Below are 72,089 nucleotides of genomic sequence, written 5' to 3' on the forward strand. Positions count from 1 at the left end.
ATTTTCATTTTTAAACACTTGCAGTCTGTATAATTCATAAACACAACTTCATTCTTTATAAATCTCTCTAACAGTGAGTAATGTTAGCTTTAGCCCTTTAGCCACGGAGCACTATCAAACTCATACAGAATCAAATTTAAACATCCAAATAAATACAATACTCACATGATCTGATGTATGCATGCAGCATGCATGACGAATACTTTGTAAAGATCCATTTTGAGGGTTATATTAGCTGTGTGAACTTTGTTTCTGCTGTTTAAGGCAGTCGTGAGCTCCAGGGACGGGGAGCGTGAGGAATTAAAGGGGCCGCAGCCTGAATCGGTGCATAGTTAATTATGCCCCAAAATAGGCAGTTAAAAAAATGAATTAAAAAAAATCTATGGGGTATTTTGAGCTGAAACTTCACAGACACATTCAGGGGACACCTTAGATTTATATTACATCTTGTAAAAAAAAACGTTCAATGGCACCTTTAATGCTTACACAATGTTCAGGATAATGCTGAAAGAGCCATACTGTACTTTAAATGGAGTGTACATTGTTCTGTACATTGACTTCCATAGTACAACAAAAAAATACTATGTAAGTCAATGGAGACCAGAAACTGTTTATTTCTTCAGAATATCTTCTTTTGTGTTCAACAGAACAAAGAAACTCATACAGGTTTGGAACAACTTCAGGGTGAGTAAATGATGGCAGAATTTTTATTTTGGGGAGAACTATCCCTTTAATATCAATGTGTCAGTGTGTCAAAGGAAAGGGCTTAATTCAAACTATAGTCTCACATAACCAGATTTATATAGTCTATAGTCTCAAATATACTTTATAATCAAACTATCATAACTGTGTAATTTTAATAACCTCATCTGTCATCATGATGCCCGTGAATTGCAGAACTGGTGCAAACAGATCCACATCGCTACAATCAGATGCTTTCTGAACTGCTGTTTTCTCACTGTTGGCATTTTTGTTGTGTTTATTTCCTGACTTCAGATGACGCAACATATGGATCAACATGCACATTCCCGAATTTCTAATTGTTAATATGTAATCCATTATTTCCAGGAGCTCAATTGCTTCTACCTTAAAATTAAACTGCTAATAGTGATTGTAAATTAAATTGCCTAAATTATTACTTTGTTAACTAACTGCATGATTATATGTACTGTACATTTCTGAAACCACATATATTAAACAGTCACCTCCGATGCCAGATTCTCTAAATTGTAATGTTGACATGCTTTCTCTGTAAAAGCTGCTTTGAAACGATATGTATTGTGAAAAGCGCTATACAAATAAATGTGAATTGAATTTAATTATTTTGTTATTGAGAGGAAATCACACAGCATATTTACATATAGATGATTTCAAAACACTGCTTCAGGAAGCTTTGGAGCGTTATGAATCTTTTGTGTCGAATCATGATTCGGTTCGCCAGTTTGGTGGTTTGACACGTCATCCGAATCATGATTCAACACACTCATTCATAACGCTCCTGAAGCAGTGTTTTGAAATCGGCCATCACTATATAAGTCCTTATTTTGTTTTTTTGGTGCACCAGAAATATTCTCGTGGCTTTATAATATTAATATTGAACCACTGTACTCACATGAACTGATTTAAATATGTTTTTAGTACATTAATGGATCTTGAGAGAGGAAATGTCATTGCTGGCAATGCAGGCCTCACGGAGCCATCGGATTTCATCAAAAATATCTTAATTTGCGTTCTGAAGATGAACGAAGGTCTTACGGGTGTGGAACGACATGAGGGTGAGTAATTAATGACATTATTTTCATTTTTGGGTGAACTAACCCTTTAACCATTTAATGGGCAGGCGAACTTGTGAAAATAATTCTGATTTTAGTTAGCTATAAAAACAGGAGTGACATCATGATTGACAGCTTCTTTGAGCGAATTAGTCACTTTTTTGGGGAGGAGATTGGAGCTTAATTAACTTTAATTTCTACTTTTCCATAACAGTTCATTTCACACCAACATAATGAGTTGTTCTGCAGTAAACTGCGGGAGTGTGGGCGGGGCCTGTTGCTGCAGTTCACTTAACGGCCACCAGTGTCGCTGATAACAAGGGTTTCTCAATTCTACATATAGCCCCTTTTAGTAGGACTTAAGTACATCTTTATATGTACAAAGCTACCACTTGAATAATTAGCTATTTTAATTTAGAAGATTGAGTTGCTTATGGATATGCCATTTTCCCTTTCACTGGTGTGAACTGAATACCTCCATCATCTAAGTTAAGAGTGCTTCTCAAACTTGTAAGATTCAAGTCAACTTCATATTAGTTCTGGTTGTACTGTATCCACCACTATCAACAAGCTGGGCAAACGCAATGTTTATATCCAAGTTTAAGAGGCCAAATGTTGCTAAACACACAGATCCGTGCTGTTAGCTACAGTGGCACGGCATGCTATTCTCTGCAACTGTGAGGTTATTTGGATGAATTTGTAGCAATCACTCTTTTTAGATAATCTTTAGATTACAAACGTAAAGCCTTCTCCTGATAGTCGCTCGTATACGGAGCTATATTAAACTCCCCCTCAAAAGGGCAGTTTTATCATCACAGATAAGAAGCATTATCCTCCTCATCTGTAATTGATCACATTATCGTTAATCACTGCTCCTCTAAGAGACTTAACAAACATGGATTCTGGCAGTTTCTCCCCCGGATAGCTGCTAACAACAACGTTACTGTTATTTATTATTTATTTTTGCACATCATTCAATTAAAAGCTTGTTAATGTTTTCTGGCAAGTTGTGATTAAACTATTAATCAGAGCCTGATGTGGACATGATTACAAGCCTCCGCAACCTTGACATTGTGATCTTCAGGGACTTGTCTTCACACAAATAATGAGTGTTGACCTGAATCATTGACAGCTGTTTACGTTGGGTTTGTTTAGAATGATACAGAGGAAACAAGCCATCAAGATTACAATGCATTGTTAAATAATTATGAACTGTAATATACTTCTGGAACTAATTGCCTTGATAACATAAGCTCATTGAATGCAATGCTGTGTTAGGGAATAACTCAATGATGGCTTCAATTCACACTTTTTTCAATCAAAAATGTCTATATAACAAAATGCATCCAAGCAATAAAAAAACAAAATATGAGCAATAGATTTTTACAGTGTTTATTAATAAAAATGGTCACGTTCATGTTAGTTCACAGTGCATTAATCAATGTTAACAGATACAAACCTTAAACATGTTTAGTAGATGTGGAGATTAACTAAGATTAATCAATGCTGTATTGTTCTTCATTAGTTCATGTTAACTAATGTACTTAACTAATGTCAGCAAATGAAAATGACTATGATGTGTACATTAGATTAGAAATTTAGAAGCTTGTTTCTTGAATAAAAAGATAAAATGCAACTTTTTATCACGCAATTCTAATGCGTAAGAGAAAATGTCCGAATTTTTAGCTTTTTTTCTCAGAATTGTACTTGATAACTTGCAAAGTTAATATCTCACAAATTCTGATAAAATAGGTAAATTGTGCAATATAAACTCAATTCTGACGTTTTTTATTTTTTATTTTTTTTTTGCTATTGTGAGTTTATATCCTGCAATTAGGACTATTTTCTTGAAATTGTGACTTTATTTCTAAGAATTATTCACAAGTTTATATCTTCCAATTCTGTCTTTATAATTTGCAATTGCAAGTTTATTCTGAAAAAAAGTCTGAATTGCAAGATCTAAACTTGCAATTGCGAGTTATAAGATCAGAATTGTGAGATAAAAAGTCACAATTACCTTTTGTATTTTTTAGAGTTCTTTATTTTCATTATAACAAAATTACAATGAAATTCTGTATGGCTCAGACCACCACACCGGTGAATGTGATTTCATCAAGTACAACATGTTCCTGGATCAACATCTTTGTTGATCCTGGAACAACATTCCAATCAACCAATCAGATTTGAGGGACAAGTTTACCATTTATGTCAAGTTTAGGCTTACAACCTGAGTTAGGTGCTTCCACAACAGTGTTATTCAACTATCATTTCCCTCTGATTTTAGGGATAATGTATGTGTAGGGTTAGGTTTAGGGGTTGGGAAAAGGTTAGGACTAAATTTTCGGATAGCAATGTTGTTCCAGGATCAACAAAATATGTTGATCCAGGAACATGTCTTACTTGACCGTCCACACACACACACACACACACACACACACACATAGAGAGAGAAAGACCTTCAATCAAACAAAACAAAACATAATGAATGTCTTTCAAAATGCTGAATGCTCTTCCTGGCCGTTCCATCTGGATTCAGATAATGACACAGATTTCATCATATCCCTCATCCTCCTGTTTACCCACTGCCCTGCAAGGATTTATAAAATGACAGAGTTGTTTGCTCAGACATGTCAGCTTCTTATTGCACTATAGTGTGATACACATGCTGTACTGTGTTGGCTATTTTTAATTGACAAATACCATTTTAGAGCACATTTTTCTTTGTCCAAAAAAAAAAAAAAAAGTGGTAAAGAAAAATGTATATGCACAAACATATATAGCCATATATTCATGTGCTCAGATTTGTTCAACCTCAGTAAGGAGTCATAAATCTGTATTTCCAGCTGGAGTAGAGTGAGCTCAGACATGCACAGATTTGATGGTTCAGTTGATGTGTGTAATACTGAAACAATAGCACAACCTTCTGACACACTGATGCAAAATACTATGCTATTAGTATTTTTCCTCTCTCACAGTCCTTCTATACAGATACACTCTTGAGATTCTGAAAATTATGTTCAAGTTCTGCTTGTCTGCATCTTTATGCCCATTGAGGAATACAGTGCCCACTAAAACAGATTTAGGCACATATGAACACTACGCTCTGCTCTTCTAATAATGTTTAAATTGAAGGTCTTAATATATTTTGCTCTGTTTCAAAACTTAGTAAGCAGCATTTTACAGAATCGTAAACTGCCAGTGGGAAGATTCTTCAAAAAAGACTTAATTATAGCCAAAATTCAGCATTACGTGATTCCTTTGTGGAGAAGGCGATCTCAGAATGCACTGTGACTAGATCTGCCTCAACCAAGGCTTACTGGAGAAACGTACCTGTGGTGATATTTCTGCAGAATGATATTATGTTGCTTCTTGTACGTTTTCAAAGTGAAGTGTCCAGTGAGTGATGCTAAAAGCATGTTCGGTTCTATCCGAAACAGATGAATGTCAATCTGGCAATATGGTGTACATGTCGCAGCAGTTGGGGAATTAAATGTCCGGTGAATGGAGCTTAAAGAGTTAATCGTGTTTGTAAATAATGTAACACCTACACTAAACCTGACCGATAGTGTTAACAAAAGCAAACGTGAGGTAAAAACACATTCGCAGAAGCAACCATGCCATTTTAGCTGCTTCTACAAGTTTTATTACAAGTGCAATGCTGTACCAGGTGAGCTGCCGAGCAAGTTTACTATATCATATGAAGCTGGTTATGTGATGTAAACGTCAAAATGTATTAATTCATACTAGTGTTGTAGTAGTCCAATCACATTTATATCTAGTATAAATGTGATTGGATGTAAAACTTACTGCTTCAGATGCAATCAATATGCAATTTGCAATTTGATTTATTTTTTGTGCTGGGTCAGAAATTAATGAGGGATTGTGTCAAAAATGTCACTAAAATTAATGCAAATGCTCACAAAATTCAAAAAATTGTTGCAAAAAAAAGTACTTGTATGAGATCTGGATTTTTATATTATAACTTAATCAAGCATGAGGTGTTTCCACAAATTTGAGCACAATTGTAAACTTGATATTGCTTTTATACAAACATTCAACAAACAAAATTTTATTTGTAAAACTTTATTCTCAACATTATTTATGCATTTGTAATTTTACTAATTCAGATGCAGCTTCTGTGCCACCTCTGCAGTGCAAAGATTAATTTCATTGTTAACGATTTCATTTGATTGTTAACAGCTCCATATAGTGTCTTATTCTAATTGTATTTATTGATTAAAACCAAGTCATTTCTCAGGTGTGGATCTTTTAGATGAATTTAAAGGCAGCTGTCGGGCAGCTTTTGTTGGCCGACTAAATTTCCTCAGTGTGTTCTGCACCGTCGGCTGAAGTTGGTCCTCATCAGCTTTTTTTCAGCCGATTCGACACATTGAATTGGCATCAGAGCTCGTCGGTCCTTCAGGCCATCTGATCATTCTGACTGGCAGATCAGCTACTGCCACCTGCTGGGACGGAAAGGCATTTCATCTTACGCAGGCGCAGAATGGACATGCTAATTGGCTGTTGACTGTCGAGCGTTGGTTTGGTGTGTCAGGGCAACTTTGCACCCCGCAGTCTGCTTTCGTCACCACTAGTTCGTCGGCGTCAGCTTGGTGTGTTCCTGCCTTAAGGAGTGCTGGTCTGGTCTTGGTCTTGACTCGGTCTCGGATAAGGTGGTCTTGACTACAACACTAGTTCATACGCTATGGTAAAAGTGTTTTGTGGTCATAATATAGTCTGATGTCATGCATCATCACTTCTGGGTCCAAACGCCCCCAAAAATAAGTAAATAAATAAATAAATAAAAGAACGGTGTTAATATACACTCATGATGTGATGTAATACTACCGAAAAATCATGATCCTAATCTTTATCTCCATACCGAAATCTCAGATGGACAGACAGTGATTCCTATTTTATAAATTGTTAAAATATTCATCTCCGGGATTATGGAAGAAAATTAATGCCAAATGTGTTTGAAACAAAAAAGCTTGTTGAATTGCACTATTTGAAAATTAAATAAAATTAAATAAAATAATAAAATGCATTGCATTAACCGTATTTGCATTTTAATGCATTGTATTTTTAGGGCTTGCATTTTTATTTTAATGGGCTGAAATTCAAAATGGTTGTCTTTTAAGCTGTTAATATTTAAATTCAAAACATTTCACACACGTTTTTTTTTTTTTTTTTATTATTAAAAACTCAATAATCCATATTCACCATTCAGATTTCACTTCTAAAATATTAATTCTGTTTAAAAATACAACCTATAATATGCAACAGGCAATTTTCATTCCATTTTGAACATTTGGCATTAATTTACTTCCATACAGGATGTTATGAACCCAGAGACTGTAGTGTACACTCTAAATTTTAAAATGCTTAGCTTGGCAACGGCTGTTGAGAGAGTATTCTCACGTGAAATGAGTAGCGGCTCTGACCAGGAAACGGCATTCCTCACGGCATGACTTAACAGTCGGATTGTGTTAGCATCAAGCTCTATTCGAATCGATTGCGATACGTTGCTTCCCATGCAGAGCATTCCAAATCTAACTAAGGCATTTACAGTAAGATGCTCCCTTGAAAGGTTGCTGCCTATTTAGGAAGCTGCCTGCTTTTGGAACAGAGCTACAGTACACACACACTGCTTTACAGTTTCCAGCCAAAGACCATATGTACTTCCCCCTGTGCAAAGAGCATTTCTCAGCGTTTTGACCTTGGACATGTCCTCTCGCCTTTCATATCCTTTCCATGTTAAAATGAGTCATGTTACCACATCATCTAGACGTGGTAGTAAAAACAGCTCTGCATGTGCTTTGTGTTGTCACAGTCAAAACATAAAGAATTCTGAGCTCGGACGGCAGCCGCGGGGAAGACAGACGGCATCGTACGAGTGGAGGTACGGACCCTGTGCTCGGAGATGACTAGCTACATGATATAGGGATGGAGAGCTGGAGAAGTGGACGAACAAGGAAACACTGGACGATTCCGGGTCCCATCGGCTTGCAGCGAGGAGATATCAAAGCGGCGGCGTGGATCTGAATGCTAATGCTCCAGCCTGTCATTCACCAGAGCAATCTTCTGCTTTTGCCATCACAACCGTTTCACACACACACTGAGCGGCACAGCCTGACAGGTTTGCTGCCAACCGGCTTGTGGGGCCAAGCCTCACCAAAAAAATAAATAAATAAATAAATAAAAAATGAAATGTTCAAATCTGTCAGTCATCAGAAGGAAGAGAGGAGAAGAGGTAGGATGTTTTGCTCACGTCAAGCCCACAAAGCTTCCTCTAACAATGGGCATGATTAATATTTATACCTGTCCAGGTGCCTTCACATTCACAATGCTGCAAAGAGCTGCAGCGATGGGTCTGAAGGGCTCCAGACGCGCCTCTATACGACGAACCTCCGGAAAGATAACCGCAGCCCTCCCCTGAAGAGGAGCGTTAAAGAAGTACTGATATTTGTTGGCAAGCTGACTGGCATATGTTAATGTCCTGTTTACTTGTTACAACCCTGACGCTTAGTAAAGAAGAACCATGTCAGACTACATTTTTTCAGCACTATGATTTTGCACAAACATAAAAATGTTTGACATATATCTAACTTAAAAAAAAAAAAAAAAAAAAAAAAAAAAAAAAAATGTTATGGAGTCATTTCAAATCAAAAAATACATTCGCATCAGAATTAAAAATACATTTAAAATCACATGAGATGTGACCTAAAAACAGCAAGAGCCGGTTTACAACACTGTACAGTTTTTGATTTTCTTTCAAAAACCTTCATATGCAGCATGACATATACACGTTCACAATTATGGTAACACTTTCTAAAACTTTGCAACTACATGTCAACTAGCAGCCTTTAGAGTATTAGTAGACTGTCTGCTTAATATCTGCTAACACTTTATTTTGATGCTCCTCAACTGACTATAAGTAACTTTGTAACTACATGTCAACTTATTCTACTAACCCGAACCCAGTCTACTAATACTCCAATGAGAGTAGGTTGACATGTAGTTGCAAAGTTACTCATAGTTAGAGTGTTTAATGTGGACTATTGAAATCGACAAGTACACTTTAGCATATACTTATAAGTGCACATACTTAATATACTTAAGTGTGGACTGATTGTAATGTTTTTGGACACTTAATTGTATGTTAACTGCAATTAAATGAAAATGTATTGTACATGCATATTGTGTTTTTGCCCCACTTAAGTAGGATTTAAGTGAATGGGAACACATATTCACTAATAACTATGACTTTTCCCTCAATAAACTCCTGATTTACTGCTTATTAATAGTTAGTAAGGTAGTTGTTAAGTGTATGTATGGGGTAGGATTAAGAATGTAGAATAAGGTCATGCAGAATAAGGCGTTAATATGTGCTTAATAAGTACTAATAAACAGCCAAGATCCTATTAATATGCATGCTAATAAGCAACTAGTTAAAAGACCCTAAAATAAAGTACTACCAAATGCATCTTTATATGTAGTTTCATAATTCTATTGTCTTTGAAATATGGTTAAAATGTAAAATATCAATATAAAATTATTTAAATATCATTTAGATTTAACACGTATGAATCTGTGGCAAATATATGTGTTACTTTCTACATTTAAAATTAAAATTTATTAAAACTATTTACAAAGTAAGTGTATGATAAAAACATGAAAAAAAAGATTATTAAAACATAATGGGTAACACTTTACAATAAGGTTGTATTAGTTAACATTAGTTAATGCATTAGTTAACGTTAACTAACCATGAACAACACCTCTGTTCAGCATTAGTTAATGTTTGTTAACGTTAACTCACGCATGTATTAATGCATCTATTCACGTTAACAGTGCAATTAGTTAACATTAGTTAATGCATTAGTTAATCACTGTTAACATTAAATCATGCATATATTAATGAATCTATTCATATTAACAGCGCAAGTAGTTAACATTAGTTAATGCATTAGATAACATGAACTAGTCATGAACAATGCCTCTTATTTAGCCTTAATGTTTTAAGGTTAACTTACTGTACTTACATTAGTTTATGTAGCAGTTGACACATTTCTAACTCTCCACTCACTCACACTAAATTAAGGTAAAAAAATACCATTGTGTACCTTATCAGCATTATTTATTAACAAGGCATTGATTTGGGCTGTAAATATAATTACGAAGTGCAAACCATCTGAACATTAACAGATATGTTGTTCATGTTTATATGCATTTTACTATCATTACTTTCATTCAACAAAGCATTTATTAATGGAATTTGTGAACCTTATCGTAAAGTGTACACTATTTCATCATTAACTGATGAGTTACCAACATTTGTAGACCCTTTATTAACATGACTTACCATTAACAAAGCATTTATTAATGGAATTTGTGAACCTTATTGTAAAGTGTACACTATTTCATCATTAACTGATGAGTTACCAACATTTGTAGACCCTTTATTAACATGACTTACCATTAACAAAGCATTTATTAATGGAATTTGTGAACCTTATTGTAAAGTGTACACTATTTCATCATTAACTGATGTGTTACTAACATTTGTAGATCCTTTATTAACATGACTTACCCTTAACAAAGCATTCATTAATGAAATTAAACGATATTTTGAGCCAATAATCCACACCTACCCATAAACCTACCCATAACCATTTCTTGGATTTCTTGGTAAATCTCCGTACAGTTATAAATAAAAGAATAAGAGACAAGCGTAATCACAATAATTTATTTTTTTGCAAAAATGTCAAAAGTTGTACCGAAAGTTCAAATGATGATGAGTTGCAGTCGCAGTCCTCTCTGGCGGTAATAGTTTTAATAGGGTACAGAGCAGAATTTAAGATAATAATCCATGAAAATATGATGAATCCGGCTTCTCTCCGTGAAGGCGCGCACTCAAATGTCAATCCACTGAAACACGGCATGTCGCAATCTGTGACGAAGCAGGTGAGAACCAATGAGCGTTTGATATCAGTGCCGTAAACCATGCCGTAACGGATCTCGTGGGCGCGCGCGACTTTTTAAAATTTGAATCATAGCGAGCGCGGGCTTTGACTATGACGGTCGCTGCTGAGAATGAAGATGAAGAACGACGGAAAAAACGCAGAATTTGGATATGTTCCTTACAAACATATGGATTATAAAGATTTGGAGTAGGGGAGAGTGGGGTAATGTGAGACATCGGGTAATGTGAGACACCCCCTGTATCTCGACAAAGGAACACATTTGTGGTTATGTGACAATTATGTTTTCAAGCCCCTCACATTTCCCCTTGGCCATGAAGGAGAGGACCTCATGGTGCTGTGCTAAGCATGTTTTTTTCACAAAAATATATTTTTTGCATATAAAAGTAAATTTTCTTGCGGTCAACTTAATCAACTGTTGTGCCAAAGCAAACTGATTCAGGTAGAAAAACTTATATCATACATGTTGATGAACTATCAACATATAAAACCATGTGATGATGCAAGCTGAAGAGTAGCCTGAATTGCTAAGAGTGATCTTTTTTTTTTTAAATGTAGTGGTGAGGTAAAGTGAGACAAATGCTTTGGGGTAAAGTGAGACATAAGGCACAAGTTAAATTTAGTCTTAAACATATTTTAATGTAATATTACATTACATATGTTTTATTTTTAATGTCATAAACATTGTAGAAAAGCCATCATGCCTAGGCAAAACACCAGGAAGACAACCTCTGGGGCAAAACACCCCTCGAGGAGAATGATGTGGCACATGTTCCTAAAAGTGATGTGGTAAAGAAGCTGCCTCAACCTAAAAGGCCTGGAGAGATGGAGAGAGCATCTCCTCATCTTTCCCTGTAACCTTCAGGGCTGGAATGTAGAGTAGGCCTAGTTGTAGAGTATGACAGTAGGCTGATGTTCTAATACAGGTGGGTCTAGTCCTGTGTTCTGAGTCCCAGGCTGTTCTAGCTGGTTCTGATTGTGCTTTGCTCTGACCTCCAGACACTAGCTGGCTCTAAGGGTGCGTTCACACTTGTAGTTCGGTTCATTTGGTTTATTTGGTCCGGACCAAAGAAGAAAAAAAAACATTTAGTCCCGGTCCAATTAGCGTTCAGATTGGCAATTTTATCACCAAACCAAAAGATACCGAACCTTGAGTTCATTACGTTCAATACATTCACAACGTGATTGGTCAGATTTTATGATGTATTGCCTATTTTGAATTGGAACTTAAAGGTACAATCTGTAAGATATTCGCAGTAAAATATCCAAAAACCACTAGGCTAGTGTTATATATTTTGTCCAGCTGATGACTAACAATATCTCTAATGTTTTCAACTCCTTGTAAATCATGAGAAAATTCCCATTCTAAACAGTGACACGGGGCAGTGCAGTCGCCTGTCAATGACGTTGGTTACCCTTTGTTACCGCCTTTACTGATGTAGAAACCACATGACAACAGTGTCGTGGACAAATGCGGAAGTAGTGTCTAGCGTCCAGCAAACCACTAGCTTGCTTCAAGCTGTTCCTTATTTACTTCTTGCACGTTTTATGGTGGATTGTGTTACTTATTTATGGAACATAATTACTGTTTACCGTCTGCCGCTGGTTCTGTCGACAAGGACAGCTCCCGTAAACCTCATACTCATGACCGGAAAAGCGGAAGCGGCGCCGGTGACTGTGTCATGATAAAAGTCCCGCTGCTCGTGAGGCGTGTGTTGATCAATCGCTCCAGCTCCTCGTTCAGATCCACAACACTCGCTCCTGCTCTGCTTCATACTACAGTAACGTTAATAATCGCATCCATGAACATGAGTTCTTCCCGACTCCAATCCCTATTCTTTTGCACCGTCCGTTGAGATGGAGACCACATGTCCCAAGTTTCTGCTCTAAAATTTGGAGCCATCAAACTACGCCTTTGTTTTGAATAGGCTTCTAGCGACCTCTAGCGGAAAAAAATATTACAGATTGTACCTTTAACAAACATCCAAAACAATGCTGTGTGCTGAGGTAAATGCGCTTTTTGTGTATGCGTAGCCTGCATGTGATGGTATTTTGACCAGCTGGGAACTCATGAAGAGCTCATAAAATGTGTAAAGTAGTCAAAATAGCGGCGGGAATCCATCCGTTACACACACAAACGAGACGCGCGTCTGATGCCTGTGATGGGCAAACTTGCGACTATGACAAGAAAAACCAACATGCGTGAGGATTCTATCCTTTTTAGAGTTTCTTTTTAGTCAGCGTTCACATATGTTCAAATGAACCGCGCTAACTGAGCAATCGCACAAGGGTTTGTTTTAATCGAACCAAACATGACAAGTGTGAACGCACCCTAAGGGTCCTGTGTTCTGACCCCCAGACTGTGTTCTAATCTAACTGGTTCTATCTCTAATTTATGTTGTGCTTTGGTGTGTCTTATGCATTGTCAGTCACTGCATAGGAGAAAACGCCTCACAGCAAACAAACTAAATATTACAAAATGGGTAAACAATTACAGACATTTTATTTTTCATTTAAATGCTTTGTTAATGGTAAGTCATGTTAATAAAGGATCTACAAATGTTAGTAACACATCAGTTAATGATGAAATAGTGTACACTTTACAATAAGGTTCACAAATTCCATTAATGAATGCTTTGTTAATGGTAAGTCGTGTTAATAAAGGGTCTACAAATGTTGGTAACTCATCAGTTAATGATGAAATAGTGTACACTTTACAATAAGGTTCACATATTCCATTAATAAATGCTTTGTTGAATGTAAGTAATGATAGTAAAATGCATATAAACATGAACAACATATCTGTTAATGTTCAGATGGTTTGCACTTCAGAATTATATTTACAGCCCAAATCAATGCCTTGTTAATAAATAATGCTGATAAGGTACACAATGGTATTTTTTACCTTAATTTAGTGTGAGTGAGTGGAGAGTTAGAAATGTGTCAACTGCTACACAAACTAATGTAAGTACAGTAAGTTAACCTTAAAACATTAAGGCTAAATAAGAGGCATTGTTCATGACTAGTTCATGTTATCTAATGCATTAACTAATTGTGCTGTTAATATGAATAGACACAATGGCATTTTTACCTTTAGCGTAGATGAGTTAAAAATGATCACTCTTAGTGTGTCAACCGCTACATAAACTAATGTAAATATGCACAGTAAGTTAACCTTAAAACATTAAGGCTATTTACAGGCATTGCCCATTATTTCATATTATCTAATGCATTACCTAATGTTAACTACTTAACACTGTTAACATGAATAGATGCATTAATATATGTGTGAGTTAACGTTAACAATGATTAACTAATGTTGAACAGCTAGGTGTTGTTGGTTAGGTAATGTTTACTAATTGAATTAACTAAAGTTAACTAATTGTGCAGTTAACATGAATACATGCATTACTATATCCGTGAGTTAACGTTAATAAACATTAACTAATGCTGAACAGAGGTGTTGTTAACGTTAATTAATGCATTAACTAATGTTAACGACTTGCACTGTCAACGTGAATACATGCGTTAATATACGCGTGAGTTAACGTTAACAAAGTTTAACTAATGCTGAACAGAGGTGTTGCTCATGGTTAGTTAATGTTAACTAATGCATTAACTAATGTTAACTAATTGCACTGTTAACATGAATAGATGCATTAATACATGCGTGAGTTAACGTTAACAAACATTAACTAATGCTGAACAGAGGTGTTGTTCATGGTTAGTTAACGTTAACTAATGCATTAACTAATGTTAACTAATACAACCTTATTGTAAAGTGTTACCACATAAGGATTTAAAATGTACTTTAAAGGAAAAAGTTTTAATTTGACATTACAATGTGTACTTAACTCACAGGCCTGGTTTCACAGACAGGGCTTGGATTAAGCCAGGATTAGGCTTTAGTTTAATTAGGACATTTAAGAAGCTTTTATACACATGCCTCAGAAAAATACGTTATTGATGTGTATCTTCAGACAAAACAATGGTATTGATATGTTTTAAGACAGCTCTGTGCAAGTTGCTTTCAGTTAAAACAGCTCAAACATGCATTTTATTCTGGGACTAGCTTAAACCTTATCTGTGAAACTGGGGAAAAAGTGTTTAAAAAAAACAGTCGTGAAAGTGTCCTCTCTTTAAAGTCCCCCTGAAATAAAAATGTACGTTTTTCAGCTTTTAGTATGAATATTTTAGCCTAAAGGTTATGAATAAGCTGGTGTGTTCCAAAACAATACAGATTTTCATGACATCACTGTGGACTTCAGCTTCACATTAAATATTCTGTCCAATCAAATGCTCTGAAAGATGACTATGCTTTCCACATTTGAATTTGAATTCTACAAACAATGCTATATTTTAACCCTTAAATGCATACCTCGGGTCTTTAGTGACCCGGGACATCATTCGCTACCCTCCTCCTCGTTCATTTTTTAAAGTTAGACATCAACCTTCTTGGTATTCCTCAATCAATTAATTATAAAAAAATATATAACAAGAAAAAAATCATAAAATTATAAAAGAATGCCTATTTTTGTATAAATTTTTTTGTAAAAATTGTATAGGGTCGCTAACGACCCGAGGTGTGTATGAGTGTAAGTATATTTTTTTTCTGCACAACAATAATTGAATCTTAGATGACGGAATAAGTGCAATTCACCTTTATTCCACAAGGTGGCAATGTCTGAAACACAATGCTGAAGTGACGAGTCATTCAGACAGAAAACGAAATAATAAGAAAAACATGAAATGGCTCAGCGATTTACTGCAGAGCAAGTACTGAACGCAATCAAATATGACTGTAACTCTTATGGATCTGGTGAAGCTGTTAGCGATCAAAATATTGATGAATGCTACATCTAGCGATCGAAGATGTTGCAAATTATATAGTTTTGAGAATACGTTTGAGATCGCGAATGGGCTCATATTTGTGACCTCAAACATAAAACTAGCCCATTATTTGCTGAATTTACTTGGAAATGAGCTCTGACGAGGACAGTGATGATGACATAAAACATCTGCTCAAACGGAGCCCTTTCAAGCTCCAAAAGGTAACAAAATATGCTTTATTTTATTCTTCTGTAATTGTTATTCTATTATCAGAAGAGTTTTATATTATCGCGACTGGTAGAGATCCTTCCGTGTTAGATATAGATCTGGGTCGTTAAAGACCCGAATATGTAAGAATGATTGGCGAAACAGTCATGCATTTAAGGGTTAAAGAAATATGGAGGAGAAACAGTTAGAGATTATGAGGAAAATTGTGTTTTACAAGCTCAACGGCTCTGTTCGAGTTGTGATCTAGGCAAAATGCTATTGGCTATTTTGAAAAAAGGGGATGAGCTTCTAGATATATCCCGCCCTGTCTTCCTGTTTCATTGGAAATTACATCAACACAGTGAATAAAGCAAGGCACTTCAGTGGACCTTTAAGTGTGCTGATGTGGCCTTTTATTTCATCAAGTACAGTTTTGTTTTTAAATAATATACTTCTAAGATTTGGCATACACTACAAGTGCATCTGAATGCAACAAAGCACTCTTCGTTTTCACAAGGGACACTTTAAATCTCACATAAATATCATACCATAAATCTTTCTCTCCTTGTGTCGGAGGAAAGCGCTAATTTCAGATTATCTTGAATGCACCAATGAGTCCAGATATTGCCTAAATAACAAAATGCTTTTTATACAAGAGATGAGGCCAGAATCATTAGACTGCCATTACTAAATGGCCCTCCAAAGGTCCTTATTACTCGACTAAATATCTCGAAAATGCTCTGTTTATCTGTGAAAATGCGTGCGCTTGAGGGGGGTCACCTTTGCATACACAGAATGTCTCAGCGTGAATGTGTAAGTCTTTTCCAACCCACGTTCCAAAAACAGAAATGAACGTGTCAGTTATCACTCCCACGCTCCCCCTGTGTGCCGTGTTAAGAATAGCCTCGTTGCGCTCTGGCCAGATGGACGGTGTCGTCCACACCTAATGTGACACGCTGTCAACACCAAATTAGCCTCAGAAAGAGGTGGGAGTATCAGGCACAAATCCAACAGAGGAGAGAAACAATTAGATCTCAGCCTGAGGGGCATTACATAATGACTTTATTATGTGTATATAAAAGATTTGAAACATTAAGCAACGACGCTCATGCGTAAACTAAGGCTCGAGACATGGTTGGTGTGTAATCATCAAATGTCAAGTTACTACTCATATACTATATCTTGTGAGGGGTCTCCCGACTTATTAGTACAATTCTTTTCAAATAGATGCTGAATTCAGTTTCAGAACATTGCATCCTTTAAACCATGTTATTACTGAGCTCTGATGTTACTTAAAGAGTTTATAGACCAGAGACATTAAAAAATAACTGTCTCTCCAGGCTCCGGCTAATTGGCTGTCATTAGCCTTAGCCAAGTCAAGCTATTATACAATGACAACTGCCATCTAGGATCATTAGAAGAGGCTAAATAAACTAGCGGTATAAAACGGCAGCAATTCCTTTCTCCATTCCACTTGGCTTATGTCAAAAACAACTCTATCAAGTTGGAACTGGAGGGGGGCTAGAGATTTTCACTCTTATTTGGTTTCTCTTTCGCGCTGGCTTGAAGGGAATCTATTTGGCAGCTTCGTGCGCTCCTAAAGCCTCACATCCCTGGGCGGCACAGGCCATAAAATCATAATGAGATTAGGTGAGATGAAAAGTGAGCTGTGGTGGTGAAGGCCATAGAGGCAGGCGGGAATTCAATCAGAGGAATCGGGACACACCTGGCCGTCTGGACTCATATTTTCTGCGCTTACCGCTTGCGTAAGATTGAGCGCTCCATTTCCCCTGTGGACCTCTGGCCAAACCAGACTGTCTTTCTGGAGAATCCCGTTAAACATATTGGCCGAATCAGCGGCAATGAAAATGTATTCACGCTTTCTCGAGATGAGGAAGATAGTCCTTTCATTTGGCTCTCACCTATGTTATACCTCGCTAATTAGCACTCTGGCATGATCGAGACATCTGTGTCCGGCAGAAACCGTGGATGATTTAAACCATTAGAGGATTTGCTGGACTGTGTCGCCTTCTTGAAGACAAACGAGGAGCCTGGTGGTGCCACCATTAGCTGAAGCCGTAACGGACGATACAATTATGATTGCAGAGTTCAGCTTTGGCGCTTTTAGAGGGAGAGCAAGTCTGTCTCGAGACAGCTGCAGGTATGTGTGTGCGTCTGTGTTGGCATCTGTGCTAATTCTCACGGGGATAAAGCAAGCGTCATCAGCAAAGCTAAGTCACTGACTTTCCTAGTTAATATTGTTGCTTTTCTGAGTCTATTCATTATACATTAGTCATAAAAGACTGCTAAGATTGTATCTTTTTCTTCTTATTGGGGCAGAACCATCAAAAGAATGATATTAGCAGCTTTTTTTATGCCCAGATATGGTACAATGCACCTTCAAAGGTAATATAAGCTGTTCTACCCAATAGCTCAATGGGAAAATATGACCCTCTCTTCTTTTTTTGCAAAACTCCAAAAACGTATAATGTCCAGCTAAAATGAAAACTAGTTGCAGTAAAACACCAACAACTTTTATTCCTTTGAACACAAATTATGTTTACAGGGGCAGATTATCCATTAATAAAGACTTATTTTTTGCGCTATTCCTGGCACAAGACTATGTTATGAGCAGTGTCGGGCACGTTACTTTAAAAAAGTAATTAGTTATAGTTACTAGTTACTTCTCACAAATAGTAACAGAGTTAGTAACTGAGTTACATCATTAGAAAAGTAACTAATTACCAGGGAAAGTAACTATTGCGTTACTTAAAAAAAAAAAATTAAATATGTCAAATAACTTGAATGGCCCCAATATTAAATATAAGTCTAAGAATAAATTATTCTTGATCCGACTCGTGACTCATGATCTGCTCTTGCTTATGAAATTTCTCTGTACTGTACAATACGTGTTGGTAGCCATTAAAGAAAATGTAGTTTCATATTTATGTTTAAATAGTCCTATGTTATGTTTTAAATTCATTTACTTGATTATGAAAGGTGAACAGCATGAGTAAGATGCATCATAAGATGCACAATATATCGGGAGGCATGGAGTGGGTCAGACATGATTGTGACCACTTCATAAAGTTTTGTTTCGAAGAAAGCCTTTCTTTAAAGTGAATTTCGTTTTGTAAAAATTGTATCTTAATTTTAATCAATGTTTCATCAACCAAATAAGAAGCAAATATAGCAGACAATATAATCATGGCAGGCGCGGGCGCGATCACTGGCGCGTGAACTGGAGCGCGACTTATAGGCTAAATGAACCGAAACTCAGCGTATAGGCTGCTTGCCTCGCAGACATGAGAAATACATCTATAGAAAGCTTGAAATATCTAAAAAAACGAAAAGAAATAGGCTACTCTGATTATGTAGCCTAATCCGAATGAAATGTACATTCTCTCTCTAGGCGCGTCCAGTATCTGGAGATAATGAGAGTCAGCAATGTCAACTTCATCTTTGCAGCCGACACTGATTCAGAAAACATTACTTTATTAATAAACAATTAAAATGTCTCCTTGCTGTTTTTGTCACATTCATAATCATTAATTTTGCCAGTTCTTTGTGGCAAGCTTTATGCATGCGCTATAGCCATATATTACGATCATTATTATGGTTTATTCTGTCCAGTATTTAAGAAAGTAAATTAATATAAATGCAACTAGTCAACTAATGGCTTAAATGAATTACGTTTCTGGAGGTGCTGACAGATTGGAGTTGCTGTTTATCGCAGTAGATAGGACATTCGAACCAGAAAGACGCTTACATTTGACTAAAAGGTTTTTGTCTTTATGCTCAACTAAAGTGAAATAATGAGGGTATTTCCACTTTGAGAAACTCGTCTTGTTCTCGCCTCGACTCGCTATGACTGCCGCACATACTTGAATAAATGGAAACACGCCCACAGTGCGTCTTCTTGTTTTCAGTGGTTGGCTGTGGGCTACACACTTCAGCCAAAATTAATTAATTAAAAAAGTAACGCACAACGCACCATATGGTAACGGTAACGGAGTTAATTTATTTAAAAAGTAATTAGTATTAATATAGTGCATATATTTAGTGAAATGCTCCCTCTATAGTTCTGTGGACACTAAATGACTTGCCTGAGGTAAATGTAATGCTACGTGAGATATTATACTCAAGATGTCTTTCTGTGGTTGAAACACTGGTTGAGAGATTACATGCATATCTAGATCATCTGTTCTTCTTCTTCTGTGCTTTTTCCTGTTGTGGTGGTTAGAAAACAGTGTTGCATTACCGCAAACGCTCCCTTCTGGTTTAGAGTGTGGAACCATAGCATCCATACCGTATGGATCAGGACGAATACATGTACCGTTACAACCCTTTTCCAAATGCATTAACATTTTAGTGCCATTCATCGGACGTTTCATTTCCAAACTGCCATTATATGTATATCAACCAACATGTTGCCAGATTCATTTTCATCTGTTTCGGATAAAACTGAACGTGCTTTCAATGCCACTCAATGGACTTTTTACTTTGAAAGTGTCAAGAAGCAATGCAGAAATGTGGCCACAGACACGTCAAATGAGACTGATTTGCTTCTACCCCTAAAAAGTACATGTTTTGTACATTTTTTTGGTAAAAAAAAAAAAGGAGATGGGGTGAAAGATGGGGCCATCCTGCAACAGACTGAAGGGTAATAGAGAGCGGCAAAGTGATATTTATACAAAGCAGTTGAAAGGCACCAAAGATATCATCGCTTTGCTGTGTGGAAGTGTGCGAAGAAGACAGGGAGAGCAACCCTAAGGCAGAATTGTGTGAAAGACTAATAGACCCTGAGCACTAGCATTCAGTTAGGCACCAACTGCACTGGCTAAGGAAGTGCTCATATACATCATTCTCCTACTCTGCGTGACTCAACAAACCCTAAATCAAGGTTTAGTAGACCATGTGGGAACTCCAGCAACTGCACTCTGTCACACATTACCCTTTCCCCATTCCCAGATGGTGTGAGAAAAACGCTAATAAGCCCATTTGGTGCCCTTTTGATCAGAGTTGCCAAAAGGCACCTGCTCTCTCTCTCTCTCTTGCACTCCGCAACCCATTATTTATAGCTGCTCCAAGGTTCTCCAAGAAGGCTACGGTATTACACCTTCCCATAGGGCAACAGTATTGATGCTGCATCAACATCAATGTGTAGGTTTGAAAATGCAGTTTGCTTACGGAGATAAAACTCTGAGGTTTCTACAAAGACAGAATGTTACTTCCCCTGAAGTAAGAAGTGTAGTATGCTATCAGATATTGCCGTTTTGATAACGCTAACAGGACATGATGTCCCTCCAAGTCCCAAATCGATTCGGTTGAAATCGACGTTTCACCCTAAAACAAATGAGGCGACATGTTATTTCCAGAGAAATAGCTTTAGGAAAAGGGGACTGCATTGGCTCCTTGTCAAATGAAGTGTTGGAGAGACACCTGTCAGGAAAGGTGGAAAACACAAATCAAAGACTCAACCTTCACTGTCATTGCCAGCCCATCTCCGTAAATGAACCTTGCAGTGCCATTTTTCAGAGAAGCAGGCAGGATGGAAGCGAGTGAGGACATGCGTGGCTCATCAAACAGAGGAGAGATACAACTCGGGTCTGTGCCACCGTGAAGCCACACACGGTGTGAAGAAAAACAGGACAAACCACATAAAAACTGAAGAGCAGTAGCATAAAGTCACTGTGCTGGTTCTGCACGCTTCCTCTTCTGCAAATATGCGTTCCCTCTAGAAGTCTGAAGTCGGAGCTGCGATTACACTTACAGGCCACTGGGGGCTCACCATGGTGAGTGTGTAACAATAAGGTCCATTTGAACTTTTTCTTCTTTTTAACTACAATTGTTTGGGATCTTGAACTCAAGTTTATACGTTTTCAAAAATTAAACAAAGTAATCCATTGTCTTGTCTATCTGTGAGTTGAAACAATGGCTATCTTCAAGATGAGTTTACTCATGTTTAGTTGAGTTTAATCACATTTTTAAGGCCGCAGATGAACATTAATTTCCAAGTTTAATTGGCTAGAAATGTTTTACAGCTGTTATTGTTCATTTCAACATTTACTTATACATAAATCAAAATTTGTATCAGTTGATATTTAATGGACCTAAGCTAACATGAACTAACAATGCACAGTTGTATTTTTATTAGCTAACCATAGCAAACATTAGTAAATAACTGTAACAAATGCATTGCTCATTGTTTGTTAATGTTAGTAACTGATGTTAATAAATGGAAACTTATTGTAAAGTGTTACTGTTAGTATATTTACTGTATGCTAAAGTGCCACTGAAATATTAATATTAATAAATGTTTGAATTGGGAGATGCTCAGTATTTATCTCTGACCATACGCAAAAAGGTGATACATTTATTGTCTTTTTCAGCAACTTTGACCCATACTGAAGTGAATTTGCCGACGTTTCAAATGAGATAGGAGGGTTTTATCCAGTTGACAGGGAAATCAGCCAATCACAGTGATGCAGAGGCTGTATCTTTCTAAAAAGTGTTACTTTTCATGTTATTCACTTATGTTGTTGTTTTCCTTATTTGCAATTTGCTTTAGATAAAAACATTTGCTAAATGAATAAATGCAAATGTTGCATATCCAATAGCTGCATTGATTATTGTAGAAGAGCATGTATTTTCTTTTAAATTACGTTTCATAACATAGCTTGTAGAGAAGTAGAGAAGATAAAGTACAGAACAAGCCTCGCTTCATTTCCTGAAAGAGTGATATTTAATAAAACATCCCAGAGTCACAATTCAAATCCAACGGAAGTCTATTTTGTCTTGTTCACACAGGATTTGTAGGCATGCATACCTGGCAGCTCTGACCCATATATCTGAAAAACGACAAGCCATTCAATTATTCTCCCTGATGAGTTTCCATGCCAGGGGAATTAATGTCTCTCGGCTTCTCTTCACACTCAATTCTTGCACATAAATAGAGGTCTGAATGAACCTGCCATTAGATGACAAAGCTATAATGGGTGCAGGAATCCCGGAAAAAAGACCTAAACATTGCATAATGTTTTTATGAGATTTCCCTGTTCAAATGCATGTCAGAGTTATCAATCGTAATGGATGGCTTTTATGAAGGGCAAACTGGGGCACAGATTTCTTGAGGGCCCAAGTAATAAGTGAGTTTGGGGAAGCATTTAAAACTTCTAAACCATGACTGTGATTTGCTGTGATGAAACATGTTGCCACATGAAGCATTTAAAAAGTTTCTCATTTGTTAAGCTCTCTTATAGGATGGCCCAGAGGGAATCCCAGTCTATTAAACTATGAGTAACTTTGCTACTACATGTCAACTAACTCTCATTAGAATATTAGTAGACTGTAAGGTTAGGGTTGGGGTTAGTCGAATAAGTTGACATGCTAGTAAAGTTACTTATAGTCAGTAGAATGTCTAAAGTGGACTATGAAAATAACGTGTTACCAAAAGTAAATACCATTTTTTTTTTTTGTTCAGTGTATAGAAATATAAACAATTGCACCACTTTGTGAATGGCTGATGTTAAAATTCTCCAGAAACTGTGGATGTGCAGGCACAGATTCAGCGTGGTGCTGCTTATAGGTCAATCATTAATAATTTACAGTGGAAGAACTCATTTTTATGCACAAAATATTATTTGCATAATCATGTATTTATGTATGTAATTTCTTATAGTGATAATGAAAACATTTAAACGTCACTCAGGCGTTGCTGCTGCTGCTGTATGGTTACCCATGATGCACCTGACTGAGGTTACACAGACATTGTGGGCCTTGCAGACTGGATTTACTCTATATTTGACCCACTTATAGATGACATAGACGGTTTGCTCAGCTCCCAGCAAGTTCCTTGGCAAATTCGTCAAGGCAAAAGTGGCATGAGCTGACAGCAGAGGACTGGCTGTCACATTTAAACTCTGGAAAAATGTTTCTTATGTATAGTCTGATACTATGAAGCTGCTAGCACAAAATAGTATAGTGAAGGGAAGGGAAGAACCCTGCCTTTTCTTGCAGATCATAGTCATCATATTCATATCTAATATATATAGGGACAAGTGGGAACATTAAAAGTCTGCCGTGACCCAGTGATAAATCCTTGTCTGACAAAAGAGATTACGATATACTGACCTGAGAACAGGGCATTCTGATCATTGGATTTGGTAATCTCCTATCTATATATCATAGCAACCACCCAGATCACCCAAGCAACCACCTTGAACACCATGGCAACAGCACAGCAACCACACAGAGTACCTAGCAACCGCATAGCAACCACCCAGAACAGCTTAGCAACCTCCTAGAATATCCTAGCAACCTCATAGCAATACCCTAGCATCCACCCAAAATACCTTAGCAACCGTATAACAACACCTTAGCAACCACCCCGAGTACCCTAGCAACCACACAGCAACACCTTAGCAACCACCCCGAGTACCCTAGCAACCGCATAGCAACACCCTAGCAACCACTCAGATTACCCTAGTAACCGCATAGCAACACCCTAGCAACCAACCAGGATACCTAGCAACCACATAGCAACAGCCTAGCAACCACCCCGAGTACCTTAGCAACCACATAGCAACACCCTAGAAACCACCCAGAATACCTTAGCAACCGCATAGCAACACCCTAGCAACCACTACGACTACCCTAGCAACCACATAGCAACATCATAGCAACCACCCCAAGTACCCTAGCAACCACATAACACCCTAGGTACCTTGAGTACCCTAACTCATCTATCTATCTATCTATCTATCTATCTATCTATCTATCTATCTATCTATCTATCTATCTATCTATCAAACTACTAAACTAAAACTTAAACTTTTAAACTGAAAACTCTCAAACTTCACACTTTTAAAACTACTTCAAACTTTCTGGACCGGCTTTTTCAAGCCAACTTAAAATTTGTCCTCAAACTTTTTTATCTAGTTTTGAATTGTACTTATAAGAATAGAATAACACATAGACACAAATTTGAATGTCTGTAACTCAAGAAGATTTAAGGAAATCTTAATAGGATTCTTAGCAAAGTTATCTTAATTTTTAAGGCCCTATATGGTTCAACTCCAGAGATATGGGGCTCTCAATGAGTAAATTCTTGAATTGTTCATATTTTCAGTGGTCAAAAACCAAATGTGGGTCACTTTGCATACAGCTGATACTTTTTTTTTTCTTTTAAATAATGTATGAAGAACAAATAGTTTTGAAACTAGAAATGTATCTCGTTTCCCATTACCAAAACAAATGCATTCCTATCTGAGTGCCATAAATATTCCTTTTCCCAAGTTTGTGTGCATATAATTCTGGAAGCATTAAATATATCTTAATACTCTTTTGGATTCTGGTTCTTAGTAAACTTCTCTTATAGAATCGTTGGTTTAAAGGCCCTACATGGTTTGATCTCAGAGATATGTGGATCTCAATGTGACTCTATGTACAAATTGCTGAATTTTACCCATTTTAAATGGTTGAAAACCAAATGTGGGTCACTACTTAATGTATTTAAAGAAAAATCCCTGAAGAACAAATAATATTGAAAGTAAAAATATATGTTGTTTCCCTCTATCAAAACAATTACAAAGAAAATACCTCTCTAAGGGCCAAATATTACTTTTTTTAAAGGTTATGTGCCTGTAACCCAAGAAGTATGAACAACATCTCAATAACCTTTTAGATTCTGGTTTTCATCATTTTTCTTTTGGTATCTTTATTTTTAAGGCCCTATGGTTAAGTTTTACAGATATAGGGATCTCAATGTGGCTCCATGTCCAAATTGTTGAATTTTACCCATTTTCAATGGTCAAAAACCAAATGTGGTCTCTTACAGCTAATGATGTTTACATTGAAAGAGGAATCTTCCATTTCTAGTTAAAATCTGCAATTACTGATGCATGCATTTCTTTGCATTTTAAATCATTTCAATCAAACTTGCTTAATTTCAAACTCAATTGAAATGTATTTTTAATTCAGGAATTGAATTGGAATTTGAAAAAATCAATTCTGAATGAGCACAAGCATAAGATACAGCCTTCTCTTTTTAACCCTATAAGGGCTCTGTAGGAGCTCCACTCTGGGCTTCTGAAAAGTAATGCGATCTAGGAAATTCAGCACAGCAATTCCATCACACAGACAGCTTGAAATGCCCTCAAAATTAATCTAACATGAAGTGGGGGTCAGTAATACTGAATGTGCCGGATGTTATCATGTTTTTTGATCCTAATCTGGTCTCTGCTTACACACCGAGAGCAGCACATGGTCCAAACAGGCAGAGATGGATTAGTGCAGCTTATCAAACCCACACAAAGATTTGCCAGCAGTTTTACCATCAGTACTGTACTGTCTCTGAGACTTTACTCTGCCAGCATCAGCAGTGAACACTGGACACACATCAGATGCTATTTAGTTTTCCCATAGTATTTATGGTTTGGCCATTGCAATCTGATAATGGAGTCAATCTTTGTGAAAAAGAAGAGCTTAACTGTATTGAATGTGTGCAAAGCACATGTAAAGTACTTGATGATTATAGTTTTATCAATCATTAAAAAACTAGTGTATTATTTGATATTGTTTAACTTTTTTCTTACTTTTAAATGTACTAAATTAAAGCTTTATCATTACAAATATTTAATACATGACAGATATTAAATTTATTTATATTGGTATTTTATTTTACCATAAATGCTTGTCAGTACATTTGACAGTTAACCATATTTCACCAGACAATAGAATTATTAAAAATTACATATAAATATGTACTTAAAGGGTTAGTTCACCCAAAAATGAAAATGATGTCATTAATGACTCACCCTCATGTCGTTTCACACCCGTAAGACCTTCGTTCATCTTCAGAACACAATTTAAGATGTTTTAGATTTAGTCCGAGAGCTTTCTGTCCATCCACTGAAAATGTCTGTACGGTAGACTGTCCAGAATGTCCAGAAAGGTAATAAAAACATCATCAAAGTAGTCCATGTGACATCAGAGGGTCAGTTAGAATTTTTTGAAGCATCGAAAATACATTTTGGTCCAAAAATAACAAAAACTACGATTTTATTCAGCATTGTATTCTCTTCCGGAATCCTTTCCATTGAATTGATTCCATTGAACTGATTCCATTGAATCCTTTCATCTGTCGGCGTTGGTAATGCACTTTTACGTTGCCGTGGTTGTTTTTGGCAATTAGGACATCCGCGACATTTTGAAGCATCGAAAATACATTTTGGTCCAAAAATAACAAAAACTATGACTTTATTCAGCATTGTATTCTCTTCCGGGCCTGTTGTCAATCCGCGTTCACGACTCCGCTTCTTCTTCTTCTTCTTTCCTGTTTTATGGTGGTTGGCATCCAGCTTATTGGTGCATTACCGCCCCCTTCTGCTCCGGAGTGTGGTTCACGACTCCACAGTGATGCTGCTGACGTAAGACGCTGCTGACGTGTTATCCGGTGCGCCAGAGCTTCGTTTACAGTCTGAGGGAGACGCACGCTGTATTCAAGCTATTCTACATTGTTTGTATTTTGGTATTGCTATATTTTTTAAAATGGTGCTTAAGTGTGCATGTCGCGGATGTCCTAATCGCCATAAACAACAACAATATAGTGATGGCCGACTTCAAAACACTGCTTCAGGAAGCTTCGGAGCGTTATGAATCAGCGTATCGAATCAGCAGTTCGGAGCGCCAAAGTCACGTGAATTCAGCAGTTTGGCGGTTTGACACGCGATCCGAATCATGATTCAATACGCTGATTCATAATGCTCCGAATCTTCCCGAAGCAGTGTTTTGAAATCGGCCATCACTATATAAGTCGTTATTTTGTTTTTTTGGCGCACCATAAATATTCTCGTCGCTTTATAATATCAATATTGAACCACTGTACTCACATGAACTGATTTAAATATGTTTTTAGTACATTACTTGATCTTGAGAGAGGAAATGTCATTGCTGGCTATGCAGGCCTCACTGAGCCATCGGATTTCATCAAAAAATATCTTAATTTGTGTTCTGAAGATGAACGAAGGTCTTACGGGTGTGGAACGACATGAAGGTGAGTAATAAATGACAGAATTTTCATTTTTGGGTGAACTAACCCTTTAACACATTTTCATTTAGTTGTAAATAATATTCAGCTAAGTGTCTGATAACATTGCATTTGGTTCACACTTATGTATATTCTTGCATAATGAGTACTTTTTCTAAGTATGCTAAGTGTACTTCTTTTTCACCAGGGAATGTCTGTCTAATCAAACTGAGGTGCATTTCCCAAGAGCATTGTTAGCCAATTATGGTCACAAGTTCAATTGAACTCTATTGGTAATGACAGAACTTACGACCATAATTGGCTTTAAGAAATGTACCCTTAATTGGTTACTAACAGAGCTCTGCTTGATCCTGATTGGTCAATCATTTTCTGCAGTCAATTTTTTTCATACAATGGACACTAAACTATGACTGACCATTGTGTCAGAGTTATGTTTAGTTTCATTGTGTTTTGGTTTCGTTCTCCCTGTTCCGGTTTTGCCTGCGTTATCATTCCTTGTTAGTTGCTATGGTTTCTGATTAGAGTGACACATCTGTTCCATGTTAAGTTGATTAGTCCCTGTGTGTTTAAGCCCTTCGTTCCTTCATGGTTCGGTGTTGTCGTTAGTTTACGTGGTTGTTGGATATATTTCCTGTGTTCTCAGTATTGTGTTTAAAGACTGTTTCTGCTTAATTCTCCATCGTTGTGAGTTCACCGCAGCCAAACCCTGACACATAGTATCATACAAACACTTTCCTAACATTGCTTTCTCTTGCACCACAATTGCAACTTTCTTTTTACATAAAATGTTTAACTAAAAAGTTAAAAGTCATGTCCATGTATTCTTTCATTCGGTTAGTACCTAATAACTAAATGTCCAGTCAGCCCAACCCGATCTCACAGCAATTCATATGTATATTACGATGTGGCTAATTCATACGAATTTGGCAAATCGTAAAGTACGTATGATTTAGCAAAAAAAAAAAAAAAAAAATGACAAATTTGCATGAGTGAGGTCATGCAAATTTGTAGGGTTTTTTTTATTTTACAAGTTGCCAAATTTGTATGAATTTGTACAAATGGCCTACCCCTAAACCTACCCGTCACTGGGGTTTAGACAAATCTCATGAATTTGTATGAAAGAGGTTAAAATAGCCACCATGTAAAATACGTATGAATTGGTCATGAGATAGCATTGGTCAGCCTGTCGTCATCACTAGGTTTAGGTATCAAATTGATTGCAATTCTGGAATCAGATACTTTAGGTCAGGAATTGGATACCTGTTATAAATATTTAAAATTGTGATTCCTCTTATTGATTCCTTTGTGTGCATTTTAATGTGAATTTAAACCATTCAAGCGCAATAAGACTTGCGTGCTGTTTTCTGTGCTCTATACAACCAAAGCACGCACACAGAAAGCCGCCTCTCATATAGTGCGCAAATAATTAATTGAGTACACTTTTGCATCGCACAAATGCACACAAAACTATGTCAAAATATCCTTGTAAACACAGGCAGTTATGTCTTAAGTGAACATAAACAGTTTAGAAAGAAAACGCATGCGTAACAGCATATTGCATCTGTGCATTCGTTCTTAAAGTGACAGCAGCCTAATAACCCTTTATTTATTTTAATAGGAATTGATAAGTATAATCAGAATCACTAAAATTCAAATGATACCCAGCCTATAGTCATCACAACATAAATTGTTCAGGGTGATTTACTGTCAGACTCTATATATAATACAATATATGTGATAATGACTGTACATTATGCCAGAAACACTTTATAATAAGGTTCCATTTGTTAACATGAACTAACAAAGAAAAAATATTTCTAAAGCATTTTTTAATCTTGCAATACCACACATCTAGGTTCCTTCCTCCTTCCTCAAAAAGCCCTTGTTTACCTTCACAGAGAAATCTATAACATATTCATCTTCTTGAATATGTTATAATGAATGCAATTTTTGATGAGTGTCTTCCACTTGCACAGCTCTCTTGAAAATCTACATCCTGGACTCACTGCAGAGGACAGGATGAGAAGAGCAGAGACAGTATGGAGGCAGGCAGGTGGTACACAGACAAACAGACAGAGATTTCCGCTCAATGCACAAATAAACCCAGCCCTATAATGCACATGCATATCCTGTTTCCTGAGGTCAGAAGGCCAAACTAATTAAGCAGATAAACATTTTAAGAATGCCGACTAATTCCTACTACTAAGTTATCTGATACAAAGAATGCATAAACGTAAAATTAATTAAAGGGGTCTTATTATGCCTTTTACCATGTTCATCTTTCTTTAGTGTGTAATGTTGTTGTTTGAGCATGAAAAAGCTCTGCAAAGTCAGGAGTTCTTCTCTATATCAGTGTCAGTGTTTCTCCCTGAAACACCTCCATTGTAGTCTTGCATTTCCTTCACAATATTCCTCATTTAAATAATTAATATGCAGAATAAAGGGGCGGGGCCTGGTTGAGTTGCAGCTCCTGGCGGTTATGGCAAGGGACGGGACATTTCCCAAACACGCTCAAAGCTCTTGACCAATCACAACACACTGCTCCAGCTCACCAATCAGAGCACATTGTGCTTTTCAGAAGGAGGGGCTTCATAGAGACAGGAACTAAACAGAGCGTTACTGACAGACTGGGAAGAGAGGAGCTGCAACAATGGAGAATATGAGGAAAATAATCAACATTCAAGCAGGAAAACCTGTTCTAGTAGAGCACAAAAACAACGTCAAGACTTTGAGGAAAGGCATATAATAGGTTGTCTTTAATTCATGTGGATATGTTGTTGTCATTGACTGTAGTGTTATGTCAATACTTCCATTTCCATATTTTTAGGATACTTTCATCCTTTTGTTCTGTCACACACTTATCTGCATTAAAAACATAATTTAGTTGTTTGAAATTCAACACAGACAAATCATGTAGAAAGTGCGAAGAAGGAAGCTGATAAGGGAGGGAACAGGACAGACAGACATATTTTGGATCACACAACAGGCAATTATGACTACAAAAAGACGATTTGTGAATAAATTATATCCCCTCGTTCTTCTCTTCAAACATAACGGAAATGTTTTGATAGAAAAGCCCTTAACAAAAAATGTTCTATATGCAGATAAAAAGTCAAATAAATGATCTAAGAAAACGTCTGCCAAACTGTACAATCTCCAGCCGTGCTGAACGGCGATCTGGCCGAGACTCCGAGAGAAACGCACCTAACAGGATCTCTTTGATGCATTTACCATCACACCAGATCTCCGTCAGATTTATTCCCAAAGATCGTGCCATTGAGGGACAGAGCAGCAGAGGCTCAGAAATCAGACAGTCAGTATTTGAGGAACAGATGGGGCAGCTGTGCAATCATTTTCAGAGCACGTAAAAACCTGTGAACTTTGACATTGATTGATTGGACTGATAGAAGCCTATTGAGAGGACAGACTGGAAATAGAAAATGTAAGTATGCTTTGAAGAATAAAGCAGAGGATGCTTTTCACAGAGTTCACTCAAGTATTCCCTATTATGCTATTTCAAATGTTACTAATTTTGTTTTAGAGTCTACATCAGGTTTACATGCATTCAAGGTCAAAAACACTTTAATTTTCTCAGAATATCCACTGCAGCATCAACTCTTTTCTCACAATGTCTGAAACGGTTCGATCAAGGATTCAATCAAGGACACTGTACAAATTGTGAATAAAAAAGGAATGCAATAATTTACAAATCTCATAAACTTATATTTTATTCACAATAGAATATAGATAACATATCAAATGTTGAAAGTGAGACTTTTTGAAATGTCATGCCAAATATTGGCTCATTTTGGTTTTCATGAGAGCTACACATTCCAAAAAAGTTGGGACAGGTAGCAATAGGTAGAGGCCGGAAAAGTTAAATGTACATATAAGGAACAGCTGGAGGACCAATTTGCAACTTATTAGATCAATTGGCAACATGATTGGGTATAAAAAGAGCCTCTCAGAGTGGCAGTGTCTCTCAGAAGTCAAGATGGGCAGAGGATCACCAATTCCCCCAATGCTGTGGCGAAAAATAGTGGAGCAATATCAGAAAGGAGTTTCTCAGAGAAAAATTGCAAAGAGTTTGAAGTTATCATCATCTACACTGCATAATATCATCCAAAGATTCAGAGAATCTGGAACAATCTCTGTGCGTAAGGGTCAAGGCCGGAAAACCATACTGGATGCCCGTGATCTTCGGGCCCTTAGACGGCACTGCATCACATACAGGAATGCTACTGTAATGGAAATCACAACATGGGCTCAGGAATACTTCCAGAAAACATTGTCGGTGAACACAATCCACCGTGTCATTTGCCGTTCCCGGCTAAAACTCTATAGGTCAAAAAAGAAGCCATATCTAAACATGATCCAGAAGCGCAGGCGTTTTCTCTGGGCCAAGGCTCATTTAAAATGGACTGTGGCAAAGTGAAAAATTGTTCTGTGGTCAGACAAATCAAAATTTGAAGTTCTTTTTGGGAAACTGGGACGCCATGTCAAAGAGGACAAGGACAACCCAAGTTGTTATCAGTGCTCAGTTCAGAAGCCTGCATCTCTGATGGTATGGGGTTGCATGAGTGCGTGTGGCATGGGCAGCTTACACATCTGGAAAGGCACCATCAATGCTGAAAGGTATATCCTAGTTCTAGAACAACATATGCTCCCATCCAGATGTCGTCTCTTTCAGGGAAGACCTTGCATTTTTCAACATGACAATGCCAGACCACATACTGCATCAATTACAACATCATGGCTGCGTAGAAGAAGGATCCGGGTACTGAAATGGCCAGCCTGCAGTCCAGATCTTTCACCCATAGAAAACATTTGGCGCATCATAAAGAGGAAGATGCCACAAAGACCTAAGACAGTTGAGCAACTAGAAGCCTGTATTAAACAAGAATGGGACAACATTCCTATTCCTAAACTTGAGCAACTTGTCTCCTCAGTCCACAGACGTTTGCAGACTGTTATAAAAAGAAGAGGGGATGCCACACAGTGGTAAACATGGCCTTGTCCTAACTTTTTTGAGATGTGTTGATGCCATGAAATTTAAAATCAATGTATTTTTGATACAATGATACATTTTCTCAATTTAAACATTTGATATGTCATCTATGTTTTATTCTGAATATAATATTGAAATTTGAAACTTCCACATCATTGCATTCTGTTTTTATTCACAATTTGTACAACTTTTTTGGAATCGGGTTTGTAATTGCTCTTTGTTGAGTTTAGTGTGCTGTGTGTTGTTCAGTGCATATAGTGGACAACTCATAATTAAAGCTCACCAGAGACAGCAACTCACTCACAACAATGCAAACAACCCTGCCCACTTAATTGCTTATAAAAGATTATATTATTTCTCTTCTGTAACATACAATATTGCCCAAATGCTAATTATTATCAGACTCAAAAGAATATCATAATGCTCAGCTTATTTTCATAATGTAACAGTGCAATTATGTTCCACAAACCTATTATTATAGGTGGGAGAAAATTAATTGAAAGTAAATAAGGTCCAGAAGTTTCCAGACAATGAAAAACAACTCTATTGACAGTATTATCCCATTATATATAAAGTTGTTAATAAAAAGATTATTGGAATATGTTTTACAAGAAAACACTATTTTAAAATTTCATGCTTAATTCAATATATTAATTCAATATAAAATATTGGTCACATCCTGATTTCTGTCAGTGGAATGGAGAAATGAACAATGTTCTTAACTGCACTCGATTATTTCTTGATGAATCTCGGTAAGCCGTTTTGCTGCCAATCCTCTTACAATTCTCCCTCTCAATTCTGGCCTGCGATAACATTTTCCTTGGGCTGTAGGGGGTTTTCTCTGGGTCCACAGGTCCACACTTTGATCACGAGGACGATGGATTTAAAATGAGTGTTAAGGAACAGGAGGACAAGACCCAGGCTCTGCTGTCACGTTGTGAGTTTCACAGTTCGCTCCCCACAGACACACGCTTTGATCTACCTGCGCCCTGCAGCCTTTGCTGGAAGTCTTCAGCCTTTCTCCCACAGACCCGAGACAAAGACAGAGGAACAGGCATGAATGACCATTGGCCAGTAGCAAAGAGAGTGGGAGGGGTGTGATTCTAATCAAAACAACTCAAACAATACGCTGCATAATACATTTGGAGCTCATTGGGAAATCTTGAACTCCTTAATAAGCTGCTGTTTCTTTGGTGGAATGAATTTCTTTACCTTGCTGAGGGGAAAAGTTGACTGCGCTGTGTAATTACTAATGTAGATAATAGCATATCAACCTAAGGATGGTTTATGGTAATGTAGTAATGTGAACAAGGTGTATAATACTTGGAAAAAGCTCTCATTCAACTTAACATTGACTGTATAAGTTAATTGTTGGGCCAAAGACAGAATCTGTGCTGTTGGATCTGCAATCTGCAGAATGCAGTGCAATGGATTTGCATTTTACATTTATTCAAAGCAACATACAAACAAGCAGCATCACAAACATTTTATCATACAAAAGACAATAATATTCATAGCATCACTTGCCAAGAGTACACTACAGAAGGACAGAAGCTATCTGTGAAATTTGTTTAAATGAGCTGAAAGTACTAAATTAGTGAGCCAGGAAAAAAAGAAAAACAACTCAACATTCATAATGTTTGGCAAGTGTGCATTGCAAATACAACATACAGTGCTCTCGTGTTGGGATGGATGGATGGATGGATGGATTAAATGATGGATGGATGGATGGATGGATGGATTAAACGATGGATGGATTAAATGATTGATTGATTGATTGATTGATTGATTGATTGATTGATTGATTGATTGATTGATTGATTGATTGATTGATTGATTGGATTTACGGATGGACAGACAGATTAAACAATAGAATGATGGATGGATTGATGGGTGGGTGGATGGATGGATGGATGGATGGATGGATGGATGGATGGATGGATGGATGGATGGATGGATGGATGGATGGATGGAAAGAGAAAACTGACCATAACAACAATAATAAGACAGTTTATGCTATATTCTTAATATACACAAAATTCCAGCTATATACAAAATCTCAGACATTTTGAAATGTTACAGTACTTGTCCAGTCACAGTAGAGAACTATTTGTACTATATGTTCTGAAGTTAACGGACAGTATCTCACCCAAATTACCATCATCTATCCCTGAGTATGTGCACTTTACCATGATATTATCTTTTAAGCAAAGGGTCATGATGTATACCCACCACTGCACCTCTATGACCTTGCATAAACTTTCTATTGTCCTTCCCAAGAGAAAACCTGTGATCTACAACTGCAGTGGTTTAAGTGAATCAGAATGATGAGTGTTTAAGTGCTGAAGCATCACCATTTTCCTTTACTATACAGCAAGGTGGAATAAAATAAACGCAATGCTAATTTGCTAATTACCATTATTGAAATTAGCTCATTTCAATGAGCTTTTTTTATTGGATTTCCCTGGCAAATGCTAATGAAATTATCATTACATAGCAGAAGTATAATATAGAAAGTGTAATACATACTAATCATGCATAATCATGCATTTTTGGCAAAGGTCATTTATGATAACAAGCTCTAGATTTAACAAGCTCAAATCAGTAATTTAAAAACTGCATAAGTATATACCTCCACTACAACACACCAATACACATAGTCATGTTGTATCTAATCTAATTCACAAATAAATGCCCAAGCAGTTGAATTTGCATGCTGCTTTAAAAATATATACATGAATGTGACATTTGTGATGCTGAGACGACCAGCGTCAGTACAACTGTCCGTGACTCAGTAGTGGGGACTTTGATTCCTCTATTGATTCCAGATTTGCTCATTGATTTGCTCAGTGACCCTTCCTGTAGGCCACAGCATTACACCAGTTGGTGCTGAATAGTGAATGTCTGAGGCAGATTCACAACTGACATTTACAAAAGAAACACTTGACTTTAGAGTGTATTCAGCAATTGTATTGTTCACCTAAATGAATCATTGACTCATTCACAGCCAACACAATTATTATTCTTTATTAACATACAGATCTACTAAGAGACTGGAAAAACAGTGTTTAATCTCCATTTTCACTTTCTCCAAAACAGACCCACTACTTTCCTCCATGTTTCCACTGCAGGGCTCACCAAACTATTTAAAACTCTTAAATGCATTAAGAGTTTTAGAAACATCCTCAAGCCATCCTGGGAAAACTATTTAAGTAGTTACAACATGCATCAAAGCACTGCATTTCCCAAATGCTTCACTGAAGTTTAATTCTAATAGTGTTGGGCCATCAGTATATTTTACTGATTCGTAAATTGGAGATTATGCTATGTACAACCCTATAAAACTAGGCCTAGTGTTATGCCCATTTATTGCAATGCCTTAACTTTCTACTGTTGAACAGGTTATACTCATATAGCATGGGTATTCAGGCCAGCTCATAAAGGGTTTAGATTCAACTTGCCTGAACCCAACTAGTTTCTAATTATCCTGAAGACATTGAATAGCTGGTTCATATGTGTTTAAAAGGGGTTGGAGCCAAAATTACCCTCCACACTGTCAGAAAATAATGTGCAAAAATTGTACCTTTACCTTTACCAAAAAAATGTACCTCACAGCTTGTCACTGGGGCAGTTCCTATAAAATGCCAACTTTGTGCCTTATCTATCCCTAAAAGGTGCATATTAATACCTTAGAGTAATACTATCAACCTTTAGGGGTAAATAAGGTACAATGTTGTCCTTTTAAGGGTACTGCCCCAGTGACCTCTAATTTTGCAATTTTTTTGACAGTATAGGACACCCCTGTGCTATAGTGAAACCTCAATGAGTGCTGCAATAACAAAGCAGGCAAGGCTTTAGAATATTTGGGAAATTGTATTCAGATTTAAAACTATGGTGATCAAGAGAGCTCAATGCGCATTAATTGAAGAAAACACATACAAACAACAGCAAATTAAGAAAACATTTTTCATCATTTTAAAACATGTGCTGCAAATACTTACAACACAACCAAATACAGAAACGCACTGCAAATACTCACAACGCAACCACATACAAAAACACACTGCAAATACTCAAGATGCAACCAAATACAGAAATATGCTGCAACCAAATACAGAAATGCGCTGCAAATACTCAAAAAGGCAATCAAATACAGAAATGCACTGCAAATACTCACAATGCAACCAAATACAGAAATGCACTGCAAATACTCACAATGCAACCAAATACAGAAATGTGCTGCACATACTCACAATGCAACCAAATACAGAAATATGCTGCAACCAAATATAGAAACATTCTGCAAATACTCAAAAAGGCAACCAAATACAGAAATGCACTGCAAATACTCACAATGCAACCAAATACAGAAATGTGTTGCACATACTCACAATGCAACCAAATACAGAAATGCACTGCAAATACTCACAATGCAACCAAATACAGAAATGTGCTGCACATACTCACAATGCAACCAAATACAGAAATACGCTGCAGCCAAATACAGAAATGCGCTGCAAATACTCAAAAAGGCAACCAAATACAGAAATGCACTGCAAATACTCACTATGCAACCAAATACAGAAATGTGCTGCACATACTCACAATGCAACCAAATACAGAAATGCACTGTAAATACTCACAATGCAACCAAATACAGAAATGTGCTGCACATACTCACAATGCAACCAAATACAGAAATATGCTGCAACCAAATACAGAAATGCACTGCAAATACTCACAATGCAACCAAATACAGAAATGCACTGCAAATACTCACAATGCAACCAAATACAGAAATGTGCTGCACATACTCACAATGCAACCAAATACAGAAATATGCTGCAACCAAATACAGAAACGTTCTGCAAATACTCAAAAAGGCAACCAAATACAGAAATGCACTGCAAATACTCACAATGCAACCAAATACAGAAATGTGCTGCACATACTCACAATGCAACCAAATACAGAAATGCACTGCAAATACTCACAATGCAACCAAATACAGAAATGTGCTGCACATACTCACAATACAACCAAATACAGAAATATGCTGCAACGAAATACAGAAATGCACTACAAATATTCACAATGCAACCAAATACAGAAATGTGCTGTACGTACTCACAATGAAACCAAATACAGAAATATGCTGCAACCAAATACAGAAACGTTCTGCAAATACTCAAAAAGGCAACTAAATACAGAAATGCACTGCAAATACTCACAATGCAACCAAATACAGAAATGTGCTGCACATACTCACAATGCAACCAAATACAGAAATGTGCTGCACATACTCACAATGCAACCAAATACAGAAATATGCTGCAACCAAATACAGAAATGCACTGCAAATACTCACAATGCAACCAAATACAGAAATGCACTGCAAATACTCACAATGCAACCAAATACAGAAATGTGCTGCACATACTCACAATACAACCAAATACAGAAATATGCTGCAACGAAATACAGAAATGCACTACAAATATTCACAATGCAACCAAATACAGAAATGTGCTGTACGTACTCACAATGAAACCAAATACAGAAATATGCTGCAACCAAATACAGAAACGTTCTGCAAATACTCAAAAAGGCAACTAAATACAGAAATGCACTGCAAATACTCACAATGCAACCAAATACAGAAATGTGCTGCACATACTCACAATGCAACCAAATACAGAAATATGCTGCAAATACTCACAATGCAACCAAATACAGAAATGCACTGCAAATATTCACAATGCAACCAAATACAGAAATGCACTGCAAATACTCACAATGCAACCAACTCAGCTCAACTCAACTTTATTTATAAAGCACTTTCAACACCACAAGTGGAACCAAAGTGCTGTACAGAAAGTATAAAAGAGAAACACAAAAAAAAAAAAAAAAAAAAAAAAAAAAAAAACAGACATATGACATACACACTTATAAAGCATTGTCAAAAGCTAAAGAAAACAAATAAGTTTTAAGCGCACTCTGAAAGACACCCAATGAAGGACAAGTTTTTAGAGACAGAGGAAGGTCATTCCAAAGCCTAGGAGCTGCAACAGAAAACGCCCGATCACCTTTACATTTTAAACGCGTACGTGGAACCACAAGAAGCAACTGATCATTTGAGCGCAGAGATCTGCTGGATTGACAGCGGCTGATTAAATCAGTAACATACTCAGTAACCAAATACAGAAATGTGCTGCACATACTCACAATGCAACCTAATACAGAAACACGCTGCAAATACTCACAATGCAACCAAATACAGAAATGTGCTGCACATACTCACAATGCAACCAAATACAGAAATATGCTGCAAATACTCACAATGCAACCAAATACAGAAACGTGCTGCACATACTCACAATGCAACCAAATACAGAAACACACTGCAAATACTCACAATGCAACCAAATATAGAAATGTGCTGCACATACTCACAATGCAACCAAATACAGAAATGTGCTGCACATACTCACAATGCAACCAAATATAGAAATGTGCTGCAACCAAATACAAAAACATACGATCAGGATGTTAAAATAAAAACTCATCTTGCAGGTCATCAACAACACTACTGACGAGTAGACTTTGATCAATAAGCATGTCCCCGCCAGGTTCAACACTTGTTGGGGTCCCCTTGTGCTATTTGCAGCGTGTTTCTGTATTTGGTTGCATTGTGAGTATTTGCAGCAAGTTTCTGTATTTGGTTACATTGTGATTATTTGTAGCACATGTTTTTGTCAAACTGATTAAGATGTTTACTTAATTTGCTGTTGTTTTTTCTATTTGCATGTTTTCTTCAGTTGCAATGCGTTGAGCTCTCTCGGCCACCGTACAAAACCGCAGTTTGCCCACAGTGTCCAGTTTATGTTCCCATCCGCTTGTTAAGTTACTGTTTCCGATTCCAAATGTTCTATCAGTCGCCAAAAGCAAAGGACAAACAGTACTAATATACACTCATGACCTGCTGTAAAACTACAGAAAAGTCATGATCATAACCTTTATCTCCATTCCAAAATCTCAGATGGCCAGACAGTGATTCATCTTTTATGAATCCTTCAAGTATTGGTGTTTGAGATGCCGTGAGCCTGGAGACTGTAGTGTAAGACAGTGACTAGTGCTGACTGGTGTCATCCGTTTGCATTTTTGTGGATGAATAATTTCTCCAAAGTCCATCACTACACCATATTAGCTAGAAGAATTTCCTAGCCAATTTCATAAATCAAAGTAGCTTTAATGTACATCTCATTTGGGACCTGATGGGTGACCTTTCTCAGCACACCTCTCATTATAAGCAACTTAATTAACTACTGATATAGACGATTTACCATGCCATTGGTTTACTTTCATAGTCTCAAATGAAAGTAAAAATGCTACTGTAAAAACCTATTAATTGGTTAACCGTTTCCTTACTACATATTATGAAAATCTATAATGCATCTAATGGGATATTTCGCAGGATAATAATTTCTGGCAACCACAACTGCGGTTTTTATTTTTACAGTGTGTGTTTTAGAGGTGTGTGGCTGTATTGTAACAATTAATGCATGTTAAAAGTAAAAGATTTTATGGGATTATAACAGGATTTTGTGTAGAATTACAGTAATAAACAGTAGTTATAGGATAAGAAATTACTGATTTTTTTAGTTTATCTATGCTTTTTTTCTGACGGTATTTTTCTGTTTTTAAACAGACATTTTCTGGCGCCCGTTTACAGTGTATTTATTGTAAAAAAACTGTACTCTGGCAATGTTCACCTTCTATATATTAATATTTACATCACCTTGTGGAAAAGCTGCTTGTGATTCATAATTTCTCTTGATTATCTGTGTTTTTGAAGTGGTTTTTGGTACATTATGAAGGTACAAAACAGATTTCAGTACTTTGGTAAGTTGGAATATTATAATTATCATCAGTTAATGAAATATATGGGGCTTTTATATATACTGTATATAATTGATTTATTTTATTTATTTTTTTTATTTATTTTATTTATTTTTTTTTACGGTAAAGTTCTGGCAACCACAGTTTTACCATAAATTTCACTTATTTATTTAGTTATTTATTTTATAGTGCCAGTCAACACAAGAGCCACATTTAGATGTAAACAACCCTTATGTGGGCCACAGGAAAACATCAGACGTTTAATATGAAGATCTTCAGTCTTAGATCAATAAGAAGAGTGTATGTTAACAGAACTGCTCTTTCTCCCTCCTTCCCTGCTGTTTTTCTCTGTGTTATCTTGTTTTTTTTCCTCGCTGTCAGGCAGCTGTCTTGACATATCAGAGGAATCGGGAGCACAGGCATCCGCCTGGCCGTAGCCCTCCAACACATTTCTCCATTATATCTGTCTGTCACACAAGATGGAGGAGATTGCGTAGGCGTTCCTTTGTGTTCGTGGCGTAGGCTTCTGTTCGCCTTTGTCCCTCTTCACTGCTGCGCACTGCAGATGACGGTGTATGCCATGCAATCTGTCACCAGTGTCGTAGTGGGAGGATGTTTATTTTGGCCATGCATGCCACACATCGAGATCACAGGGACGAGGTGCAATTCCGGCTGTCTCAACAAAAACCTAATTATATAAGGAATTAAATAATTAAATGCAACGTATCATCCTTGTGCAATACAAAAGAGCAGTCGTTTAGAGCAAGAATAACAGCACTATATTGACTTGACATGCCTTATTCTCGATGAAACCCATAGGTGTGAAGCAACATGCGCGAGAGAGATTGATGCGGAGTTGGATGAGATCATGGCAGTCTCAATAGTAAATAATCCCTGGAATTTCCTACGCAATTTCACGGAAAGCGTTTTACCGTGCTTGAATAAAATGGAGAAAGAACGGTCGTTAATTGCACATTTGGGTTTTACTCCAGAAAACGTCCGGTGTTGACAAATTATCATAATGATGGCTTGTGTCTTCTGAGAGGAAGTGGGCTGACCTGCCATTGACTGCCGCACCTTTGCACTGCCTCGTTTCAACACCATATTGACTGAGTCTGTCAAAAGCTATTAGTTTAAATCCTTTCCTGTTTTCAAATCGAATGCTTCGGCTGTATGAGAAATACGCTTCGGATCAGGACAAGTGCACAGGCCTTTTGACAAAGGACAAGAGTATGTGTGTTTTACAATAATGTCAAAAATGACAAAATGGCCACTATATTTATTAAACGGAGACCTCGGTATTCTCAACCGTTTTTCTCGGCTGACAGCATTTATTGCCATATTCTTCAGTTTAGTAATCAATCAGGCTGTCTGAATTCTCAGAGGTTGACTTTATTTTTTCTAACCTTTCTAATCAATTTTGAATTGATCTCTGGATTGAACTGATCTCTTTTTTAACTGATCTTATTGAAATGGATCTCTGGGATTACTAGTCGACAAACCTTTTGGGGAATGGCTGCACCTTTAAGGGTAAAGTGTGTCATTTTTGCACCACTATTGTTACCAACAGATGTGCAATAATAATTATTGATTGATTGATTGATTGATTGATTAATGCATAAATACATTAAAAAATGCATAAATAAATGAATAAATAAATAAATGCATAAAATAAATAAATGCATAAAAATAAATAAATGCATAAATAAATGTATAAATAAATAAATGCATAAATAAGTAAGTAAAAAAATGCATGAATAAATGCATAAAAATAAATAAATCCATAAATAAATGTATAAATAAATGCATAAATAAGTAAGCAAAAAAAAAAAAAGTTTGGTTATTTCTATAGTCCACTTTAGAAATTTTACTAACTATAAGTAACTTTGCAATTACATTGTCAACTAACCTGCACTAGAGTATTAGTAAAAGGTTAGGGTTTGGGTTAGTAGAATAAGTTGACGTACTAGTAAAGTTACTTATAGTTAGTAGAATGTCTGAAGTGGACCATCAAAATACAATTACTGATATAGTACTTTTTTTTTTTTTTTTTTTTTTTACATAAAAGAAAAATTGTCACACATCACCTTTAAACATATAAATTCACATGCCAGAATTAAAGTAATTATCAATGTTTAATGAAATGACACAAAACCCTGAGACATGTCATTGGTGAAATTCAATGCAATTTGATTGCACTTTTTATAAGATGCTTTAAGAGCAGTAATGTAGTCAATGTGGCGTAGCGGTGCACTGGTACTTACGAACACATTTCCAAACCATTACTATGGAGACCATTGTGTTATTAAATGTGCTAGTTATATGGGCGGTGTTATTATACCATAATGCCTTTAATGTTCCTTTTTAAATGCAATGTCTAATGCTCAAATGTGCTTATTCTCTGCAGTCTAATGTTGAGACCTTAATGTTCGCAATAATTTGCTTGCTCTCAGTGTTTCTAATTGGAGCCCAAAAGTGTGATGTTAGTTTAGATACTACTTTTTTGTTTTTTCTTTGATTCTTCGTTTGATGGAGGAGGAAAAGCAGAACATGTTTTACATTGGAAAATGATTTTTGAAAAAAATATGCAAAACTGGGGAAGGTTCTTACCAGATGTAAGACCTGGACAAATAACTGTGATTGATTGACGAATCATTTCAATTTGCAGAAATGATGCTATAGAGAAGGAAAGCTCTAATGAAATGCATAAGTAAACTATGCTGGTTGATGGTCAAAGTTTTTTTTTGAGTGACCCATTTAAACAAGGATTCACTGAATCTTTGATTTTGTCTGCTTCAAAGGCTCTGATTGTGTGGCCTCTTAAAACCAGTCCTCGAGGAGGAAGGGATTGCATTTTTAAGTGCTTGGTGGTTTTCTTTGGAATACAAATCAACATAAAACAGTGAAAATGTGAACTCCATGTATATACCGCTGATTACTCCACTCACTCCAAACGGTCAGTCACAGCAGATAAATCACTTGAGATGTGAACTTCATGGCACTTCTTCCAGAACATTGTGTACACCAGAGATTTTCAAACTTTTTGATGCACAGACCTCCAAAATTGCAACTTTCCTTTCTGTTAGCCATTTCATGTACTGTATGCATGAAATGCATCTTTTATAAACACCCATATGGTAAATGTTATGGAAGCTTGTTTCTGTCACAGAATAAGAAAATACAAAAGGTAATTGTGACTTTTTATTTCACAGTTGGTTTTGTATATATGGGACACCCCTCCAAAGCATTGAATTCAGGTGTTCAATCACTTCCATGGCCACAGGTGTATAAAATCAAGCACCTAGGCATGCAGACTGCTTGTACAAACATTTGTGAAAGAATGGGTCGCTCTCAGGAGCTCAGTGAATTCAAGCGTGGTACTGTGATAGGTTGCCACCTGTGCAATAAGTCCATTTGTGAAATTTCCTCACTACTAAATATTCCACGGTCAACTGTTAGTGGAATCATAACAAAGTGGAAGCAATTGGGAACAACAGCAACTCAGCCACAAATTGGTAGGCCACTTAAAATCTTATACCCTGTTTCCACCAAGGCAGTTTGAGTGCTGGTTCAGAGCCAGAGCCTAGTTTCAAATCAGCTCTTTGTCTTTCGACACCCAAAGCACCAGCTCTGAACCAGGAAAAGTGGTTCGTAAGTAGCACCAGAACATTGCTGGTCTAGAAGAAAGAACCGTTTTCGTCATGGGCTGGGGGCGGGGTTACTGCGACCAGCAAGAAACCTGTGACCACCATTGAAATGGCAGCTAATCAAGCTCATAGCAGCTTGAATGTAATCTACATCTAAACAAATTATGGCGACCTGCACAAACGTGTTGGATTGACCGTGTTTGGATGCCCATGTAGGTTCGCAAAGCCATGAGCATCAATAGACCCTTTTCACATGACGTCACACAGCTTCCGTTAGAACTCGAAGCAGTGTATCCTCACTTCCGTCAGCATAGTGGAATACTAGCGCGACTCGAATGAAGTGCACTCAATATTTGTACATATGCCACAAATGTGGTTAAAGGATGATTGTAGTTGCCTAATTTCATGTAAATTCAAGGTGAGGTATTTGGCAGCCGCAGATCTCAAACAAACTTATCGATCGGCGCGATTTGCTGCTTGAAGTCGGAGGAGTTGAATACGTACTGAAGGCATACATACACTTTCTGCTGCCCGTATCTTGCAAACTTTGCTGTCTTTATTGCAGATGAAGCTGTTTATATATATTTGTGAAATAAAAGCATGTTTCCAACATTTACGTGCAGTAAAAAACTTCTCATTCAAAGCTTAATGTACTATTTCAGTGCCTACAGGCCGTACAATGAAGATCAACATAAGCTTATTCTTTTTAAATATCAGTCTTTTTATACTTTTATTTTGATAAATATGGCATACATAATAATACAAATTGTGTTTAATATAATACTATTTCTACATGAAGACTGTTAATGTTGTAAAAACTGACTCATGTGCATGGCATTTTTACCAAAAAAACATTGTCATCATTCGATCGTCTCTTTATTGCAGAACAAGATCGTCGCATACAAAAATATACAAAGGATTTACAACAGTACTCATTGTTATAGCAGCATTAAATGAACGAAATCAAATTATTTCTCCAGGGAATAACATTAAATGAACACATAGGCTACCTCCGTTTTGTATTTTCAATACACTTCTTACAAATTATACAATCTTAATATATTGCACCAGTTCAGTTTAAACTGGACAAATTAATTCTTCGGAGTATTATATGCGGACGTGTTACTTCCAGATGTCCATTACTCGTAAATAAATCTCACAAGAACAATCCATTATCATAGCCTACCAATTTCTAAAAATAAAGATTTGTTTTTAAAGACAATATTCTTGTTATTCCAAATAGGCTAACAGATTTGTGTGGACACACAATCGTTGTGATAAAACTCAACTCAATGACAACATTGCTAAAGTTTCTGCTCGTGGAAACCCTGGCAGTTACAGAAAGGAAATAATATCATTACCAGAATAAGCCGACTGTGTAAATCCTTGACATAAACAGTTCGCATTTAAAGTTATTAAAGCATTTTCCCGAGAAGTCGCCGGCGCGAAGGTAAGACGGAACAACTGATACACTGCTTTGCGGATAGGCGGAAGTTAACTGACGTCATTGTGAAAAGGGTCTATAGTAATGCAACGTCCACCATTGTTAGCTACAATAGCTACAGACCTCCAAGCTTTGTGTGGCCTTCAGATTAGCTCAAGAACAGTGTGTAGAGAGCTTCATGGAATGGGTTTCTATGGCCGAGCAGCTGCATCACCTTACATCACCAAGTGCAATGCAGAGCGTCAGATGCAGTGGTGTAAAGCACGCCACCACTGGACTCTAGAGCAGAGACGTGTTCTCTGGAGTGACCAATCACGCTTCTCTGTCTGGCAATCCGATGGACGAGTCTGGGTTTGGTGGTTGCCAGGAGAATGGTACTTGCCCGACTGCATTGTGCCAAGTGTGAAGTTTGGTGGAGGGGGATTATGGTGTGGGGTTGTTTTTCAGGGGTTGGGCTTGAACCCTTAGTTCCAGTGAAAGGAACTCTTAATGTTTCAGCATACCAAGACATTTTGGACGATTTCATGCTCCCAACTTTGTGGGAACAGTTTGGGGATGGCCCCTTCCTGCTCCAACATGTCTGCGCATCAGTGCACAAATCAAGACATGCAAGAGTGAGTTTGGTGTGGAGGAACTTGACTGGCCTGCACAGAGTCCTGACCTCAACCCGACAGAACACCTTCGGGATGAATTAGAGCGGAGACTGTGAGCCAGGCCTTCTCACCAACATCACTGCCTGACCTCACAAATGCGCTTCTAGAAGAATGGTCAAAAATTCCCATAAACACACTCCTAAACCTTGTGGAAAGCCTTCCCAGAAGAGTCGAGTCTGTTATAGCTGCAAAGGGTGGGCCAACTCCATATTAAACATTAAACTCTATGGATTAAGAATGGGATGTCATTAAAGCTCATGCGCATTTAAAGGCAGACATCCCAAAACTTCTGGCAATATAGTGTGTGTGTGTGTGAGTGTGTATATATATATATATATATATATATATAATATATATATATACACACACACACACATGATTTCAAACTCTAGAAAGTGGACTGAAACCCATTTTTTTTTAAATGTTAATAAGAATAAGATATGCGTAATATTAATTTGAGATAAATGCAATAGACACTTTGGTCAAAATATGGTCAAAATAAAATCTGACTTACTTTTCTGTTCTTCTGAGTTAATAAATCAAAATGTGAATTGAATCATTAATGAATATACAGAAGTCAATGTAGAAACTGGAAGAGGTCAGAGCTAATATACATCATGTATGAATGTCTGAACTGAAATTTTCTGGTATGCATTGAACACGTTGAAAAGAATCTGAAATTAGGAATGCAAGCAAGGTCAAAGATCATGAGATTTAAATCAATCATACTTTCTTGAAAGCATCAGATTCTGATAATAAATGAGATGGATGAAAGGATTATTCATGCTCAGTTACCAAGCAGAGGCAGTTTCTAATAATCTGATTTCTTTATAGGTAGAGAATTGCTTAAGAAGGTATGAGAAATGACATGTTTAGATTGTGGCTTTACATTTCATAAATATTATTTGCCTTAAAAGCGCTGCATTACTTTATATTCAGTATATTTAAAACACAGCAGCCCTGAACTCAAACTTATGAGATTTCTCCCCGTGTGACCTTAGATGGAGAAGTAAATCAAATGACCCATGAATATTATTGCACTCACCAGGAGAAAATCATCTCCATAAATATAGACAGTTGACTATAGTGAGCTGCAGGGAATGAATGCACTGCCCTCCCAATGACTGTACACTACATCATACCGTATACGGTACATATACATCAAGAATGCTGTTATGAAGCTATAGGAGCAGACAGAACAGAGAATACTGTTTTCAGAGAGTGTGTGGCTTTCTGTAAGCATTAGAAGGCTGTTTCTGAGCAGTGTCTGCCTCTTTCTCTCTCTCTAAATATACTCACACAAGCTGTGATGCTTTGCTTGAGGGAACAACTGGCATATACTGATTAAGAGACATAATGCAATCAGACAAAAAAGCAGTATAACTAGGAAACCCTGATAATATTTTGAAGTGAAGTCTGGCAACCAGCGCATGTATTTCCATGTTTATTGGATGAATGCCTTCCGTTTGTTTTTGGAAAAGAGCACTGATGTCTGACCTCTTTGATTTTTGCAGAAATCAGGCCAATACCACAGAGAGTTTGGTGTTTTTGAATGTTTTTCATTTTATATTTCTTACTTTAATTTTGAACTATTCCAGCATGACCTCATTAGTATTCGTACGCATTCATATGTAAAGCTGGTTCTGGTGCACATACATTTTCATATGTTTGGATGGAGACTGAAATGCAGAACATCAACATCTAAATTGCAAAACCTTGTTAATGTGCAAATAATTACAAACCTTTTTTACTCTTTTGGAGTCTCTTACTACAAGTGTAACCTGTATTCAAGGTCAAAAAACATTTTAATTTTCTCATAATATTCACTGCAGCATCAGCTCTTTTATCACGATGTCTGAAACGCTTCGATCAAGGATTCGGTCTCTCTAAACCACGCCTTTCTGAGAGCCTGCTCTGCTCTGATTGGTCAGATGGCCCAGTCTGCTGTGATTGGTCAGAAACCAAACACTCATTATCATATCTGAATCTCAGCTCTTGATTCACAGTGATACGAACAGTAACGATGGCGTCGGTTTTACCGTATCAATCTCATCAAAGCGGATTTGCTTTGGCAGCAGTCTTCTCGACATGAACAACACGAACCAAACTCTTCCAGTCTCAGATAGAAATACAGTGATTGAGGGCGGGACAAAGCAGACGCTGTTCAACCAATGAATGCCATAGGCTGGCATTATGCAAATTAGTTACAAAGTTTCAGCAGGAAGTGAGACTGGAATTACTGACGACTCATTTCAGAATCGCTTCTTTCTTTTGGAAGACAATAATTCCGCACTTTGATTTTAGCAAACAGCTTTACATTCACAAACAGCTTCATTACACACTACATGAAAGGTAATATCCAAAATAGCATAATAGTTAACATATTAAACATTTGAAACACATTTAGAGCATGCATTTGCTTTGACATTTTAATTCAGCTATATAAAGTGACTCAAATTAGTCAAATATAAATATGTTTATAAAAAAAAAAAGAAGAAAAAAATTATAAATATGTCTATCCAAACATACATGTACACATTTGCATCTTACACAGGGTTTGCTGGTCACGTGAGTACATAGATTATGCTCATTGCACTTCCCAGAATCCATTTATTCCATGGTAACTTGATTCCTGTGGGACCTCCTCTAATCTGAACCTAATCTGATGCACATTTCATGAACATTTTAAGAGCTTGAAGTGCTTCCCAAGAGACGCCAGATTGTGTGAATACATTCTGACTTTGTTTAGTCATGGACAGACATAATACTTCTCATGAATCTCTGAAAAATACTTCTGACATAAAGAGAGAGTTCACAAGTGCAGCTGGCAAACTTTTCAACCTAAGAGGATCACAGTGTCCACGACCCCACTGGAGCAATCGGCATGATAATTTTAGTTATGTTTTTGGAGATGTTATATAAGTGGCACTTGGGGGGTTGGTCTCAACTGTTTCGATGGACTGGTTTAAATGAATTTGGTGTGTTAGATAGATGCATGCAGATTTAGCACATGTTTGTTCTATTTTTATTTTAAATTATTATTATTTCTTAAACCCTATTCAGAGCTCCACAGATCTAATTTGTGATTTTAATCTTGTCTGAATCAAACCTGTCTGTGTTTTCCTCGCACATCCTTGGTAAAAATTAGGGAACCAATAACTTAATATTTCTCAGCTAACTCAGGCGTCCTCTGAGAAATCTAATCCTGTCCAGAAAAGAAGATCTGTGGTGATTACGGTATATTACTTTTTTGTCAGTGCCAGCTCCCACCTGATGTAAAAAGAAAAATAAATCAATGAGAGGAGTCTGATCATAGACTGCTCTGTTGCACGTATCAAGAATGTACGTTCAATGCAAAAGTGCCTGTATTATGCTATTTTAAAGGTTCCTAGTTTTGTTTTGGAGTCTCCTACAACAGGTTCACAATCTCAGCTCTTGATGTAGTGATACGAACAGTAAAGATGGCATCAGTTTTACCGTATCAATCTCATCAAAGTGGATTTGCTTTGGCAGCAGAAAACAGCGTCTTCTCGACATGAACAACACAAACCAAACTCTTCCAGTCTCAGATACAACTACAGTGATGGAGGGCGGGGCAAAGAGACGCTGTTCAGCCAATGAAGACCATAGACTGGCATTATGCAAATTAGTTCCAAACCTACATAGGCCACGTACACACTGTAAGTTTCAGGAGTGACAACCGCATTTAAATGCAGGAGTGAATCCCCTAAATTATCGTTACATGTGTGTACGGAACACGACTCACTCTCGAAAATGCGATGATTGTCAGCTTGGAAACCATAGCGACGTTCTTGCAACCAAAGTAATATTAGAGTGACAAAACACTCGTTTTTTTCAGTAATTTAACTAAACACACATTCGACGGAGGCATCGTGTTTTGTTTATGCTTGTACAGCCTGTTTAACACAGAGCGCACTCTTTGTGAGTTGCCTTGATCACCCATTATAAATGTTTTTGGGCTTGTTGTTTAAAGCGAACGGGTTTATTATTGTTATTAAAGTGAGCAGACATGAATCTCGATATTTTGGTCTAATTTTCAGCATAAAGCATTCAGATTTATTTAGGTTTATTTTGGGCTTATTCTTGTTCGCTGATTTTTCTAGCAAGATCTGTGTGTGTACAGAACGTGATTAAGCACTAAAAGGTGAACTGACAACCGAATTTAGCTGCAGTGTGTACGTGGCCATAGATTCAGCAGTTACTGACGACTCGTTTCAGGCAGTTCAGAAACAATTCTTTTTTTAGGAGACAAAAACTCCATTTATCTGCACTTTAATCTTTGAAATATTGCAGGCCTTTTACATTCATAAGCAGCTTTATTACTATATGAAAGGGATTATCCCCCCCCCCCATTTAGATGCCATTTAAAAAGAGAAAGTAAGAATTAGTCAGAAAGAGACACAGAGAGTAAAGCTTTCCTTTAAAAATGCCAGGCTGACAGTAGCCAAAAGAATAAATGTTTGATAAGGGCCAGCTTTCTATATAAAAAGAAATGCAAGGTGCAGGTTATGACCCGAGCAAAAACAGCCTGTGCAAACAATTATCGTTGAACACTGGTCAAATCCTTTTTGAGCAGGAAGCAACTGGAGAGCTAATGAACTGATTCCAGGCCCAAACGGGGTGATGGCAGTGTGGGTGAGGGCGACTCCTGACCTAAGGTTGGGATAGACTTGTTTGTGTGTTTCACAAGTGTGTTGGAGAGAGATAAGATGCTGGAATGAAGCTGTGTGTGTGTGCGTGTGTGCGTGTGCGTGTGTGTGTGTGTGTGTGTGTGTGTGTGGTGCTGCTGAAGCTCTAATTACTCTCCTGAGAGATGCTCTGCTAACCAGGAACAGAGCTGGGACTGGACAGATCCTAATTAAAACTCATGTCAGGGATCTACAACTCCACAACTCTCAATCCACTGTTATCACTGATTCTCAAAGGACAACAGTTTCCTACTTGGAGGCTGTCAGGCTGTCGGTCTGCTGTGGATGACACAAATAATTCAAGCATGTTGATATTAACTCTTTGCCCGCCAGTATTTTTTTTTAAAATTGCCATTTTGATCATTTTCACACAAAAAAAAAATCACGCTCCCCTGAATGTTTTTTTGTATGAATATCTGAATATACAATACAAAAAAAGAACAAAACTATTTTATTCTAGCTTCGTGCATTCTTTTAAATCAACACTTGAATGATGGTAAGTAAAAAAAAAAAAAAACAAGCAACATTTTGAGCAAAAAGCTGAGAATATTGCATTTCGTCAAAGACTTCATTTGGATCAGATTCAGAACAATAATCAATATAGATGGAGTAGATTGAGTCCATCAACAGTCCTATAAACTTTAAAACATTTTGGGTTATTTTTTGCAGTGTTTGGGTAGATTTTGTGTTACCCAGATCCTGGGTCAGACGTAACAACCCAGTGTTTGTGTAGTGTTTGTGTTACCCAGCTCCTGGGTCAGACGTAACAACCCAGTGTTTGGGTAGTGTTTGTGTTACCCAGATCCTGGGTCAGACGTAACAACCCAGTGTTTGTGTAGTGTTTGTGTTACCCAGATCCTGGGTCAGACGTAACAACCCAGTGTTTGGGTAGTTTTTGTGTTACACAGGTCCTGGGTCAGACGTAACAACCCAGTGTTTGTGTAGTGTTTGTGTTACCCAGCTCCTGGGTCAGATGTAACAAGCCAGCGTTTGTGTAGTGTTTGTGTTACCCAGCTCCTGGGTCAGACGTAACAACCCAGCGTTTGGGTAGTTTTTGTGTTACCCAGCTCCTGGGTCAGACGTAACAACCCAGTGTTTGGGTAGTTTTTGTGTTACCCAGATCCTGGGTCAGACGTAACAACCCAGTGTTTGTGTAGTGTTTGTGTTACCCAGCTCCTGGGTCAGATGTAACAAGCCAGCGTTTGTGTAGTTTTTGTGTTACCCAGATCCTGGGTCAGACGTAACAACCCAGTGTTTGTGTAGTGTTTGTGTTACCCAGATCCTGGGTCAGACGTAACAAGCCAGCGTTTGGGTAGTTTTTGTGTTACCCAGATCCTGGGTCAGACGTAACAAGCCAGCGTTTGGGTAGTTTTTGTGTTACCCAGATCCTGGGTCAGACGTAACAACCCAGTGTTTGGGTAGTTTTTGTGTTACCCAGCTCCTGGGTCAGATGTAATAACCCAGCGTTTGGGTAGATTTTGTGTTACCCAGATCCTGGGTCAGACGTAACAACCCAGTGTTTGGGTAGTGTTTGTGTTACCCAGATCCTGGGTCAGACGTAACAACCCAGCGTTTGGGTAGTTTTTGTGTTACCCAGCTCCTGGGTCAGATGTAACAACCCAGTGTTTGGGTAGTGTTTGTGTTACCCAGCTCCTGGGTCAGACGTAACAACCCAGCGTTTGGGTAGTTGTGTTACCCAGATCCTGGGTCAGACGTAACAAGCCAGCGTTTGGGTAGTGTTTGTGTTACCCAGATCCTGGGTCAGACGTAACAAGCCAGCGTTTGGGTAGTGTTTGTGTTACCCAGATCCTGGGTCAGACGTAACAACCCAGCGTTTGGGTAGTGTTTGTGTTACCCAGATCCTGGGTCAGACGTAACAACCCAGTGTTTGGGTAGTGTGTGTGTGTTACCCAGATCCTGGGTCAGACGTAACAACCCAGCGTTTGGGTAGTGTTTGTGTTACCCAGATCCTGGGTCAGACGTAACAACCCAGCGTTTGGGTAGTGTGTGTGTGTTACCCAGATCCTGGGTCAGACGTAACAACCCAGTGTTTGGGTAGTGTGTGTGTTACCCAGATCCTGGGTCAGACGTAACAACCCAGCGTTTGGGTAGTTTTTGTGTTACCCAGCTCCTGGGTCAGATGTAACAACCCAGCGTTTGGGTAGTGTGTGTGTGTTACCCAGATCCTGGGTCAGACGTAACAACCCAGTGTTTGGGTAGTGTGTGTGTTACCCAGATCCTGGGTCAGACGTAACAACCCAGCGTTTGGGTAGTTTTTGTGTTACCCAGCTCCTGGGTCAGATGTAACAACCCAGCGTTTGGGTAGTTTTTGTGTTACCCAGATCCTGGGTCAGACGTAACAACCCAGCGTTTGGGTAGTGTTTGTGTTACCCAGATCCTGGGTCAGACGTAACAACCCAGTGTTTGGGTAGTGTGTGTGTTACCCAGATCCTGGGTCAGACGTAACAACCCAGCGTTTGGGTAGTTTTTGTGTTACCCAGCTCCTGGGTCAGACGTAACAACCCAGTGTTTGGGTAGTTTTTGTGTTACCCAGATCCTGGGTCAGACGTAACAACCCAGTGTTTGTGTAGTGTTTGTGTTACCCAGATCCTGGGTCAGACGTAACAAGCCAGCGTTTGGGTAGTTTTTGTGTTACCCAGATCCTGGGTCAGACGTAACAAGCCAGCGTTTGGGTAGTTTTTGTGTTACCCAGATCCTGGGTCAGACGTAACAACCCAGTGTTTGGGTAGTTTTTGTGTTACCCAGCTCCTGGGTCAGATGTAATAACCCAGCGTTTGGGTAGATTTTGTGTTACCCAGATCCTGGGTCAGACGTAACAACCCAGTGTTTGGGTAGTGTTTGTGTTACCCAGATCCTGGGTCAGACGTAACAACCCAGCGTTTGGGTAGTTTTTGTGTTACCCAGCTCCTGGGTCAGATGTAACAACCCAGTGTTTGGGTAGTGTTTGTGTTACCCAGCTCCTGGGTCAGACGTAACAACCCAGCGTTTGGGTAGTTGTGTTACCCAGATCCTGGGTCAGACGTAACAAGCCAGCGTTTGGGTAGTGTTTGTGTTACCCAGATCCTGGGTCAGACGTAACAAGCCAGCGTTTGGGTAGTGTTTGTGTTACCCAGATCCTGGGTCAGACGTAACAAACCAGCGTTTGGGTAGTGTTTGTGTTACCCAGATCCTGGGTCAGACGTAACAACCCAGTGTTTGGGTAGTGTGTGTGTGTTACCCAGATCCTGGGTCAGACGTAACAACCCAGCGTTTGGGTAGTGTTTGTGTTACCCAGATCCTGGGTCAGACGTAACAACCCAGCGTTTGGGTAGTGTGTGTGTGTTACCCAGATCCTGGGTCAGACGTAACAACCCAGTGTTTGGGTAGTGTGTGTGTTACCCAGATCCTGGGTCAGACGTAACAACCCAGCGTTTGGGTAGTTTTTGTGTTACCCAGCTCCTGGGTCAGATGTAACAACCCAGCGTTTGGGTAGTGTGTGTGTGTTACCCAGATCCTGGGTCAGACGTAACAACCCAGTGTTTGGGTAGTGTGTGTGTTACCCAGATCCTGGGTCAGACGTAACAACCCAGCGTTTGGGTAGTTTTTGTGTTACCCAGCTCCTGGGTCAGATGTAACAACCCAGCGTTTGGGTAGTTTTTGTGTTACCCAGATCCTGGGTCAGACGTAACAACCCAGCGTTTGGGTAGTGTTTGTGTTACCCAGATCCTGGGTCAGACGTAACAACCCAGTGTTTGGGTAGTGTGTGTGTTACCCAGATCCTGGGTCAGACGTAACAACCCAGCGTTTGGGTAGTTTTTGTGTTACCCAGCTCCTGGGTCAGACGTAACAACCCAGTGTTTGGGTAGTTTTTGTGTTACCCAGATCCTGGGTCAGACGTAACAACCCAGTGTTTGTGTAGTGTTTGTGTTACCCAGCTCCTGGGTCAGATGTAACAAGCCAGCGTTTGTGTAGTGTTTGTGTTACCCAGATCCTGGGTCAGACGTAACAACCCAGTGTTTGTGTAGTGTTTGTGTTACCCAGATCCTGGGTCAGACGTAACAAGCCAGCGTTTGGGTAGTTTTTGTGTTACCCAGATCCTGGGTCAGACGTAACAAGCCAGCGTTTGGGTAGTTTTTGTGTTACCCAGATCCTGGGTCAGACGTAACAACCCAGTGTTTGGGTAGTTTTTGTGTTACCCAGCTCCTGGGTCAGATGTAATAACCCAGCGTTTGGGTAGATTTTGTGTTACCCAGATCCTGGGTCAGACGTAACAACCCAGTGTTTGGGTAGTGTTTGTGTTACCCAGATCCTGGGTCAGACGTAACAACCCAGCGTTTGGGTAGTTTTTGTGTTACCCAGCTCCTGGGTCAGATGTAACAACCCAGTGTTTGGGTAGTGTTTGTGTTACCCAGCTCCTGGGTCAGACGTAACAACCCAGCGTTTGGGTAGTTGTGTTACCCAGATCCTGGGTCAGACGTAACAAGCCAGCGTTTGGGTAGTGTTTGTGTTACCCAGATCCTGGGTCAGACGTAACAAGCCAGCGTTTGGGTAGTGTTTGTGTTACCCAGATCCTGGGTCAGACGTAACAACCCAGCGTTTGGGTAGTGTTTGTGTTACCCAGATCCTGGGTCAGACGTAACAACCCAGTGTTTGGGTAGTGTGTGTGTGTTACCCAGATCCTGGGTCAGACGTAACAACCCAGCGTTTGGGTAGTGTTTGTGTTACCCAGATCCTGGGTCAGACGTAACAACCCAGCGTTTGGGTAGTGTGTGTGTGTTACCCAGATCCTGGGTCAGACGTAACAACCCAGTGTTTGGGTAGTGTGTGTGTTACCCAGATCCTGGGTCAGACGTAACAACCCAGCGTTTGGGTAGTTTTTGTGTTACCCAGCTCCTGGGTCAGATGTAACAACCCAGCGTTTGGGTAGTGTGTGTGTGTTACCCAGATCCTGGGTCAGACGTAACAACCCAGTGTTTGGGTAGTGTGTGTGTTACCCAGATCCTGGGTCAGACGTAACAACCCAGCGTTTGGGTAGTTTTTGTGTTACCCAGCTCCTGGGTCAGATGTAACAACCCAGCGTTTGGGTAGTTTTTGTGTTACCCAGATCCTGGGTCAGACGTAACAACCCAGCGTTTGGGTAGTGTTTGTGTTACCCAGATCCTGGGTCAGACGTAACAACCCAGTGTTTGGGTAGTGTGTGTGTTACCCAGATCCTGGGTCAGACGTAACAACCCAGCGTTTGGGTAGTTTTTGTGTTACCCAGCTCCTGGGTCAGATGTAACAACCCAGCGTTTGGGTAGTTTTTGTGTTACCCAGATCCTGGGTCAGACGTAACAACCCAGTGTTTGGGTAGTGTGTGTGTTACCCAGATCCTGGGTCAGACGTAACAACCCAGCGTTTGGGTAGTGTGTTTGTGTTACCCAGATCCTGGGTCAGACGTAACAACCCAGCGTTTGGGTAGTGTGTGTGTGTTACCCAGATCCTGGGACAGACGTAACAACCCAGTGTTTGGGTAGTGTGTGTGTTAGCCAGATCCTGGGTCAGACGTAACAACCCAGCGTTTGGGTAGTGTTTGTGTTACCCAGATCCTGGGTCAGACGTAACAACCCAGCGTTTGGGTAGTTTTTGTCTTACACAGGTCCTGGGTCAGACGTAACAACCCAGTGTTTGGGTAGTGTTTGTGTTACCCAGCTCCTGGGTCAGATGTAACAACCCAGTGTTTGGGTAGTGTTTGTGTTACCCAGCTCCTGGGTCAGACGTAACAACCCAGGAGTTGAGTTATTTATTGCAGGCTTTTTTGCGCCCTCTTCAGGAGATAACAGTGCAGCTCCGTCAAATTGGTGCATGTCTTCGGTAAAATACAGGTTTGTGTACAGATTATTTTATCTAAAAATTTGTTATTGTTCTGTATATCATTTAATTTTATGCAAAGCATCATACAGTGGCACGATATTAGTCACCATAACGAGTGTCACATTGGTCTTTTCTTGTGATGGAAAGACCTGATGCTTGCTTAAAATTATATGATTTTATAAAAAAAAATAAAAAAAATAAAGAATATAAATTCTTAGAATGTTAAAATATGTTCTCAGAATTGTACACTGATTATTAATGGACAGGTTCTGGAGTCAGTCACAGCATTTTTCAGCTACGAGTGAAACGCAGGCGGTCTAAAGTTATCAGTTCCCCCGCCAAACGCGAGTCATCTCCGGCACGAGATCCAGCGCCGTTACGGTGGAAACAGGACAACAGAGACTGATCAATTAAACTTGAATTACTTCTAAATATTACAGTTTTACTTCTAATGTTTGTTAAACGAGTTTAAATGTAGGCAATATGTATTAAAAATAAAATATGCTATTTTATAAAATATGACAGAAAATAAAGGAATTTTCATGCAAACCAGTGGTTGTGTGGAGTATTTAAGTTTAGAGAATTTAAATTAAAATCAGTAAACATTAATTCATATATGAAGTAAAATAAATAAATAAATAAAGCTAGTTTTATAGTAAAAATGAATCAACCCATTATGCTGGGTTAAATAACCCAACATGTGCTACGCAACATATTTACCCAGCCCAAATTGGGTTGCTTTTAACCCAGTGTTTTTTAGAGTGTACCTCGTCCTGGGTCAACATTTAATTCGGTAATGTTAGGCAGTTTTGATTTATATGCTGTTGAATGTTTGATGATCGTGTTACACCTTGTCCTAACTATACGCGATGCGACAAGCATTTTGTCTGTCCGCACCAGACCCGACGCAACTCTGAGACACGACAACAACATCAATCAAAAACCACAGCCAATCAGAAGAGCGTGAGGGCGGGCTCTCTTGGGAAGCACACAGCAGACACAATGAAATGGGTAAGTACATAGTAAAATTCATAAATATTACACCATTTAAACATTACTTAAAGTACATATGGAGTGACTAAAACAATCTTTGTCATAGAATACACTTGTTTGTTTGCATTGAGTTGACAGTTTGAACATTCATTTATTTATTTTCAAGATGTGAGGTGAATTAGCCAGTGTTGTTTTCATTACAGCTAAAAAGCTAGAAACACAGAATTATATTTAGGACACATTGTTAGTTTACATGTGCAAAAGCAACGTTTCTATCACTTGTTTCTGCTTCTTCGCTTGTTTTTGCATCTGGAGATTTTGTATTCGTTCAGAAGATGCATAATAGCGGCCCCTACCGTATAACAGCGAAAACAGGGATTGGTGGAAAATTCCGTCAATGGCGGAGAAAGAGTTAATGTGAATTCTTCTTACAAAACTCTATCTCGTCTGTTCTTTCACACATATATACACTATTATAACATTCTAATTATTAAGGGACCCAAAACACACTCCTGCTGTTTGCAGTGATCATTTGACATGGAAACGGTTGGTGTTCTTTGTGTAAAGGTTTCATTTTCTTGGATCCTCACTGTAGATTTATTGTACTAACGCCCAAGCATGGGGAAATAATTAGTCTATTTCTATCTGATGCATCATTAAAACTGATTTCTTATGAAATCTCTTACATGCAGGTTGACTGGCTCATGAATTCAGAAGGCAGCGACATCTGCAGCAACAAGATGATTAACTGAACTTGAAGATGAGCACAAAGAAAATATTAGCTGCAAGCTGTCTGGATCAGTAAATAATGTGCTCAGAGGAAAAATAAATATGAGGAAAGCTTACAGACTACATATGAAATGAGAAAGAGGTCAAATTGTCATGATTATTCACCTTTCCTCGCCGTTGGTGTGAATGTTTAAAGAGATTCTCTTTAAGTAGCACAACAGAGCAAGAAGTGCATATCATTTTCATATCAGCAGCTTTAACTTGCAAATGCATTCACTTTTAATATGCTACAGTATATGCTATTTACAGAAATCGGAGGGTAATGTAAATGAACGAATAAAAATGTAAAATAAAATAATATAAAATTAAATTAAATAAAAAAATAATACAATTAAAATAAATTAAAAATAAATTAAAAATAAATTAAAAATAAAATAAAATAAAATAAAATAAAATAAAATAAAATAAAATAAAATAAAATAAAATAAAATAAAATAATCTCTATAGAAAACAGCATTGCTCCATTCCAATGTCATTGGAATCTTCCACTGGTGATTGTATACCATTTGTCTTCAGCTATACATAAAAAGATTGTAATTCTGCTAGTAATCCCCATTTTTACTAAACATATTTATAATCTGCTTGCATGCTCTAATGTTCACAAACATTCACAATGCTTCCTTCCCTCTTCATCCAGACTATTTATGGAAACTAAGCAGCTAAAATGGGTCATTCAGAATTTCTCATGTATTGACGTCAATACCAGTGAATCACATTATAAATCAACACAGATTCAGGAACTTTGTCCGCCCTGGTCAATTACAGTAGTTTTCATACAGTATATATGCAGGGCCTCAGAGTCCTGGCCACTAAGGGGCCCAGGTACAGGAGTTCAAATGAAACGTGTAATTTCATAATCATATTTTGGTTTAGTTGCATTTCCAATCTAAAACGGCTCTATCTTTCTTAAAAATTAATTAATCGTCACTGTTTCTGAGAACACCGGAGAGAGAGATTGTTTTCGAAGTTGGCACTAATTAAAATTGGATGAGGAACAGACTGAACTGTTTGACGGTGATGTAAACCAAGGACAACCTCATGCGCCAGCGAGATTACAAATGTTATTCGAGGGCAGCATGTGGGCATTTTGAGATGGATGAGTGACATTTAATAAATTCTAGATCTGTGCGTGACTGTTTTTGTGTTTTAACGTGACCGTGCATTACAATTAGCCTGACTGATGTGGGCTCCTCTGAGAAATAGAAGTGCACTTTAGGATATTTTTGAAAAGAGTACTTATTACAGACACAAGAATATACTTGAATTGAATGCTTTCAGAATCTTAATTGCAAGATTATAATTAAATAAAAATGTATTACAGTTTAGATGTATATTAAATGTAATTAGCTGAACTGAGTGTTTCTTTGACCCACTTAAGGACTTCTTTATATGTAATTTCATAATTCAGTTGTCATTGAAATATAGTTAAAGTTAAATAGATAAAGAGATAAATAGATAAAGTTGCAATTTAGTACATTTAAAATATATTAACTTTAAAGAAATAACACACTACAGTTAAAAGGTATTCAGATGGAAGGTATTCAGTCAGATCCTTTGGAGTTTTGTAAGGTAGGGAGTCCCTCAAGGATCTGTGTTGGGGCCGCTATTATTCAGAATACATATAGTCTTGATTATAATATTGATAATGCAAAATTGTATTTTTATGCAGATGATGCGATTATTTATTGTTCAGCTTCCTCTAAGCAGCAATCTGTGCTTCTTTACAATCTGTATTTGATATCATCCAAAATAGGTTTTGTGCTTTGAAGCTGGTTAAATGTTGACAAGACTAAATGCATGTTATTCTCAAACTCTAAAATTTCTTCAGAAAATTCCATTGCTCTTTGGACTTCTCAGGGGAGTCAAATTACATCAGAGAATAAATACCTCTGCATTATTATCGATAACACTACGTTCTCATTTTGGTTCTCTTTTTTTTTTTTTTCTTTACGTGCGCTTAAGTGGCCTTTTATTTCATTAATATCACATTATCTGCAACTACATTATATATATATATATATATATACCGTACTTTTACATAAGGGTTATTTTTGACTTAAGAAAGGAAATGAAATGCTACAAGCGATAAGCATACAGAACACAGCCCCTTTAAAGCAGTAAAATGATTAAAATAAACACATATATATTGCCACTGTTGGTCGCAGTCACAAAGTGATGTGATATGATTTTCGGTCATCAGTAAATCAACATCATGACTCGCTTTTACGATGTATAAAATATGGGCCCTTAGGATAGGAGAAAGCTTTCAGATTTGCACAGCTGTCAAGAAAGTGCTCTTTCTCTCTCTTCACAGGCGTCTCCGACAGGAGAAGAGGACTGATTTGTGGAGATCTCTCTCTCTCTCTCTCTCTGCAGGGAGCAGAAGATGATGCTGAATAAGTTTTAAACCAGGATGAATGAGAGAGTCTTGGTGGAAATTTTAAAGTAAGCGACTGAGCGGTGCATTGAATACTGCCTATTCAAGAGAATAAAGGCTATTATTGTGGGTTTTATGCTTGGTATACAGTAATTATTGCAAACAGGGATGTGATAAGACCACTGCAGTCATTAAAATACAGAAAGGAGAGAGGGCTGCTCTCCGAGGACAAGGAGGCTCTAACTCAACGGGACAAGCTGTGTTTACACCACCTGAAGTCTCAGGAAGAGGCTGTAAACTGTGTGCTGTTCAGTGATTTCCCCAGGTGCTTCCAAATCACAGCTGATTCAGGAGTATGAACACATGTTGATGGTAAATGCAAGTAAATGTTAAATCTTTGGACAGGATTCATGAGTGGAACACTAAAAAGATCAACACCTGACATTTGTGTTGCCAGATTGAATGCTGTTTGTTTGACAAAATTAATCTTGAGCAACTAAGCATCTAATTACATCCCAATGAATGCCACTAGAGACAGGAGCGCATTATCTAGTCAAGAGTGCCTAATATAATAAAACATAAAGAAAATAATAGTAATAATAATAATAACAACATCACTACATGAATATATAACACATATATTAGGGCAGACTTGGAACATGGATTAAGTTGTAACACTAAGTTTAACAAGGGAAGGTGGCAATGGAAGTCTCTATGTGAAAACAAAACGGTGAAAACCGGTGAAATCGGTCTATATTTGTTTCCAAATGTGCATAACAATTTAGTAAATTGAGCAAGATAAATGCATACATAAATGCATATAAAAATGCATTAATATATGTATAAATGGATGCAGAAATTAATGCAGAGATGAATGCATATTCTATATTTGTTTTCAAATGTGCATAACAATTCAGTAAATTGGGCATGCATGCATGCATAGATAAATGCAAAAATAAATGCATATAAAAACGCAATAATATATGCATAAATGGATGCAGAAATTAATGCACAGATGAATGCATAACATTCCATATTTGTTTTCAAATGTGCATAACAATTCAGTAAATTGGGAATGCATGCATAGATAAATGCATAAATAAAAACAATTGCATTAATACAAATAAATACATACATTTATGCAGAAATAAATGCATAAATACTGATGTTCATGTTTCTTATTAGCAAAACAACAGCACTCTTTGTTCTTTACATTAATTTACAGAGTGTATGGATAAGTAGCACATGCAGATTTCTAAATTACTTAAATGTGTCACTGATAATGTAAGAATAATATGTAAAGTTTTGAGATAAAACTGAAGGGGAAAAAGTTGCAGACCCTATTCACGGCTGAGTCACATGCAGGCTTTCAGGTCTGGAAATGGGGTATATTAATATGTGTGTTACGGCTAAAACAGCTGGTAAAAAAAAAAAGAAAAGATTTTCAATGCCTGAGCCATCAATATGCATTCAAGACCTGATGATTACCATGAAGCAAGGACACATGAGTCTGAAGAACAGCAACAATAATCACATGCCTCTTAAGATTCACTGAATCAGTTCAGGTGCTCACAGATCTGCAGCACTATCATTTTCTCAGCTAAGGCCGTGTAATTGAATTTTTTAATGCAAAATATATAAATATTCTTCTTACCTTTTTCTAGTTATTCTTTTGAAACATGCACAAACTTAATGACACTTTAATAGAACTAAAATAAGCTTAATATATAAATAATAATAAAACAAGACTAAAAAAGAAATCCTTTTAAAAATTTTCACCTCCAAAGAAAACAAGAGCACGTGTTGACTAAAACAATAGCTTTTTACTAATGGTGCTTTTTCTTTGTTATATTGATCACAAGTACTTGACAGATCAGGTTGGTAAATGCATGTTCAAAGTGTGTGGGGAACAATATTTGTGCTGTAACCAATTATTATCCTCTGATACCTTGAATCATCCTTGTCTTGAAGATTTTCTGCAGTTCAGCAGTTTTGCGTGTTCTGCTGACTAAATCTGACTCCGAGCGTTCACTCCAAGGTTATCAATCCAGCTGTGTGCTGGAATAAACAAACGCCTCACACAAAACTTTGATCCCACACACTCAGTGCAGGAATGATGCACAGCCTCACAAATGTTCTACATTATTGCTTTCAATACGTCATCAAGCTCCTGTTAAAGTTAGAGAAGACATCCATGTCTTGCACCTAGTCAAAGTCAGCACAAAATTATTCTGACAGAAGCCTTCACTTTCATCTTCGAGTATGTCGCTCGCAGCTGGAGACGACAGGAACAGCATGCCATGTAGTCCTTTAATTCTCTATTCCACATCTTGACACAGAAACGTCTGAAAATTACGCTCAAATGTTGCACCATCTAATTTTTTAGACAAAGAAGAGGGATTTCTGCTGAGAGAAAAGACACTTTTACTTAAACTTTCATAAAATGATGCCTGGGAAATTTTTGAAAGTTTAAAGGAAAACTCATGTTATACTTTTTTTTTTTTTTTTTTTTTTCCATGGAACAAAAAATCTCATGTTCTGCATAAAAATCAAACTTGTCAGGCCATGACTGATCATGTGACACACAATAACCAATGCCATCACTGACGTCAAACCTGGTGCAATGCGTATTTGCCAATGAATTTGTTCATAGGGAACAATAATCACTGAATAACAGCTTACATTTATGTCTCCACTTCACACAAAATGATTGTATGGCTTCAGAAGTCTTTTCTCCCCCCTTTTTGGAGATGTTTATGGAAAATAGCAGTTTTTTTGAGATTAAAAATAGTGTTTTGAATGATAGAAATTTCTTTGTTGTTTGTTTTTGGACAAACTTTGAAGCATTTGTCAAGCAAGTCAATCTATCTACTAGCAATGCTTGTATATATAAACAACATGACTATACATTTGTCTTCTAGGAAGCTCTTTGCTTTGTCATTTCCAAATCGTGCTTGTTCATTCCCTTTTACTCCCGCTGAAGGGCAATTATTTTGATGTACTGAAGAGAGGTGACATGACTCAGTGTTGCAAGGTCAAAGATGGTGGCGAGACATGTCATTGGTGATTGGATGCTGACTGAAGCACTGGATTTATCCATATTTTGCCATTTAGCAAAGTTAAAACCTCATGGTGACACATAACTACCAGTACATTGACCCCCACCATCCATAATAAACTTTACAAAAGGACAAAACCAATGGTGCAACCTGCACTCATTCATTAGAAAAGTGTGTATTTAAACAAATAATTGATTATATTCAAGTATTTCATAAGAATGTATGTCTCGGCAGTGTTGGGGGTAACGCATTACAAGTAACACGAGTTACGTAATCAGATTACTTTTTTCAAGTAACTAGTAAAGTAATGCATTTTAAATTTAGAACAAAATATATGAGTTACTTTTCCAATAAGTAATGCAAGTTACTTTGTTTTCTTATTTATTGACTGACAGCTCTCCTGTCACCATTTTGAGAGAAATGAGTAAGTGTCGAGGTGTTGTGTGAGACCATGATGGTTATTTTAGTTCTAATTAAAGCGTTTACTCATCTCACTTGCAAAACAGGCTCAGTATTTCTCAAAATGAATAAAAACAGCACAATATTTTTTACTTGTCTAGAAAATGCTTCTCGAGTTAAGAATTTTTAGATGTTTGAACTGGAAACAAGACAAAAATCTAAGTAAGAAAGACATTTTTTTGCAGTGCAGTTCTGCATGGAAGCCACGGAAAGAATATAAAAGAATAAAAAAAAAGGTAATTTCAAGTTTATATCTCAGAAAAACAACACTGTAAAAAATGATTTTTTGAACTTGTAAACAGTGGCGTAGCCACGGGTGTGCCAGGGTGTGCCGGTGCCACCCAAAGTGGCAGCTGGCACACCTAAAATAGGTCCAGGTGAAATTGCAAGCACAACAAACCTCACAAGTATCGAAAATGGGATACTTTCCCATAGACTGGAGTGAGACCATAGACGTCTCGCGAGCTGTCGCGATCATTCGTGGCTCTCTGTGGCTTGTAGCGCTAAGCGCTTCAGTTCATGCAGAGCGGGCGTGAACGGACCAACTCTTCCACATGTAATAAACATGAATGAACATCCAAAGGTATGTTGAAAGATATAGTAGAACTTACCAAAATCCGTATCATGTCATCTTTCATGTTCATGTTTCAACTGTGGAAAGGTGTCATTAAAACATATTGTAATAATGTCAAATTTACCGTCACATTTACCTCAGAAAAGCCCTTCAATGTCCAAAAACGCATCAGTCAGCTACAAAAATGAACTTCGAGAGGAGCATTTTGCTAAATATATGCACTATTGCATATTCATTGTATTTGTGCTTAACATGTACTTCAATATTGAATGTATAAATCTGTTTTATGACAGCCACCATTTAAATTTTTAGGTCTATATAAAAATGAGTAGAAATAGCCTATAATTGTCATAATTTTTTTTTATTATAACGTTATTATAAAAACTGTGTAATTTATATGTAAGTAGCTTACAAATAAATTAATTTTTAATATTATAGTGATGTAGGCTACCAGCTGTGGTTCCATGTATAATTTACAGTGTTGAGAGAGATTTTTTTCTTTGAGGAAATTTGCTGTACCTGACGGGCACTTCGGTAAAGTTGGTTTTATATTCGCACATTCGGACTTCTGGTAAATTCAGACTTTCCAATAAATGTGCAATAAATTAATGTTTGCGAATTTTAAGCAGCGACATGATATTGACAACCAACGATTGTCAACTTACAACATTTTTCACATTCGATCAAAATAGGCAAGTATTGTTTTAATGGCATATTTACTTGTGAATGTCCACTGAATGTCCAATGTAGTGTGATTAACAAGGCTATTGAATACGGATGTCCGAATGTGCGAATATAAAACCAACTTTACCCTGACGGGCCCCAAATTAGTCAATAATGAATCAAGGAAATCAAATCGAAATCAAACCACAAGCTTCAGAATCAAAATCAAATCCAATGGTGAAATTTGTGTCAATGCCCAGCCGTCAATCATTTTTTTTGTTTGTTTTGTTTTTATTTAAAGCAAATGTTGTTTTTTCCAATTATTTTCTTGTCAGAGTGCACCAGAATGCGTCGTTAAAATCCCGAAAATGGGGGAGGATGCTCCCAGACCCCCTACAACAATTTCAATTACAATATTTTGTCCGGTTGCACATTAATCGGACAATAAATATGGCACACCCAGTTTTTCTGATGCACACCCAGAGTCACTTTTCTGGCTACGCTGCTGCTTGTAAATAAAGATAGCATAATTTAAGTAGGCCTATATTTTACAAACAAATCCTATTTTGTCTTTTTACTTCAGAATGTCATGTTTAATTCAATAAACTACTTGAGGTTTCGTTTTATTTTATTGTGCTTAAATACATAAGTAAATTTAAATGGAACTCCCCAAGTAATATTTACTTAGTATCTTGTCATATAATGAACTAATGCAAAAAAATGACAAACGCAAGTAAAACTTACTCCACGAAGCCAGGCAATCTATGCGCATGCGCTCTTGGTCCCCGAAGTGGCGCGCAGAGGAAGAGGAAAGCAACGGAAAATTTCCTGGAAGGACGATTTGATTTTTACACGGTAAGTTATAAAATATTTGTTTATTTAGTTATGTTTCCAGAGAAGTAGAGAGCAATTAGGCTGTCTGCAGTGCTGGTGGTTAAAGAGTAAACGCATTAACTGTTATAGTCGACAGAGTTGAGTTTGCTAAAGAACCGATTAGCACAAACATCCGTTATTAGCAAACGGCATCTGTGTCGAAAACAATTGTCTTGTATTTTACATGTAATCTACGGAGAAGTTTAATGTACAGTGAAGTTTAAAATACACTTTGCCGGACGAGAGCGGCGCGATGCGTCGCGACAAATGCCAATAGAAGGGCGTCTGTTTATTCATCTGTGTGAATAAATAATTGTGCCCTCATGTGCTATATGAATTATAAATACAAGTTTTCTAATTAGAAATTGGACATGTACAGCATCGAAAGTCAAATTTACCAACCCGGGATTATACCCGAGCCCTGAGATGGGTGGTCCATTAACTTTAAACGCGACGGAGAAAACCACTAATACCCCATTAATCCACATCAACTACACTGCTTTGTCTTATTTATAAAATAGATAAGCATTTGATGCATATTAATCAAGTAAAGAAGAGATTATACTCCCTATTGAAGCTATACAATAGTGATACATTTTCTAGTGTTTGTGTTCAGGCAGCCTTAAAGGGATAGTTCACTCAAAAATAAAAAATTCTTCACCATCAAGTTGTACCAAACCTGCATACATTTCTTTCTTCTGCTGAACACAAAAGAAGATATTTTGAAGAATATGGGTAACGTTAACCAAACAGTTAATGGACCCCATTGACTTCCACAGTATGAGGAAAAAAAATACTACAGAAGTCAATGGGGTCCATCAACTGTTTGGTTATCAAACATTTTCAAAATATCTTCTTATGTGTTCAGGAGAAGAAAAAAAAATTCATACAGGTTTGGAACATCTTGAGGGTGAGTAAATGATGAAAGATTTTCATTTTTGGGTGAACTATCACTTTAACTCTACCAGATTATTGAAAATTTATTGTTGATAGGCTAATTACTTGAATGCAGTTGTTCCAAAATAAATTAAATTTCAAATCAAGTATATTTATTCCAATTTTATTAAAAGAAATCTATTTCTGACATTAACATTTCTAACATATGTTCCACAGATTGCACTCACTCACCGTTCAAGCTCATGGACAGCACTGTAGGAGAGGAAGATGCCAACACAGCTGACGTCGTTATCGTCATTGAGGGAAGGTGCTGTTTAACTCTGATTAAATCTGAGAGCTTTATGAACCACACATTGGCAGCAATGTCATTGGACCTTTTAAGGTCTGGATAAATAGTAAATACATAGTTAAAATAGTCATTGTGACTACAGTGGTTCAACCGTAATATTTTGAAGAGAGAGGTATACTTTTTGTGCACAAAAACAAAACAAATTCATTCAACAATTTGAACCGTTTCATACATAGTGAACTCAGTGCAGGATTCCATGTTTACATCTGAACGCCAGCGTATTTTATTAGCCGCCTCCTGCGTCAGCATCATGTTGACACAACCATGTTGTGCTGCTCACGTGTTCAGCTTCGGCCAGTACTGAGTCGACATATGGACGTAAACATGGAAGCCTGCATTGTCACTACCTATGACAATGGTTCAAATTGTTGATTTAAGTCTTTATTTTTGTTTTGTTTTTGTGTACAAAAAGTATTCTTGTCGCGTCATAACATGAAGGTTGAACCACTGTAATCATGTTGACTATTTTAACGATGTTTTTACTATTTTTCCAGACCTCAAAAGGTGCAATGACATTGCTGCCTATGTGTGCTTCAGAAACCCTCGGAAGATGAACGAAGGTCGTATGGGTGTGGAATGACATTACTTAATGAGAGAAATTTCATATTTGGGTGAACTAACCCTTTAAACTATCCCCCAAAGCTGAGAAACACATTTGAAGTCTTTCAAAAATCTTTCTTGGGCTGGATGCTTTAAAGGGTTAGTTCACCCCAAAATGAAATTTCTCTCATTAATTACTCACCCTCATGTCGTTCCACACCCGCAAGACCTTAGTTTATCTTCAGAACACAAATTAAGATATTTTTGATGAAATCTGAGGGTATCTGATCCACACATTGGCAGAAATGTCATTGTATCGTTTGATGTCCAGAAAGGTAGTTAAATATTTTTAAAATGGTCAACTTGACTACTGTGGTTCAACCTTAATGTTATGAAGTGATGAGAATACTTTTTGTGCACAAAAACAAAACAAAAATAACGACTTGTTTACGTCCAAGTGCCTGTTCATTAGTGGCCGTTTTCTGCGTCATGCTGCTCACGTGTTCAGCTTCGGCCAATACTGACTTGCTGTTCGGACGTAAACAAGGAAGCCTGCACTGAGTTGTTCACTATGTATGACAACGGTTCAGATTGTTCAATAAAGTCATTATTTTTGTTTTGTTTTTGCACACAAAAAGTAATCTTGTAGCTTCATAACAGAGGTTGAACCACTGCAGTCACATTGACTATTTTAACTATGTTTTCAATTACCTTTCTGGATGTCGAAAAGGTGCAATGACGTTGCTGCCAATGTGTGGTTCAGAAACTCTTGGATTTCATCAAAAGTATCTGCAAAAAGTCTGCTAGTTGGCCATTTTGTTTGACACTTACACTTTTTGTATTTGCTCATTTGTTCAGCAAGTCTCTAAAAAGGTTTATTTTAAATTAAGTTTGTACTATACTGTACTGTTTCACAGAAACATTGTAATGCAGTGTAATGTATAAGTAAGTGTTGTATGTAAGATCACAGTTAAGCATCTCACGTTAAATTGTTGTGCTCTGTTAAACACATTGAAACATCTGTGATAGGATAAAGATGCTGAACCACTTTGGCCATGTTTTTGGCCAACAGCAGTTAATCTTAATGAATGTGTCCATTAATTTTTGTCCATTTGTTTTTATCATTGCCTTTGTTTAATCTGTTTTTTGAAGAGTTTAATTCAAATAAAAGTACTCAAGGAAAATGTCTGTTAGTGTTGTTTTTACTGAAAACATCAGTAGTAATACATCACAAATTATATTAAGTAATGTTTAAATAACATTTGAAGTAAAGGTTACTCAGGATAACTAAGAAAGATAACTAGGACTCTTAAGTAAAAGAAATGCAATAAATCCTAATCTATTTATAAGCATTACTTAAGTAAAATTTACAAACAAAGAGACAATAAAATTTACTGGGAATTCCCAAGTAAACTTAACTTAAAATTGTCTAATTAAAGCTACTAATAATTATGTTTAGGCTTTTACTTGGCAATTTTTTGTAAATTTACTAGCCTTTTCTGAGTGAAAAAAATTTCCAAGCTTTTTTCAAGTAAATCCTACTCCAAATTTTTTACAGTGAAGGAAAATCCTGTACACTATCAACTTGCAAAACCGTAAAAAAGTTCTTTATTGGCAACGTTTTGATCGTATGATCTTCATTCTGTCTTTTTTCTCGCAATTCCGAGTTTATATCTCATAATTCTGAGAATAAATAAATTGTGAGATATAAATTTGATATTCAGCATTCATATCCTGCAATTATGACTTTTTCTCAGAATTGTGACAGAAACTCACAAATGCAAGTTATAAAGCCCAAACTGGGAGACATAAAAAGCCAGAATTGTGAGATAAAAATGTTATAGGTTAAATCTTATTTCATGCTGTAACTATAGGGCTAAAACATGAACTGCATATGTGAATATTACATACCCATTTTTTGCATCAAATTCATGTTTTAAAAGTAGGGTAATCATCGCAGGTTTCATCAGTCCAGCCTGTCCATTTAATGGCTTGCAACCATAAACATCTGTGTTTAGCTGCAAATGGAGCTTCAAATAGCATAAAATGAAGACCATCTTTTGTTTGGTTTTTTTGCACCCTTATTCTGACATCCAAAGGCACGACAAGACACTTTTTTTTTCTTATTGCATGGATCTTGCCCATTTTCCTCCCTTGTTGTCATTTTCTGCTGCCACATGTCTGCTTCCAAGCGGTCTACTGAAATTTCTGAGATGAGGTTTTAAGAGCACATACAATATACACTGTGAGAGTTTCAACCTTTTGCCATTGCAAGGTTACATTTAGCATCTAAATTTCTCACTCAAAGTCATCACTCTGTCTCACACTGCCCTTTTGCTGAAATGCTTCACATTGTTATTTATCACTTGAATCCATAAACAGGTTATGGAGTGGGCATGAACGAGTTATAAGGGCGATGAAACTCTGGTAGGATTTAAAGCCGTCTTTCCAATGCAAAAGAAAGCCATTTCTGTGGTGCAGACTTATTAGTGCAGCAAAATTGTATTTGCACTTGAATCACAATTGTGAAGCAGATTGAGGGAGGCAACTATAGAAAATTCAGCTAGATTGATTCCATCAGCATCACTATTTCTCTCACAGAGCAGATGTGAGGAACTTCTTCTATCCACCTCCATTGAAGCGTTTGACATGCATAGTCTCTCAAATGCAAAGATCCTAAAGAAAATCCACACATAACATTTAAAACATTAACAGTCTGCTTTATAAAGTCAAGTGCACTGCGGCGTGCTGCACGTCCCCTAGAGATCGCATGCTGAGTGAGATCAGAGCAGGGCAATTACGCTGGTCTCAGCTTCACTATACTGGGGATTTACAGCTAACGGTGCTAATTATTTCAAAACAACAAAGGAACACCTAGAAGATGGCTTGTGAAGACTCACTGCAGACACACGCTTCATGTTTCCCGAGTAAGTCCTCCCAAATAACAGCACTGTTCTCCTGATGAAAGTCAGACTTCCCTTCTGTGAAATCGGGCAGCATTGTCACTAATCAATGATGCTAAATTGCTCTACCATTTTGTATTATAGCATTAAAACTCAAACATTGAAATAAGCAGGGTCTGGAACTCCTCAGCTGGTCAAGTAGCTTATGAGTCTTCATAATAATTCTACTATTTTAAGTCTTTTGTGTATTGTATCACAATCCTCAATTAGGAGCTCAAGCACATGCAAAATTTGTGCAATCAGCAGTTTCTGAAATATAAACACTTTAAAGCTGTTCAAAGAATTTTAATTTTAATGCATTGACATAATTGTGCACTAGCTAACTCAAAACTGTGCACTGAAAATATTGTTGGTTCTCATTTGTAAGTTGTATAAAAACTAAATGCTAAATGGATAAGTTTATATTAAATATCACATAGAATTGAAAACTGAGCCATTTTAAAGTGATTATATACACTGATCAGGCATAACTTTATGACCACCTTCCTAATATTGTGT

This window comes from Megalobrama amblycephala, linkage group LG19 (genome assembly GCF_018812025.1).
Source record: "Megalobrama amblycephala isolate DHTTF-2021 linkage group LG19, ASM1881202v1, whole genome shotgun sequence".
Lineage (NCBI taxonomy): Eukaryota > Metazoa > Chordata > Actinopteri > Cypriniformes > Xenocyprididae > Megalobrama > Megalobrama amblycephala.